This window comes from Armigeres subalbatus, chromosome 1, assembly GCF_024139115.2.
Source record: "Armigeres subalbatus isolate Guangzhou_Male chromosome 1, GZ_Asu_2, whole genome shotgun sequence".
Lineage (NCBI taxonomy): Eukaryota > Metazoa > Arthropoda > Insecta > Diptera > Culicidae > Armigeres > Armigeres subalbatus.
The window spans coordinates 306452640-306523849 of NC_085139.1; the positions used below are offsets into that span (position 1 = coordinate 306452640).

Sequence of the window (71210 nt, forward strand, 5' to 3'; positions counted from 1 at the left end):
GACATCCGCGTCTGTCTCGGACTTTAACCCACACACGAAAACTAAACATTTACATCCTTCTTCGGTGAGTTTCTTCAAGTCAAACTCTACGCAACACTTGTTTACACGACACGCATACGAGATGTAGTCTTCGGTTGGTCCCTTGGCAATCTGCAAACAACGGTAACGTTTGCTGATTACGGACTCAGCTACACCGAATAAGTTCTTCAACTTGACTACCGTTTCCTCGAATGCAAAATCTTCAGGAGCTATTGACGAATCCAAGAGATAAAAAGAAGAAGACATGCGATGGTGAGAAACAACAAAATCGTTCATGGCGAAGTATACGGCGGCGATTTTAAAATGCTCGTATAAAATTCTAAAGGTATTCTAATTAAAAACTAATGAATGTAAAGTGCGAGAAAAATGAAAAGCTAGATTTAGAAAACATTATTCCAAAAAAAAAATTTTTTTCGTGTAATGCACTTAAAATATAGATTTCCATTTTTCTCGCACTTTACATTGATTAGTTTTTAATTAGAATTGGTTTTTAATTTTATACGGACATTTTAAAATCGCCGCCGTATACTTCGCCATGAACGATTTTGTTGTTTCTCACCATCGCATGTCTTCTTCTTTTTATCACTTGGATTTGTCAATTGGCATAATGAAATGTTCGTGTTCAGCGGTTCCCAACTTCCGCATCAACAACCGTACTTTGGCAGCACCATCTATTCTTGCAGCATTGCTAGCGAACAAGTCATCGTAATGAGAAAACCAAACGGCGAATGTACCGCCACACTCGAGCGAAACTTCTTAGATAATGTTACCGACAAGCGAATCCAAGATCGCATCAGAACCCGTCGGTACATGCACTTGGAAGATTCCGGAGCACTTTCCTTGCTGCTGCATGTACACCTGCTGCTGCTCGTGTGTCTCGCGATGGCTCTGCAGAAGCTGATTTGTGACTGTTGTAGTTGCTGGAAGACTTGTAGGATGAGTGTTTCCGTGGGAATTTGTCGCTGCTGCTGTTGTGGATTCATTTTCACCGTAGATAACGATCGATCTGGACTTTCATCCACAACCAGTCGTTTTCTTTTCCGTGGGAGGTGCGATTTTCACAATTCACCTTTCAGTCGCGATTGTAAACAATGGCGAAATTCTCGTCGCCACTGTTGAATCTACGTCCGTAGTGAGACGGCCGTGATAAAAACCACGTAATAAAATCCAAACGCGACTCAATCAATTAAAACATAAAACTTTATTAAGACCGGGTACTTATGGTCACTCCTGACAGAATCCAAGTTTCAAAGTGCTCGCGTTTTCGGGGGCACACCACTCGATACGGAGGCGGCGGTCAACTGTCATTTTTGTTGATTCAGCTTTGCTGCGTCGCAGCATGCGTGAAAAAATAAAAATGACAGTTGTGCGTTGCTTCCGTATCGAGTGGTGTGCCCCCGAAAACGCGAGCACTTTGAAACTTGGATTCTGTCAGGAGTGACCTTATGACGATGCGGTTATTGAAGTTGACGTTTTGTGCTGACGTCTGGCTCAACTGTCTTGAAGGAACTCCAGCGGTAAAGCGAGGATGTTGACCGTTTGAGGCCGTGCTCCCAGCTCTGCTTCATTCGCTCCAACAGGAGAGTTTTCGATATTTAACTTAACGATCTTATTGGAACGCACCAACGATTCGCATGTCCTGTCCATTTTAAGCTGAATTCAAGAAATGAGAACCCATATTCCTCTGTTGCTGTTTTGAATTTGCTGCCACACTACTGACGTTCGAATATTCCCCAGTTGCGTGTTTTTCGATTCATTCGCCGAGCTTATGAGCGAACTGCCATGCCACAGCTTTTGAATGGGTTCTCAACGCAACGCCTAGAAACCGGTAATGCTGAACAGTTTTATGCGAACCTTACCACCAGATAGTGGTCAGTGGAGATATCTGGACCTGGTCCCCACATTCTTGGCATCGGATAAATGCACCAAAGAAAGGAGAAATATGACGAAGGATATGACGTAAAAAGAATTTTTGCTGGATTTCCACTTAATTCAATGATCTTTGTACCCTTTTAAATGAGGGGGTTAGAAGCAGAGGGGTGTAAGTGCAATTTTGGTCAAAATTGAGTTGACTACAGCAATAAAAGCTTTGGTTCTCGAGCTTTGCGGCAAAATGTTGATAGTTTGAACCTTCATACAATTTGTATGAAGCGAAAAAATATTGAAAAACTTTGCACTCAATTTTCTCAAAACTAAATTTTTGTCACTTACACCCCTTTGCGTTTGACCACCTCAAATATGATACCCAATCATAGCAATCCAAAGACCCAAATTTGGTATGTTATTGTCACATGTTCTAGGTCTTCCAAGATTACGATGGAGTTTAGACTTACAGGACTTTACGCGTAAACTAACATCTATAGGTCTTTATGATATGGTTCATGTTCTTAGCAGACCATACATCAATATTCCTATTGATTCTTGAATCGAATTGGACATGCCTTCAACATGTGTTCCATTCCAGCCCATCCAAGAGTTCCATAAATTGGAGTACAAGCCTTTTGGGCAATACCGGTCACGAAAGATCTATTTGCTCTTATAGTTATTATTTGAACCAAATTGGATATGCAAAGTTCCATTCCAGGCTATTCAAGGATTCCAAGGATTGGCCTTGTTCAATGCATGTTCCATTCCAGGCCTTCCAAAAATTGTAGTACATGCCTTGTGGTCAATATGCGTCACGAAAGATCTATTTGCTCTTTTAAGAAATGAAACATGCTTTTAGTGGTACCAGCCCTTTGGGTACGCGTGAAGACCTTAAGACCATACCATTTGGTATGGATCACAATCAGCATAAACCGTTAAAAATAGGGTAACTTTTCTCAATGAGCTCAAGACCTGAGCATCAGGGAATTCTTGGGAGACTTGGAGCGAAACATTTGCTGAAAAGTTATCCAATTTGGTTGTATGAATCAAAAAGGGCATAAACCGCTCTTACATTATAAAACTGTCCTTCGGTTACACGTGTTGACCTTTAGACCCATACTTCAGGGAATTCTCGTATGATCTATATTGGAACAACTGTTGAAGGAGTATCCAATCTGGTTCTATGACGGATCAAAAAAGCCTTGAACCGTTTTTTTTTAATAGCTGTCGGGCCTCTGGTTACGCGTGCACAAGACCTATACTCCAGGGAATTGTCGGATCCCCTTGAACTGAACAGCTATTGAAGGTGTATCCAATTTTATCGTACGAATTAAAAAGGGCATGAACCAGTTTTAAGAACAGATAGCAGCCCTTTGGTTACGCGTGTAGACCTTAATGCCTATACTCCAGGGAATTCTTGGATGAGCTGGAATTAAACATTTTTTGAGGCAAATGTTGATGATGCCAAGCAACTACTTGGTTCTTTGGATTTCTAAGAGTGCCTTCTTAAATGTTTATTTTTGAATGTCAATAATGTTTAAAATTCTTTCCTCGGTGGCCGCAAAACGAAGTGACGTATGAAGAAGTGACGTATAAAGAAGTGCCGGTTTAGTGTAGTCATTTATCTACGCGACAAGGGAAGCTTCGCTGACATCTAGTCCAGTTTAGAACGTTTTGTCTTCGGACCCTGCACAAATGTCTCACTTTCAAAACCTTTCAAATGGGAAATGTCAAGCATCGTTTTCTTTCGACAGCTCTGGAGGTAGTTTGATTTCATTACCGCTTCCATCCAGCACAGATTGTCCACAACGGCATTAACAAACATGCAAACTGCTTTTTTCTTGCAATAATCGGTTTTTGCGTTTGGTCATTCAGTAATTGTCCTCTGGTAACGGAACACACCAAGCTTTTTTTTGTCATCAGTCCTGTCTAACGAGAGCTCAAAGAGGATTGCAATCGCTTTCGAAACATATTGAAAGTTGAAGAAGCTGTCGGTTTGGGAGGAAAAATAAAAACATTGGCGACTATCGAAAGCAGAACCTGAACTTCAAGTAGCTTGAGTAAGTTGACAGATCTTTGTTGACACAAAACTCGAGTAAGTTGAAGCACTTTCAACTTGCTCCGCACTAGGATTGTCATCTCTAGGCTTCTAATGATTCTTTTGAAAACCGGTTGCATTCGTTCGGTCCTGGAGGCTCAGCACCAGGCTACAAGGAATGTAATTGTCGCTGAAAAATGCAAAAAACAAGCGACAAAAGAGAATAGCGATAACTCTTTGTCCCCATCTGCAGAGGATAAAGACATTGTTGCGTTCCATTTTATTTGCAACAAACATGGAGAGGTAATTGTTGTGAACTTTTCAAACTGCGATAACTTGTATATTTTAGAAGTAAAACGCAAATCATGTCAACAGATTGTTAAGTTTATGTCAAATCTATGATAACTGATACTAATTTAACCAAAAACATCATCGGAAACCGACTACTTCTCAAAATGCGTGACAGGCGATAATTGTCCTATTCTGTTGCAGTTTGGGACAAACGCTTATTGCGAGTTGAGTTTGTCCCAACATTTACAAGAGAGGATAATGTCGTTGTCATTGGCAATGTTGTTATTTTACATTCCTTGCCAGGCTATGATACGAAGCTGACACATTTCTAAAAATCATAGTGGATATGTAACAATTTTTTCTAAATTTCGACGGGCGGCACTAAGTTTATCAAGCAGGTCTTCAATTTTGTCCAAATGCGTTTCCATATTATCTTTGTCATCCATTTGTGTTCTACGCAAAATGATCATATAGTGAACGATTGTTGAAATCGACGTTACTCCACGTTGACCAATCCAAAAAGTATTCGCGTTTTTCGCCATTTTTCACTAGCTATGACCTGGGCCCATAACATGAGGACAACGCAGGACCCACTTAGTCATGTATAATAGTACGTGAACAGTAGCTTTTTTGCTAACTTTTCAGGCTAAACGTGCCGTGAATGCGTCGAGCACCAGTGATGACCAGCTCTCAAACTGTTGGTCAAACTGCTGAGGAAAAACGAATAACTCCTCTAATATTTCACTACTTTGCCGTCTCATTAGTCACCATTCGATGCGGTTGCGTGTTTGCCATTCACCGAAAAAAAATGCCATGGTCAGTGGTCACGGCCACGTCCATTTTTTCAAAATTGTAATTCATAATGAAATAATATGTGAATGAATTATGCTTTTTGAGCTATATCACAGCATGTTAATCTTTGTTGATACGTCTATCAACAAAGCAAATTCTTTTTTGAAGCTGAAAAGCAGCTTTATGGAAGCCGTTTTCTGTTACTGTCGGAGAGTAGTGTCAAAAAAAAAAAGAAACAAAAATTCAAAATCAAACTACAAAGGAGGCTGCGCAATAATCATATAGCATGCCGATCTGCACTGAACATTAAGTCGTCACAAATTTAGTGAATATAAATGACCTGATAATGAATATTCTCTGAATGCATTCTTTCACTTACACTCTATATAAATTTCGAAAATAAGTTTCCCATCTTTGTTTCAGTTAGTACGTTCAAAGCCGTTGTGGATAAATGTTAAGCACTTACTTACACCCTTAAGCCGACCAAAGGGTGCCTTCAAGAAACCTTACGTAGTTGTGTTGTCTGTCCGTGTGTCGAAGTAGAAGAATCATGTTCACGCTTGTCAACCATGTTTTGTATTCCGTTTTGTTGCTTCTCCCCATTCAATCAGTATTTGTTCTTTCATCTTTTCGGTTTGGTTATTCCATCGCTTCGCATGAACACACAAACACATACACACCTACATACACACACACAAAGGAGAATCTCATTAGAAAGCCACAAACCGCTCAGTTGTTGTTGACCCTCTTTGTTCGACATTTTGTCCCCTGCTAAATCAGTTTTCTAGACTAATCGGCGTGGCTGTTCGGTAGAACCGAACGCAAACAAAAAACACAACTAGGAAAGAAAAACAAACAAAACAAATGCGAATCCTAATTTAAAAAGTACTGAATCATCGTCACTCACACAAACATAAAAGTAAACATATTTAAAGCAAAGAAGCAACCAGAAACAGAGAAAAGAAAATCGTAGAAATTTGTTTATATGTAAAATTTGTAGCATGTAAGGGAAAAAAACTGCAAATATATACAAAGCGAGAATCCGAGAATTAGTACAGGAAGAAGTTAACGAAACAAATGGGAGAAAGTAGGAAGAAACCGAAAAACAAAAGTTAAGTCTCTCTCACTCTCGAAACAATGGAAACACTCACACGTGGAATCGCGCGCGCAAAGATTCGTTTGTGCAGAAAAGAAAGTGTGCGTGAGAGCGCATACCGCATTAAAAAAAAGGTTATAAACGGAAACGCTAGTAGAAAGGTGTGAATAATTTTCTAAAGCAAAAAAAATAATAGGTCTAAACTAACTAAACAAAACCGATGGAAGTTGCAAATGAGAGAGTGGGAGATCCGAGCGCCGATGCTTGGATGTGTGCGAGCGAGACACGCTGTGCGTGTGCGAACGTTGGTGTGATCGACGTTAGTGTAAAGCAAAAACAAAAACAGTGATTATTAATCATTAAAAAAACAAGAGAACAAACACACACATACACATATATATATTGAAAAAAAAATAAATAAAAAAGTGAAAACAACTAAATATGAGCTAGGAGCAGTCAGACTAAGAATCGATGTGAGAGATAATTATTACTATTAAAAATATTGTACAATTATTAAAAAAAAGGAAAACAGAGACAGAAACCTACACAATAGAAGAAGGCTTGTGTGCGTGCAAAACATGGAGAGGGAGAGAACGGACAAGTTTTAGTGCAAACTCGTCACACAACCAAACCATACACGACAATGGCGCAGGGCATTGATGCTCGAATTGTTTAAAAAATGAAGAGAACCTTGGAAGAGAAAGAGCGAGAAAGAAACGAGATCGAACCCGATCCCCGTTGCACTATCGATACTCACACAACCGTTGTTCGCTTCTTTCGCGCTCTTTTTCTTCCTCCAAATTCTCTCTCACCGGTTTCTCTGACCGACGTCTCGGATCTCAAAATGGCCTTCATTAGGCAGAGAAGCAAGCGACCGGGCACCAAGCCGAGCGCAACTTTCATTCTCCGACGCACCCATCCTCCACAGAGGGAGACAGATTGTGTAAACTTTGTAATTATATTTGTGTATTTATAGCAGTTTAAGCGGCGCCTGAAGCAGGAGAAGTTGCATTCGTTTCGTAACAGCGTCTCTCATCGTCGAGGTTGTTTAAATAGATCTTAGCCTAATTTAATTGTCCATCCCCCAATACTTTTTTTTATTTATTTGATAGTCATTTTTAAATGAAAATGTGAAAAATGAACATACAAATCAATCAACGATTCATTTGCTGTCGCCTATCCATTTTTTATGATTTTTTATACGAATAAAACATGCATACTTAAAAAATTATACCAAACCGTCGTTTTTGTGTTTTCATTCACCCTTGACCAATCCCTTCTCGGAGTCCATTCTCCATTTTAGCTCATTTTTGGTTCCCCCCGCCCTTCGCTTGTTATACATACAGTCGTTGTTGATTTTACACACCAATATCCGAAATGTGTATGTGCATGTTGCGTACGAACCACAAATCGAAACGTAACAGCAATGAGTCAATGGACACACATACAGACAAAGCGGGATCGAGAGCGAACGAGAGCATGATACAAAAGAAACAAGAGGAAAATTAAACAATAGATACACGCGAGAAAGGCGCAACCGAGTATGGAACTTTGTAATTGTAGGTAGTGGGAAGAGTGCGAACAATAGAGAAACACACACACAAAATCATTATGATTAAAAAGGTAAAATAGTATGAAAAAATAAATATTTAAAAAATATTGCAACTGGTAAATTATGTTTAATAATCCGAAAATCTTGATGTCGCAGCAATATGTAATACGAAACCCTCCGTTTCTCACTTTTCCGTTTAGATGTTTTTCCTATTACCGCGAGCTGGAGCTTCTGTTGTTCATCTTCTTCGGTTTCTAAAACGGATCTTCATTATCATTTTAGAGTTCCTATCCGCCGAAATTATGAGAAATTGTATATTCAGCATTCAGTTCCATTACTTGTGGTCTCTACCATCCTTCAATCCTGTAGACATCGCCCAAAGAGTCTTGAGTAGTAGTAGTAGTAGTAAAATTCTTTATTTAAACATTTTTTGTTCTACAATTATTTTTAAACATGTACAGTGATCGGTCGGCTTGGCCCTCAAACTTCAATTTTAATTATTATTATTATTATTATTTTTATGTTGCTACTTAATTTTTAAAATATAATGTATCATGACGGCCTTCAGGAGGCGCTAGTGTGGTTTTTTTAATTTGATAACCTAACTACTATGTACACTAATATTTACAATAAAAATTTGATAACCTAGATTGGAACTAGCGCCCTAATTGGAGCCTGATCCGAATGCAAGCAACGGACCCTAAACTTTTCTTTATACTCACCAAAGCGTTCATGTAAGGTTTTTATTCCATCCAGACGGTGGACCTCGGATGTTCTTGTCCTTGGAGGGGTGTTGAGGATCATCCTCAGGAATTTGTTTTGGACCCGTTGAAGTTTGAGGTGGTGGGTTTTAGCGCAGCTCTCCCAGACCAGCATGCCATATTCGATCACAGGGAGGATGATTTGCTTATAGGCGGCGACCGGCGGTTGATCAAAGGGTACAGTAGTTTCAACAAGACGCTACACTTTGTCACCGTTTTGTCAACCTGTTGCCTGAAAATAAGCTTACTGTCGAGGGTCAAGCCAAGGTAGTCGGCCTCATTGGCCCATTCCACAGTCGTGCCATTGAGGATGATTTTACAGTCCCCAGGCGGAACATGTTTAGAGGATTTGGAGTGGGGGAAAATGATGACCTGGGTCTTCGCCGCGTTGATACAGATCTTCCAGCTGATGAGGTACTCTGTCAGGGCATCCAGGCCTCGTTGGAGTTTTGCCACTAGCGCTCTGATCACTCTACCGTTGTAGACGATGGAGGTGTCATCTGCGGACGTTGGTAACTCGGGTCAGTTGGTGTACAGTTGACCGACCGCGTCGGAAACCAAACTGTTCCTAGAGCAAGATGTTGAGATTTTCGGCAGACTCAAGTAACCGGTGATGAATAGCTTTTTCGAATAGCTTGGATAATCCTGAGAGAAGGCTGATGGGACGATAGCTTTTGGGTGAGGAAGGATCCTTCCCAGGCTTCCGGATGGGGATGACTTTCGCTGACTTCCAGGCCGATGGGAAGAAGCTGAGCCGGAGACACTGATTGAAGATCAGCGAGAGGTGCTCAAAGAACGGCGCACTCATGTGTTTGAGCTCGAGATTCAGGATGCTGTCGAAGCCTGGAGCCTTCATATTCTTCGATGATTTGATATAGGCTGTCAATTCGCCAGCTGAGATCTCCAACTTCTCCGAGAAGTCGTTGGGAATCAAATGGATGTTGTTAGCATGCTCGTTGACGGCTGCTTCGTGTGGACTGACGATGTTCTGCCCAAGATTGTGTGAGCTGACGAAGTGACGACCTATTTCAGCGACCTTCTCTGCAGGAGTTATCAAGCGATCCTTAGAGCCATTATTGTCTAGTGGGATCAAAGGTGGAATGGGCCGAGGCTTGGATTTTAGAATTTTGGTCATTTTCCAGAACGGCTTAGCATAATCTGGGAGAGTGCGGATCTTATTCGAGAAGTTGTTATTTTTGAGGTCCACCATTCTGGCCTTGATAATTTTTGTGATTCGATTGCAGCGTGCCTTAAGCTCAGGCAGTCCAGTACGCTGAAACTGCCTGCGAGTGACATTCCGCAATCGAATCAAATCTTTGGTGAGTGTATCGATGTTTAAGGAGTTGCTTACCTCCCGCATAATTACAAACTGTACATGGATATTTTCCCGTGCGGTCGACAACATTATCCTTTACTGTTGACAACTGTAAATGAACAATCTCATATAAAGTTTTAACAGTTTGTGGTACGGTTATTTGACAAATAACAATATGTTGAATGGGTTGTGTCACCATAAAAAATCGTCTGTTTTCGCGTGCAAAATTTTCGCTCAACAGTATGATAAAATGTTGACATACAATGCAGGAAATAAAGAACATTTTAGAGACAGCATGTTATATGTTGACATTTAGTGATGATGTCGAGCAGTTATGGTTGAATCGATCGAAAAGTATTCGATAACCGCAACGTAAACTGTGAAGCTATATCTTACATCGTAATAATGATTCTGACCATATAACATGTTGTTTTTTATTATGCGGGCTGCCGAGCCATCGGTACGTGTTGCGGCCGCCGTGATCGCCTCCTCGATAGCGCAAAGCTGGCGGTCGATACTTTCCGGCATCTCTGGACGCACCTCGTAATCGACGGTGTTATCGACGCACTGCTGGAACCACTGCCAGTTCACCCGATGGTAGTTTCGCCGTAACTGCAGGTGCCGATTGACCGAGGAGCCCAGTTCCGCCACCACCGGATAGTGATCCGAACTGAGCTCCTGGTAGACGACCGGCTGCGAGACGTGGTCACTCAGGTTTGTTATGTAGAGGTCGAGGGTTGCGTGGACACCGGACCGACTCAGTCGAGTGGGGGAATCCGGGCTCAAGATCGTGTAGTGGTCTTCCTCCATGTCGTTGGTCCAGATGGTGCCGTTTCGATTGCCGCGACTGTTGCCCCAGGCTTTATGTTTGGCATTCAAGTCGCCGGCAATGATATACTGGCCTTGCCTCCGCGTCAGCTTGACGATGTCCCTCCGAAGGGCAGCCGATGATCCATCGCCGGCTTTGGCTTGCGTTGGACAGTACGCCGCGATGAGCGCGATTGTGCCGACCGAAGTGGTGATTTCGACACCGATGGCCTCGATGACAATGAGCTGGAAGCTTGGAAGCAGACGACAGTTGATGTTGTAGCGAAGAGCGATAGCCACACCCCGCCTCCCCTGGTCGGCCGATCGAGTCGCACGATACGGAAGTCCGGGATGTTGACGTTCACCTCCGGTTTTAGGTGCGTTTCGGTGATGAACGCCACATCTATTTCCTTCTCCTCAAGGAAATCCTTCAGCTCAATTATTTTGCTCTTTAGCGAGCACGCGTTCCAGTTGACCAGGCCCACCCTAGCAGCCATTTTCAATGATGAACATGCCAAGAGTGAAGACCTGGTCGAAGCGGGTTTTGCAGCCGCGCAGCCGAGTGGCGAGCTGCGCGAAGATCGGCATCAGTTGCTCCGGAGTGTACAGCGGGGCAGATTCTTCCGGTGGGACGGCTTCGTTCTCCGACTGCCGACGGAACCCAGGAGGAGGGAGCGGGGGCCATTCGCTGGTGGATGGTGCCGACGATGCTGGAGCTTGGACCGATGCAGCTGCCGCTGCCAGTCGCTTGTGCGGCTGTAGTGGTGGGAGTATTGGAATCACACGACGGGGAGCCGGGATGGCTGGAAAGTTCACCTCCTTGATTACAGGAACACGGTTCTTCTTCGGAATGGTCCTGGTGGAAGCCTTCTTCCGGATTTCCAGGAACTCGGCTCGCTTTGGGCAGCCCTTTGTGGTGGCCCGATGTTTGTCGCCACAGTTGGCGCACTTGGGATCGGCCATCTCCATTTTGACGCACTCGTCAGTCGGATGGGGTTCGCCACACTTGTTGCAGCGCGGCTTCATGCGGCAGTTCCTGGTGCCGTGCCATATCGCTCTCAGTCAACGACGGTGTAATTTATAACGCCAACCAGCTTCAGGTCCTTCCAGGTAGTGGAGCCTGGCTCCAGATGGATCAGGTAAAGCTGGTCTCGATATCTCCTCGCCTTGTCGTGACGAGCGATCTTGTGCACGGCTACTGGCTTCAGTCCGCAACTTTCAAGCTCTGTTTGGAGCTCTTCCTCCTTCATGTCGAGAAGTCCTCGCAGCAAAGCCTTGAGCGGCTTCGTGCCGGGGTGGTCATGAGTGTAGTACTCATACTTGTGGACCTCAAGGAACTCTACGACGGATTGATGATGGTCCTTGTTTGCCGGCATCAAAGTACATTTCAGCCCCTTAGCGATCAGCAGGCGAATTTTTGGGCGTAAATCAGGCGGATCGCCCTTCACAAACACGGGCGGGCACTTCTCCTTCCGCTCCGGTTGCACCTGCGGCAGCTGCGATTGCTGCTTCTTCCTTTTTTTCGGCGGATTGCCGGCGTCATCAAGCGGCAACGGCGAGAACGTGCCTCCAAGAGCAGTGCGCTTAGGCACTTTTCCAGCGACCGCATCGGCCACCGAGTCTCCCATGACGGGTCCGGGAGAAAATAACGCCAACGCGACGAAGCGACAACGTAAACAGCGAACGAACCAGAAAAAACACTTGGAAAAAAATGCGCGAGCAAAAAACACGTCCGTACGTGCTGCTGTCTCGAACTGGAATGAATGCTCTCGAGCGAATGCACATTTCTTATATACAAGATATTGAATCCTATCTGCCTCCTGATTGGTCGGCCAATTAGCGTGCGTCATGTTGCCAAGTCGTCATTGCTGTCGGTGATCTCGTCTTAGGCTTCTTCTTTGTCCTTGCTGGTGGCGTCAGATTCATAACGGGACCTTCCGCTAACGGGACTTCGCGAGCCAAGCATGCAAGCTGTTGCGAACTGGGTGCACTGCTTTTTAAGTTGATGTTCACTTACTACCTGTCAACGAGATATGTCATCCAAGGTGTCACCCATCGGCATAAATGATATTGACGGACTGTGCTGTTTATCACATCGAAGTGCTCGGTTCGTCAAAACGTGTAATGAACTAGAATTTAGTAAACTTAATACTGAACTTATTATTCTATATTCTATTTCTACAGTGCAAACTACCTTAATCGAAATCTATTATACTACCTTAAATGCTAGTATCACAGTGTATATCACAGCAAAGTAAGCTTATTTATTCTTATGTAAAACTATTCCTAACCTCTAAATATGATCACAGCTAGCAGCTTACGTGCATTAATTTGAACTACAACGAAGAATCATTGTAAAGCTCTAAACCGAATTATGTAAGTCATCCAATCATCTAATGTGAAAACATATTTTAAGCAAATACATTATTCCAGCTTGAACCTGTATCAGCATAAAACTGTCTTTGCTATCAGCTCGTAGACTCGGTGAAAAGGGCTCTTGTTCTTCGGAACAATTCTTCAAGATAATTCGTCATGGCTTCGGCAGATGACGGAGCACCGAAAGAAATCGGTGATAATATCAAGCAGGGTAGTTGCGCTAATTGTGACAGACCGGATTCATATGACAACTACGTGCAATGCGATCGTTGTCAAGCGTGGTGGCATTTCTTATGTGCAGGAGTTACCGAATCCATTGCTGATGAATCGTTCACATGTGAGGCCTGCTCACCACTCAGCGTATCATCTCGTGCGTCTTCAAGATCCAGCAGTAATGGAAGCGCAATGCAAGTTGGTAAGGCAAGAGCTCGAAAAGGAGCGAAACGCGTTTGCAGAGAAAAGGAAATTGCTACAACAACGAGACGATCCATCACAACAACAACAACAAGATACACAACGAACCGAGGAGTGGGTTGATCAACTTACGGGCAAGGTAGATAGCGCCGAAGGCCAACAAAAGGACCAGGAAGCAGCTGCAATCGTCAACTCACGCCAACAGGTAAATTGGCATCAAGAACGGACTCCTCTACCGGAAGGGCAACTGTCTCCTACGATGCAGGCGGCTATTAATGCAGCGGTACAGGCAGCAGTGAAAGCTGCGCTTCAAGCAACAAACCCATCACGGCCTCCACAAGAAGCGACAGGAGGTGAAGTTCGAGCCACAGGTGCAATCCCTAAAACAGCACCGAAAGATCTCTCATCTACCAGGATTGGGATCAACAGAATCAGTAGCGGGGCGCAGAAAGGTAAACAGGATCATTCCCTCCCCCCGAAAAGCCAACAGGTAAGCCAATTGAAAACCACACTATCTCCTCAAATTATAATCAATGGATCCAAGAGCTAACCAAGAAATTTGGTAACGTAAAACTGGATCAAACGTTGGCTTCTACCAAGCCACTTATTGGAACTGCCCCTTTGCAACCGGGTGTTTTCACAAAAGCAAATTTCAGTTCTGATTTTCAAACGAAAAATATATCGTCCAACTTTGATACCGCACTACAGTCCGGTGAAAATGTCAACCATTCGTACAACCATATACGAACAAGCATGTCTTCGATACCAGATAATGTCTTGGGATTCTCGGGAGTGCCCACCTATGTCCCCTCCCCCTCGCAGTTAGCCGCCCGGCAAGTAATGCCGCGCGATTTACCATCTTTCAATGGCGACCCCGCGGATTGGCCTATTTTTATTAGTAGCTTTGTCAATTCAACGCTCGCGTGTGGTTATACCAGTGCTGAAAATCTCCTGATAAACGCCCTGCTCCAGAAAGTTCGGTCGGTTCCAGCTCCGAAGGCTGAGAAGCTGGAAACTCTGATAGAGTTCGGGATAGCAGTCCAAAGCCTGTGCGACCATTTGGAGGCGGCGGGTCAACACACTCACCTTTCAAACCCAACATTACTAATGGAATTAGTAGATAAACTTCCTGTCCATACCAAGATGGAGTGGGCGGCCTTCTTACAGAAATGTCCCGAGGTCAATCTGCAAAGTTTCGGCGTTTTCATGTCCTCGATTGTTGTGTCAGCTAGCAAGGTAACTGCAAGCATACCCGGAGGGTCTAAATCAATTTCGTCGGATAAATCTAAAGGCAAGCAAAGAGGATTCATCAATGCTCACAACGAAGATGGAGAAGAAAACGTGCGGGAAGATAAAAAGTGCTATGTGTGTGAAGAACCAGGTCATCGTGTTTCAAGTTGTGAATTATTTAAATCGTTTTCGGTCGACGGACGTTGGAAGTGTGTGCAGTCCAACGGACTGTGCCGAAATTGTTTGAATGCCCATGGGAAAAGGAGTTGTCGCTACCTTCGACGCTGCGGTGTGGGGGGATGTGAATTTCGGCATCACCCTCTACTACACTCGAACCGGAACAATCGGCTGTCCTTCAAGGAGACATCGCCGGAAATCGTTAGCAGTAATACTCATCGCCCAAAGATGCAATCCACTCTGTTTCGCATTGTTCCTGTTACATTGTATGGACCCAGAGCAATTGTGAAGACATATGCATTCCTTGATGATGGATCATCGTTCACTTTAATCGAAGAAGACTTGGTCGAAGAACTTGGAATCCGTGGATCACTAATGCCCCTTTGCCTGGCCTGGACAGCGAACATGACCCGAACGGAATCCAATTCTATGGAAGTGCAGTTATCGATAGCAGGTGCGGGTGATAAGAAACGGATGGAGATGGTAGCACATACAGTGAAAAACTTGAGCCTTGCTAGACAGACATTGATCTATGATGATCTCAGAAGAAAATTCCAGCATTTGAATGGTCTTCCGATTGTCAGCTATAAGGATGCGGTGCCACGTTTGTTAGTCGGCGTCGACAACTTAAGCTTAACAGTTCCTCTGAACACGAAGGAAGGTGGACAGTACGAACCGGTGGCGGTAAAGACACGACTAGGCTGGTGTATATATGGAGGAAGAGACTACAGAACATCGGGAATTCCACTCAGCCTACATGGCTGTGTTTGTATGTGTGACCGTACACTACACAATACGGTGAAGAACTACTTCACCATCGAAGACATAGGAACGACGAATGAGACTGTGTTGGAATAAGCGGAAAACAGAGGAGCGCGGAAAATTCTTCAAGAAACCACTAAGCGAGTAGGAGGGAGGTACCAAACTGGCTTGTTGTGGCGATATGATTGTATTGAATTTCCCGACAGCTATCATATGGCCTTGAAAAGACTAGAATGCCTCGAAAGAAGGATGAGCCGTGATTCCACATTAAAAGAAAGCATTCATCGGCAGCTTGTGGAATGCCAGGAAAAAGGGTATGCAAAACCAGCAACGCGAGGTGAACTCGACGAAGCTGACCTGAAACGAGTCTGGTATTTGCCATTAGGAGCGGTGGTGAATCCCAAAAAACCAGGAAAGGTGCGGTTAATATGGGACGCTGCGGCAACTGTGGACGGGATATCGCTGAACTCCTTACTTCTGAAAGGTCCGGATCAATTGACGTCATTACCAGCAGTTCTATCGCGCTTCCGACAGTTTACGGTAGGAGTCTCAGCAGATTTGAAGGAGATGTTCCACCAGATTGAAATACGTGAAACTGATAGACATTCCCAGCGATTTCTCTGGCGCAGCGATCCATCGAGAAACCTACCGTGTATTTCATGAACGTAGCCACGTTCGGCTCGTCCTGTTCCCCAGCGTCCGCACAGTACGTAAAAAACAAAAATGCTGGAGAATTCGCCGAAAGATACCCCCAGGCCTCGCAAGCAATCGTACATAACCATTACGTAGATGACTACTTGGATAGCTTTCAAACCGTTGAAGAAGCCTTACGAGTTTCGCAAGAGGTGAAGATGATTCACAGTGAGGGAGGATTCCTTTTGAGGAATTGGTTATCCAATACAGTACGTGTGATAGAAGGCATGGGAGAAATTAACGCAAGTGACACCAAAAGTCTAGCGCTAGACAAAGGGTCGGCCTGCGAGCGAGTGTTAGGAATGTTATGGAACACGACGGATGACGTACTTTGTTACTCCACCCAACTGAAGGATGAAGTGCAAGCCCTATTGGACGATAACGAGCGACCAACCAAACGTCAAATGCTGCGATGTCTGATGAGTTTTTTCGACCCACTCGGTTTACTCAGCTCTGTCCTGGTACATGGGAGGATTCTGCTACAGGATGTTTGGCGTGCCGGAACACAATGGGACGCACAAGTCGATGACAATATTTGGGAGCGGTGGATCAAGTGGATCGATGCTGTGAAGAAGATAAACCAAATACGAATATCTCGCTGCTACTTCAGAAAGGCGACACTTAGAAGTTACAAGGATTTACAGCTCCACATTTTCGTCGATGCGAGTGAGCTTGCCTATTCAGCTGTTGCCTACTTTCGCATAGTTAAAACAGATAAAACATCAGAGTGTGCACTTGTTGCGGCGAAGGCCAAGGTTGCGCCTTTAAAACCGCTTTCGATTCTCAGACTGGAACTGCAAGCGGCATTGTTAGGAGCTAGATTAATGCAATGTGTTATCGAGAGTCATACCGTAGCTGTAACGAAACGATATTTGTGGAGTGATTCATCTACTGTACTGGCGTGGATACGAGCTGACCATAGGAGATACAAGCAGTACGTAGCCTGTAGAATCGGGGAGATTCTCACATTAACTGATGCTAAAGAGTGGAGATGGGTGCCGACTAAATCAAATCCGGCCGACTCAGCAACAAAGTGGGGAAACGGACCGTCTTTTGAAGCAACAAGCTACTGGTTTAGAGGTCCGGAATTTCTTCATTGCGCCGAAGAAGAATGGCCCCGTCCTAGGAGTATGCATTTAACTGCAGCGGTAGAAGAAGAATTGCGGCCTTGTCATTCACATCGAGCTGCAACTGTATCAGAAGCGATTATAGATTATCAACGGTTCTCCAAGTGGGAACGTTTACTGAGAACTATGGCGTACGTGTGCCGGTTCATCGAGAACCTGTAGCTGAAGCGAACGGGTAATAATATTCTTCAAGGGATACTCACTGCAGATGAACTGAAGCTGGCGCAGACAACACTCTTCCGATCAGTACAATGGGAAGTGTACCCTGATGAGATGGCGCTTTTGTCTGTCAATGAAACGACTCCACTTGAGAATACAAGTGCCCGCCATGCATTGAATCCGTTCATTGACGAACAAGGAATTTTGCGAGTTGACAGCCGGATCAAAGCAGCTAGTATCGCAGTAGCGTCGATGAAGTTTCCGATCATTCTTCCACGTGAACATAAGCTTACATTGCTGCTAATTGACGAGTACCACCGCCGATTTCGTCACGCTAACTTCGAAACAGTTGTGAATGAGATTCGTCAGCGGTATCGTGTATCTCAACTGCGTCCAACCGTTGAAAAAGTCATTAAAAACTGTCAACGGTGCAAAATAGACAAAGCAAAACCTTACGTACCTCGAATGGCCCCATTGCCTCCGGCGCGACTTGCGGCATGCGTCCGACCATTTTCCTACGTGGGAATAGATTTCTTCGGACCGTTTCAGGTCAAGGTTGGCCGCTGCTATGTGAAAAGGTGGATAGCTCTATTCACCTGCCTCACAATTCGAGCTGTTCATGTAGAAGTGGTATTCAGCCTCACAACCAAATCCTGTATAGAATGTGTACGCCGTTTCATCTGTAGACGAGGTATTCCAATAGAAATCTATAGCGATAACGGAACAAACTTTAGAGGGGCTGCTAGGTTGCTGAAGGAACAACAAGAAGCGATTCGAGAAATAAATGAAAATCTGGCCGGTACTTTCGCTAGTACAAAAACAAAGTGGATTTTCATACCACCTGCGGCACCCCATATGGGTGGAGCCTGGGAGCGCATGGTGCGCTCCGTAAAAACGGCCATGTTTGCTGCTTATGAAAATAATCGTAAATTATCCGACGAAGGTCTGCAAACTCTAATAACGGAAGCGGAGGCTATAGTGAATAGTAGACCCTTGACATACTTACCTCTGGAGTCAGCAGAATGTGAGGCAATTACGCCGAACCATTTCTTGCTACCATTGGGGAGTATCGGCGATACTCGTCAGACGGTGACTGGCCAGGACACGACAACAGAGGAACACAGACAAGCAGCGGCAATCGTTGAGGCAACATGCAACGCAACGCAACTACACCTTAACATATTTTGGAAACGTTGGATTGTGGAATACCTGCCGATTTTGACGAAACGCACAAAGTGGTTCGGAGAACAAAACCTATTGCGGAGGGGACCTAGTCATAGTGATAGATGGAAACGCACGGAACGAATGGATCCGCGGGCGTATAAAAGAGGTTGTTGTAGGAAGAGACCGAAGAATTCGCCAAGCTGTCATACAAACTGCGAGGGGGTTGATGAGAAGACCAGCATCTAAGCTCGCGGTATTGGACGTAAAGGAGAGTGGTTAGGATTGGTAAAACTGAACCGTTGGTCAGAATTACGGGGGGGAGGATGTTGCGAACTGGGTGCACTGCTTTTTAAGTTGATGTTCACTTACTACCTGTCAACGAGATATGTCATCCAAGGTGTCACCCATCGGCATAAATGATATTGACGGACTGTGCTGTTTATCACATCGAAGTGCTCGGTTCGTCAAAACGTGTAATGAACTAGAATTTAGTAAACTTAATACTGAACTTATTATTCTATATTCTATCTCTACAGTGCAAACTACCTTAATCGAAATCTATTATACTACCTTAAATGCTAGTATCACAGTGTATATTACAGCAAAGTAAGCTTATCTATTCTTATGTAAAACTATTCCTAACCTCTAAATATGATCACAGCTAGCAGCTTACGTGCATTAATTTGAACTACAACGAAGAATCATTGTAAAGCTCTAAACCGAATTATGTAAGTCATCCAATCATCTAATGTGAAAACATATTTTAAGCAAATACATTATTCCAGCTTGAACCTATATCAGCATAAAACTGTCTTTGCTATCAGCTGGTAGACTCGGTGAAAAGGGCTCTTGTTCTTCGGAACACAAGCTATCAATTGGATGAAGAGTGCGTGCGTTCATTTTCAAAATGGTTGTTAGTAGGAAGAGGACCGAAACACCCGCGGTCGACTCGGGGTTAGTAGGATGGGTTGTGGGATTTTGGGGTGATTAACTTTAGGATTGGTAACTTGGGACAAACATTCTATCACGTTCGCTTTGGGCGCGAACACTAGCGCCTTCATCTTTCGATGGATTTTGAAGATTTATATATCATTCGACCCGGACACTCTCCAGAAATTTGTCAATTTCATTGAAACTTTAGATTTTTAACGATAAGCTATTGAAAAATTTTAATTCTTGTCAAAGCCAGCAAAAATTTCATCATAGACAAACAGACATAACACATTGAACACAGAGAAACAGACGTCTCACTTAGAACAAAATGCAATCAAAATCATCGTCACGAAAACATTACCGCTCAATGCTAAAAGCACTGTAGGTGGACAAGCGGCAACCAGGTGGCGGTAGTGAGCAAACGTCAAACACAAGCAAAACCGATTGAAGCGCCATCGGTGGCCGATCGACCACCTACAAAAAATTGAATCCACCGTTAAAAAGATGAACGATGATACATGCGTAAAGTGAGACGTCTGTTTCTCTGTGCATTGAACATTTACTCATCAAATTCATCGACATCACACTTACGACATCTGTTGATTTCAGTTAGTTGGGCAAATCACGAACCAGATGGCGGTAGTGAGCAAACGTCAAACTCGAGCAAAAACGATGCGCCTGCTACACGGGTAAAAATCCGTTCCCGGAAATGAGAAAATAATTCATGATTTCATGAATCCAACGTGTTTTCATTTTATGAAAATACACCATGAATATAAATCATGATTTCATGATTTATTTTCGCGTAACGCAACCAATGCGTTACGATTTGGTTGTTGAGATCGAAAAATAAAAAAAAGGTCAACAGGGGTTTTGTACTCGAGTACACCGAGTGAGAGTCCGACGTGCTACCTTTCAGTCGTTCTCACTTTTTGGGAAGGGAGTGTTCGAAGTATAACCGGTTATGCATTTTGTCGACTGTTGAAGATTGCGTAGTACCATGAATAATGTTCCTGAAATCATGAATTATAATCATGATTTCATGAACTGGCATGATTCATGATTTCATGATTTTTTATTCATGATTGTGGGTATGCATTTGTTTCCGTGTACGAGTGATCGATTGGCCAACTAATAATTATTTGAATTGACCAGTAAATCAGTGAACGATGTAAATTTGACGAGTGTTATGTCTGTTTGTCTGTGATTTCATGTTACCAATCCCGTGCATTCCTAACACGGATATCAGAATGCAGTGAGTCACGGGCATTCGGGTCCATCGCAAGATTTTCTTTGTGTATAAAAGAAGCAGTTCCTGCAGTGTGCGATTCATTACCATTTTGTAAAGCAGCGCGTATCGACGTCCTTTTTTGCTCGCGTATTTCCCGTTTCGTTCGTTTGTTTGCTGTGTTTACCTACACAGCAGTCACCAGCGGGAGAGCTGCCGGTGGGTCTGCGAATATGCATGGAAAAAAGAGGACACATTTTTTTTTGTCATTCTGTGCTTGATGATGGTCGGGTGCAGTGGTGTCGGTCGCGATCGATGCAATCGCACATCGCATCGCTCGGAGTTCACGGCTGGAGGCCGATCATGGCTGGGGCTGCGATGGCGGTGGTGGATGAAAATGAATAAAATTAGCCCAGAGAGATACTGCCCTTCTACGTATAGTTGTCCCATGTTTTCGTGAATTTTGACTTTTCATCATAGAGCATCGTCTATTTTGATGTATACTTTTGAAAACTCTAATAGATTTCGAACTTTATTCAGAAAATCATTGAAAACAACATCAAGTCTATTTGTCCCATTGCTTAATTTCTGCACTGGTTTAATTGGGCAATTTGTACAATACTCATTCTAATCGAAATACTCAGTTCAACCACGTGGAAGGTTCACTTCCATAGATAAAGCATGTGGAGACATATGTGAATCGCAGTAGTCATTCACGAAATCATGCATTGAACGGGGCTGATATGCGTAGAAACCATAAAACAAGTGCTCTATTTCTCGGCATAACTGTCCCGCCAAACTATTTTCATGATCATTGTCGCAAATTCTATTTGTGAGTGAAAAATAAGAATGATTTCAATTAAATTAAGTCTTCTGAATGGTTCTGTGATGTAATAATCTTATATTGCATTATGTGGGATACGCAGCAATGAAAATTGAGGTTCAATTTCAAATACCATTTTCTTGTTGGCCGGAGAAGGGAGCCCCCCTTCTAAAACAGTTATTCAGTTATATTTCTATACATAACCTGAATTGAAAGACTAGACGGGACATGAATAATTGAAAAATCATGAATATATTTGCACACCAATCTCTGAATTCTAGTTACAGCAAAATGATTTGTTGAAGTATGTCCAGTTTACTGTGACTTTAGCATCAGCTTTTTTCTCCTGATTTATTGCAATTTCTGAGACGTAAAATATTTTCTATCAATGTCATTAGTAGCAATGAAAAAAAGTAGAAAATAAATTGTGAAGCTGATTTAATGAAATTCCAATGCTGTCTGATTTCCAGCGAAATAAACTTAAAGTGTGAGCACAAATTATGGCCTTTTCATCCTTTTAGTGCTTCGTTGCTGGCTGTGACGATGACTGTGGCTAATTGAAAGGGTCACAAATCAAACCATGCGCTCCATGATGGCAGAGAAATCGCTTGCGTTAGTGTGAGAAAGAAACATCACATATGGAATCAAAACCAGTGTGAAGAGGAAGATCTGTTGTTTATGTATATGGTGGTGGCGCCTAAAATTTTGACAGCTTCTTGATGAGAGAAACTATGCGATGCCAGCGCCTCCACGAGATTGCCACTTGTGTTGCGTTTCAAAACGTCCGTTAAATTCCTTACACACGATTGAAAACGGACTTGTTTGTCTGTTCTCTGTGCTACAACCAACTGGCGCCTGCTTCCTAACCATCTTCGATCTACAGCGAAGCGGCGCACACTACCTGATATTCCAACATTTCTCATTTGTCGTTTTTTGAATTTGGTACAAGCATGCGTATAACGGCAGTTATGACCGTTGCCAAGACACCTGAAACAGGTCTGAAGCGATTGGCTTATACTATCGACAGACATATGATTTCCGCACAATGATTTTCGTATCACGCTGTACGCGTACAGTGGCAAGATGACATACGTATTTTCTTTCCACCGTTGTATCTATTTGACAGCTTGTTTTGAAACTGATTCTACCGCTTTCCAAAACTATATTTTTTATCGAAATTGTGATGACACGATTCCCTGTTCTGGCGGCACTGCTACTGACTAGTAGTTTCATTTTCCAGTTGTACGCGATAACCCTGTCAATGTGAATGACTGGAACAATAGGGACGAATATAGAGAGAAAAACGAAATAATAGACGTTTGTCAGAACAGGTGGTTTGTTTATACACGATGTAATTAAACTAAATTGAACTTGTTAAGCTAATTATACCTAATTGAATTCTTCTTAAATCTACTATTTACAGTGCCTTAATCTAGCTGCAGTTAAAACTTATATCTATTACACAATTTCTATAAAATACCTTATACAGAACTCAATTGTAAGTACGGTGATTGAAGTGTAGAATTAAACCTAATGGGATGCGCTATAATTACAGAGTTAACCCTCTAAGACCCGGGACGAACGGATTTTTTTCAAATGGCTCGCATTCAGCACCTGATCGTCGGAATTCCTCGCGGTTTCGTTTGTGCTCAATGGGAATAGCTATATTTTTGCTCTGATACATTTTCAAATAAAAATATTTGTTCAGGCCCGAGTTATTGCTAAAAATAAGTGTGCGCGGGGGTGTTTTTCCTATTATTCAAACATCACTTCAATATTCTGGACGTGTTCATGCCCAAAATTTATCAAATCACCCATCAAACCAACCCAAAAAGATATTTGTAAAGATTTTTAGTCGATTCCGATGTTTTCACCATTTGAGTAGGGTAGGATTGGTAGAGTATGGGCTAAAATTTCAATTACAATGAAATTTGCATGAGGTAATAAGCATGCGGCTGCACAAATTTTACAAATCAGGAGTTTTAAATATTTAATTTTCAATTGAAATTGACCATCTGAAATTCTTATCAGGGCCGGATTTAGGGGTCAAAATGGGGGTGACCAGGGGCCATATCACCAATTGCAATGATACTGGGTATGCGACTGCTCAAACTTCATGAAAACACATCAGGAGCTCAAAGAACTCTGTTTGAATTTGAAATTGACCTTCTGAAATTTTGACCAGGGTCGGATTCAGGGGTCCAAATGGGGAGAGCAAGGGCCATATCACCAAAAGCAATGAAACTGGGCATGCGACTGCTCAAACATCATGGAAACACATCAAGAGCTCAAAGAAATCTGTTACAAATGGAAATTGATCTTCTGAAATTTCAACCAGGGCCGGATTTAGGAGTGAAAATGGGGAGTGCAGGGGCCATATCACCAATTGCAAAGAAACAGGGCATGCGACTGCTCAAACTTCATGAAAACACATCAGGAGCTCAAAGGATTCTGCTCGAACTTAAAATTGTCTCCGAAATTTTGACCAGGGCCGGATTTAGGGGTCCAAATGGGGAGAGCAAGGGCCATATCACCAAAAGCAATGAAACTGGGCTTGCGACTGCTCAAACATCATGGAAACACATCAAGAGCTCAAAGGAATCTGTTACAAATGGAAATTGATCTTCTGAAATTTCAACCAGGGCCGGATTTAGGAGTGAAAATGGGGAGTACAGGGGCCATATCACCAATTGCAATGAAACAGGGCATGGGACTGCTCAAACTTCATGAAAACATATCAGGAGCTCAAAGTATTCTGTTTGAACTTGAAACTGCTCTTATACAAGTTATAGGAATTTCTCCGAAAAATCCTCCAGGAATTCTTCCAGAAGTTCCTCCGGGAATTCCTCCGAAAGTTCCTCCAGAAATTCCTCCTGAAGTTCTTCCAGAAGTTCCTCCATAAATTCCTCCGGAAGTTGCCTCGGGAATTCCTCCGGAAGTTCCTCCAGGAATTCCTCCCGAAGTTCCTCCAGGAGTTCGTCCGGAAGTTCCTCCAGGAATTCCTTCAGAAGTTCCTCCAGGAATTTCTCCGGAAGTTCCTCCAGGAATTCCTCCGGAAGTTCCTCCAGGAATTCCTCCGGAAGTTCCTCCAGTAATTCCTCCGGAAGTTCCTCCAGTAATTCCTCCGGAAGTTCCTCCAGTAACTCCTCCGGAAGTTCCTCCAGGAATTCCTCCGGAAGTTCCTCCAGGAATTCCTCCGGAAGTTCCTCCAGGATTTTCTCCGGAAGTTCCTCCAGGATTTTCTCCGGAAGTTCCTCCAGGAATTCCTCCGGAAGTTCCTCCAGGAGTTCCTCCGGAAGTTCTTCCAGGAATTCCTTCGAAAGTTCCTCCAGGAATTCTTCCGGAAGTTCCACCAGGAATTCCTTCGGAAGTTCCACCCGGAATTCCTTAAGAAGTTCCACCAGGAATTCCTTTGGAAGCTCCTCCAGGAACTCCTAAGGAAGTTCCTCCAGGAATTCCTTCGGAAATTCCACCAGGAATTTCACCGAGAGTTGCTCCAGGAATTCCTTCGGAAGTTTCCCCAGGAATTTTTATCAGAAGTCTGGAGCTCCTGGAGGATCTCTGAAAGTTCCGAAAGAATTCCTGAATTCGTGAAGAAATTTCTGCAGGAATTCCTGCATGAACTTCTGGAGAAATTCCTGGAGGAACTTCCGAAGGTATTCCTGGAGCACCTTCTGGAAATTTTTTTTAAGAACAATCGGAGAAATTCCTGGAGAAATGTCCGAAGGAATTCCTGAAGGAACTGGAGGAATGTCCGATGGAATTCCTGGAGGAACATCCGAAAAAATTCCTGGAGGAACTCTCGGAGAAATTCCTGATGGAATATCCGAAGGAATTCCAGGAGGAACTTCCGTAGGAGTTTCTGGAGGAGCTTCCGAAGGAATTCCTGGTGGAACTTCCGGAGGAATTCCTGATAGAACTTCTGAAAGAAATCCCGGTGGAACTTCCAAAGGAATTCCTGGTGGAACTTCCGAAGGAATTCCTGGTGGAATTTGCGAAGGAATTCCTGGTGGAACTTCCAAAGGAATTCCTGGTGGAACTTCCGAAGGAATTCCTGGTGGAACTTCCGAAGGAATTCCTGGAGGAGCTTCCGAAGGAATTCCTGGAGGAACTTCCGAAGGAATTCTTGGAGGAACATCCGAAGGAATTCCTGGTGGAACTTCCAAAGAATTCATGGTGGAACTTCAGAAGGAATTCCTGGTGGAATTTCCGAAAGAATTCCTGGTGGAACTTCCGAAGGAATTCCTGGTGGAACTTCCGAAGGAATTCCTGGTGGAACTTCCGAAGGAATTCCTGGTGAAACTTCCGAAGGAATTCCTGGAGGAACTTCCGGGGGAATTCCTGGAGGAACTTCTGGAGGAATTCCTGGAGGAACTTCCGGAGGAATTCCTGGAGGAACTTCCGGAGGAATTCCTGGAGGAACTTCCGGAAGAATTCCTGGAGGAACTTCCGGAGGAATTCCTGGAGGAACTTCCGGAGGAATTCCTGGAGGAACTTCCGGAGGAATTCCTGGAGGAACTTCGGAGGAATTCCTGGAGGAACTTCGGAGGAATTCCTGGAGGAACTTCGGAGGAATTCCTGGAGGAACTTCCGGAGGAATTCCTGGAGGAACTTCGGAGGAATTCCTGGAGGAACTTCCGGAGGAATTCCTGGAGGAACTTCGGAGGAATTCCTGGAGGAACTTCGGAGGAATTTTAGGAGGAACTTCCGGAGAAATTCCCGGAGGAATTTCCGAAGAAATTCCGGAGGAACTTCCGGAGGAATTCCTGGAGGAACTTCCTCCAGGAATTCCTCCGGAAGTTCCTCCAGGAATTCCTCCGGAAGTTCCTCCAGGAATTCCTCCGGAAGTTCCTCCAGGAATTCCTCCGGAAGTTCCTCCAGGAATTCCTCCGGAAGTTCCTCCAGGAATTCCTCCGGAAGTTCCTCCAGGAATTCCTCCGGAAGTTCCTCCAGGAATTCCTCCGGAAGTTTCTCCAGGAATTCTTCCGGAAATTCCTCCAGGAATTCCTCCGGAAGTTCCTCCGAAAATTCCTCCAGGAATTCCTCCGGAAGTTCCTCCAGGAATTCCTCCGGAAGTTCCTCCAGGAATTCCTTCGGAAGTTCCACCAGGAATTCCTTCGGAAGTTCCACCAGGAATTCCTTCGGAAGTTCCACCAGGAATTCCTTCGGAAGTTCCACCAGGAATTCTTTCGGAAATTCCACCAGGAATTCCTTCTGAAGTTTCACCATGAATTCTTTGGAAGTTCCACCAGGAATTCCTTCGGATGTTCCTCCAAGAATTCCTTCGGAAGTTCCTCCAGGAATTCCTTCGGAAGCTCCTCCAGGAATTCCTTCGGAAGTTCCACCAGGAATTCCTTCGGAAGTTCCACCAGGAATTCCTTTGGAAGTTCCACCAGGAATTCCTTCGCAAATTCCACCAGGAATTCCTTCGGAAGTTCCACCAGGAATTCCTTTGGAAGTTCCACCGGGATTTCTTTCAGAAGTTCTATCAGGAATTCCTCCGGAAGTTCCACCAGGAATTCCTTCGGAAGCTCCTCCAGAAACTCCTACGGAAGTTCCTCCTGGAATTCCTTCGGATATTCCATCAGGAATTTCTCCGAAAGTTCCTCCAGGAATTTTTTCGGATGTTCCTCCAGGAATTCCATCGGACATTCCTCCAGTTCCTTCAGGAATTCCTTCGGACATTTCTCCAGGAATTTCTCCGATTGTTCTTAAAAAAAATTCCCAGAAGGTGCTCCAGGAATACCTTCGGAAGTTCCTCCAGGAATTTCTCCAGAAGTTCATGCAGGAATTCCTGCAGAAATTTCTTCACGAATTCAGGAATTCTTTCGGAACTTTCAGAGATCCTCCAGGAGTTCCAGACTTCTGATAAAAATTCCTGGGGAAACTTCCGAAGGAATTCCTGGAGCAACTCTCGGTGAAATTCCTGGTGGAATTTCGGAGGAATTCCTGGAGGAACTTCCATAGGAGTTCCTGGAGGAGCTTCCAAAGGAATTCCAGGTGGAACTTCACAAGGAATTCCGGGTGGAACTTCCGAAGGAATTCCTGGTGGAACTTCCGGAAGAATTCCTGGAGGAACTTTCGAAGGAATTCCTGGAAGAACTTCCGGAGGAACTCCTGGAGGAACTTCCGGAGGAATTCCTGGAGGAACTTTCGGAGAAAATCCTGGAGGAACTTCCGGAGAAAATCCTGGAGGAACTTCCGGAGGAATTCCTGGAGGAACTTCCGGAGGAGTTACTGGAGGAACTTCCGGAGGAATTACTGGAGGAACTTCCGGAGGAATTACTGGAGGAACTTCCGGAGGAATTCCTGGAGGAACTTCCGGAGGAATTCCTGGAGGAACTTCCGGAGAAATTCCTGGAGGAACTTCTGAAGGAATTCCTGGAGGAACTTCGGACGAACTCCTGGAGGAACTTCGGGAGGAATTCCTGGAGGAACTTCCGGAGGAATTCGAGGCAACTTCCGGAGGAATTTATGGAGGAACTTCTGGAAGAACTTCAGGAGGAATTTCTGGAGGAACTTTCGGAGGAATTCCCGGAGGAACTTCTGGAAGAATTCCTGGAGGATTTTTCGGAGAAATTCCTATAACTTGTATAAGAGCAGTTTCAAGTTCAAACAGAATACTTTGAGCTCCTGATATGTTTTCATGAAGTTTGAGCAGTCCCATGCCCTGTTTCATTGCAATTGGTGATATGGCCCCTGCACTCCCCATTTTCACTCCTAAATCCGGCCCTGGTTGAAATTTCAGAAGATCAATTTCCATTTGTAACAGATTCCTTTGAGCTCTTGATGTGTTTCCATGATGTTTGAGCAGTCGCATGCCCAGTTTCATTGCTTTTGGTGACATGGCCCTTGCTCTCCCCATTCGGACCCCTAAATCCGGCCCTGGTCAAAATTTTGGAAAGACAATTTGAAGTTCGAGCAGAGTTCTTTGAGCTCCTGATGTGTTTTCATGAAATTTGAGCAGTCGCATGCCCTGTTTCATTGCAATTGGCTATATGGCCCCTGCACTCCCCATTTTCACTCCTAAATCCGGCCCTGGTTGAAATTTCAGAAGATCAATTTCAATTTGTAACAGACTTCTTTGAGCTCTTGATGTGTTTCCATGATGTTTGAGCAGTCGCAAGCCCAGTTTCATTGCTTTTGGTGATATGGCCCTTGCTCTCCCCATTTGGACCCCTAAATCCGGCCCTGGTCAAAATTTCGGAGACAATTTTAAGTTCGAGCAGAATCCTTTGAGCTCCTGATGTGTTTTCATGAAGTTTGAGCAGTCGCATGCCCTGTTTCTTTGCAATTGGTGATATGGCCCCTGCACTCCCCATTTTCACTCCTAAATCCGGCCCTGGTTGAAATTTCAGAAGATCAATTTCCATTTGTAACAGATTTCTTTGAGCTCTTGATGTGTTTCCATGATGTTTGAGCAGTCGCATGCCCAGTTTCATTGCTTTTGGAGGAACTTCCGGAGGAATTCCTGGAGGAACTTCCGGAGGCATTCTTGGAGGAACTTCCGGAGGAATTCCTGGAGAAACTTCCGGAGGAATTCCTGGAGGAACTTCCGGAGAAATTCCTGGAGGAACTTCCGGAGAAATTCCTGGAGGAACTTCCGGAGGAATTCCTGGAGGAACTTCCGGAGGAATTCCTGGAGGAACTTCCGGAGGAATTCCTGGAGGAACTTCCGGAGGAATTCCTGGAGGAACTTCCGGAGGAATTCCTGGAGGAACTTCCGGAGGAATTCCTGGAGGAACTTCCGGAGGAATTCCTGTCGGAACTTCCGGAGGAATTCCTGTCGGAACTTCCGGAGGAATTCCTGTCGGAACTTCCGGAGGAATTCCTGGAGGAACTTCCGGAGGAATTCCTGGAGGAACTTCCGGAGGAATTCCTGGAGGAACTTCCGGAGGAATTCCTGGAGGAACTTCCGGAGGAATTCCTGGAGGAACTTCCGGAGGAATTCCTGGAGGAACTTCCGAAGGAATTCCTGGAGGAACTTCCGAAGGAATTCCTGGAGGAACTTCCGAAGGAATTCCTGGAGGAACTTCCGAAGGAATTCCTGGAGGAACTTCCGGAGGAATTCCTGGAGGAGTTTCCGGAGGAATTCCTGGAGGAACTTCCGGAGGAATTCCTGGAGGAACTTCCGGAGGAACTTCCGGAGGAATTCTTGAGGGAACTTCCGGAGGAACTTCCGGAGGAATTCTTGGAGGATTTTCCGGAGGAATTCCTGGAGGAGCTTCCGGAGGAATTCCAGAAGCAACTTCCGGAGGAATTCCTGGAGGAACTTCCGGAGGAATTTATGGAGGAGATTCCAGAGGAATTCCCGGAGGAACTTCTGGAGGAATTCTTGCAGGATTTTCTGGAGAAATTTCTGAAATTTTTATTAGAGCAGTTTCAAACAGAATACTTTGAGCTCCTGATGTGTTTTCATGATGTTTGAGCAGGCGCATGTTCAGTATCATTGCTATTGATGATAGGGCCCAATCTCCGTATTTTCATCCCTGAATCCGGCCCTAGTTGAAATTTCAGAATGTCAATTTCAAATTCAAACAGAGTTCTTTGAGATCCTGATGTGTTTTCATGAAGTTTGAGCAGTCGCATGCCCTGTGTCATTGCAATTGGTGATATGGCCCTTGCACTCCCCATTTTCACTCCTAAATACGGCCCTGGTTGAAATTTCGGAAGATCAATTTCCATTTGAAACAGATTTATTTGTGCTCCTGATGTGTTTCCATGATGTTTGAGCAGTCGCATGCCCAGTTTCATTGCTTTTGGTGATATGGCCCTTGCTCTACCCATTTGGACCCCTGAATCCGGCCCTGGTCAAAATTTCAGAAGGTCAAATTCAAATTCAAACAGAGTTCTTTGAGCTCCTGATGTGTTTTCATGAAGTTTGAGCAGTCGCATGCCCAGTTTCATTGCAATTGGTGATATGGCCCCTGGTCACCCCCCTTTTTTGACCCCTAAATCCGGCCCTGATAAGAATTTCAGAAGGTCAATTTCAATTGAAAATTAAATATTTAAAACTCCTGATTTTAAAATTTGTGCAGCCGCAAGCTTATTACCTCATGCAAATTTCATTGTAATTGAAATTTTAGCCCATACTCTACCATTGTAACCCCTGAATGCGGCCCTGAATTCAGTCAATCCTGCCCTACTCAAATGGTGAAAACATCGGAATCGACTAAAAATCTTTACAAATATCTTTTTGGGTTGGTTTGATGGGTGATTTGATAAACTTTGGGCATGAACACGTCCAGAATATTGAAGAGATGTTTGAATAATAGGAAAAACACCCCCGCGCACACTTATTTTTAGCAATAACTCGGACCTGAACAAAAATTTTTATTTGAAAATGTATCAGAGCAAAAATATAGCTATTCCCATTGAGCACAAACGAAACCGCGAGGAATTCCGACGATCAGGTGCTGAATGCGAGCCATTTGAAAAAAATCCGTTCGTCCCGGGTCTTAGAGGGTTAAAATCAGAAACCAGTGGAATTGTAGATTTGACCCTTTCAAAAATTCGTTCGGTACACCAAATATGTAAGACAAAAAACATACATGCATTATAACAAGAATAAATAAAATAAATTATTTGCAGCTTGAAGCGCACAGACCTAAATCGTGTTGCTATCTAGACTTGGTGATTCCTAACCCCACAGAAATGTATAGAAAACATAAACTGTTACTATAGTTTTTATGAGTTCTACACAATATTTACCCATATTTTTTTTATTGAATTGTGACTTTGCGTCAGCAGTTCATTCATCGATATGAAAACGTCATAGTTTTCCAATTCTTCGTACAGGTATTTTAGCAAAAATATGCGAGTTCTTGCAAATATTCCGCAGGGCAATTATTTCTGCGGACGTTAATCACTCTATTCACGGAGATTCGAGATAACACATTTTATGTTTCAAAATCACCCACCTTGAACAGGTATATGGAGCTGTCAAAAAGGTGGGTGATTTCAAGTTTATGAAAATGTGCTAAAAGCACCCACCTTGAAGATGTTGTATGTGGTCACGAATGTGGGTCTTTTCCACTCTATTTTGGCTGAAAAAAACTTAACAATTTTGACAAAAGTCAAAAGATCGTCGCGGCATAACAAAAGTAATTTTTCGAATATTTCGTAAAAATATCGGCTTTTTATTTAAAATAATGAAAAATCGTTGGTATATAATTTCAACGGCTTACAGGTAAGCGTTTTCTAAATATGAATTCTAAATATGAATTCTATGGTTTGGGGTGATTTCAGTGCAAACGGCACTGCTCATTTAATTCATTTGGACATTTTGAAGGATAAAGCCAGGACCGTTAAATTAAATCATAGATCCTATTTTTGAATTTGTCCAAACAACGGTACAAAACATTTTTCCCATCTAAAAAAGTAAATGTTGACTAATGGCAAATCAAAAATCCCGCATCCTTTCCAATCCCCAGACCTCATTCCAATCAAAACCCATGGGATCCTTGCACAAAATGTTCTAAATCACACGATACAGAACTCAAACCATTGAATATCATGCAAAAGTGACGGTAGATCTTTCCCGGAAACAATGGGAAGACATCTTCAGAGCGTAATTGTAGCAAATAATGGGCTTACGAATAATTATTTTGCCAATGTTGTGAACAATATCATCCGGAATTGCAGAAAAACGAATTTTACTCAGTCAGCTTGCAAATGTTTGTTTTTATTTCATATGTCAAACGGCGTATTTGACATTTCAAAACAACAAATTATGTTCTGTTTCGTACAATACAACGGTCGCATGGCAGGGTACGGAAATCATCGTGCTATCGTAATACCAGCGTGATTCTGGGTGACAGACATATGATTTTATGCTGTACAGTGATATTGGTATCATATATCCCAGCAAACAAGGTGACTCTAACTTTAGCCTAATATGAGTGTAACCTGTTAGAAAGTTACACTAATATTCTCTCTAACTTTAGGGTAAAATGAGACTAAAATTAGACAGATCTGCAACACTTTTGTTAGGTATGTTTATGATTTATGCATATTTCAATCTAACCCGTTACCCTCACATTAGATGAACGTTAGCTATGTTTCGCTTTAGGCGGTTAGGCAGTGGTTAGGGTTGTTTCAAGAGGAATTTCATGCTGATTTATTTACATCTAGCTGTCATTCGACGCAGAATGTATATATGTACTAGTGAAAGTACATAATTACATAACTGCCTCGAATGACAGTTGGATGTAAATAAACGATCGAGAGCAAATTCGTAAGAAAATTCTATATCTTTATTAACCAAAATAAATTGAATACATTAAATTACATGAAACGCGTATAATCAACCTTTTCGGAATTATCTACAAAACATCGGCACTGGTGCAGATTAACTGTATCCTGTGCTGTATCCGTTCCATATCTAGCTTGTGGATCGCGACGCTGAAGTTAAGGCTAGAGTTGTTCTTTTCTTCGTGAGTATGGCGCCAAATCCGATAGAGTTCTCCTACTGAAAGCAACTGTGCTGGATGTTCTCGGAGTCGGGCTAACCGGAACGAATTGTGGCAGAATATTGCTGCTGTTGTTGTTAATACTGGAACTGATGTTGAGCGACGGCGGGTTTTGGCAGCTGTGGTTGCACTCGCAGATTTCACTAAAACTCCGGTAAATATCCTGCAGATTGTAGTACTTATTGTTGACGCAGGGGTGCTCGGTGTAGCTGCGAAAAAAAATTGTCACTGCTCATCCGATGGAACGTTTTCGGTGGGTTCATTCAAGTTTCATCCTCGTCCTTTCATCCTTCATAATCTGACCGCCCTGGATTGGCAGTAGCAGGATCTCCAGTTGTATTGGTATTATTCCTAAGTTCCGGATGCAGCGACATCGGGCTAATCGAACAAGGAACCGGACGAGGTGGTATAGTTGCCGGTTCCGACCGAGCTCTTTCCCCCGTAGGAGGAAATTGCTTTAATACGGCACTTAATTGGTTGCTTCGGTATCTGCTGTTTATCACCCATTTTATCAGTCCTAACGCTGGTAAAGTTCTTCGTATTTTTTCGATACGTACTGAGCCTTCAATTTCATAGAATCTGGAAAGTACTGCTGAGCGTCCGTACCACTGGATACGGTTCACTCTTCGTTTTCGCTGATTCAATGTTTTTCGGTGCTCATGTTTTTGCTAGGCACGGACCGGTCTACGCAGCATTTGTTCTTGATGGCGAGTAACGGTCAGCCTTTTCGTTCGTTACCAAACACCTGATCAGCAGCGGATCGTTGGGAATCGAGACACGCCTTGGTTCCTCAATATGGAAATACATTTTGGATGCGGCCTGTTTCAAGCAGGACATGAAATCAACGATAAACCGTCCCTATCCGCCGGGTACTTCCACGAACCAGTTGGTCAGCGCAACCGTTAAGTACATCGGGTTATTGTGGAACACCATTCGTTATTCGGCAATTTCTCCCGCCAGTTCCTTGCTCTCGACCTTGCTGCAATTTAAAAGGAAAAATATTTTTTATTATTCGTTCAAAGATAACTGCTTTGTTACAGCAAAAAATTAAGGACCGAAATAGTTATCTATGATATAAAGGAAGTAATAACGTAGGTTATACGTTAGAAAATAATGCCGGAATAAAATCTAATAATTCGAAATATTTACCAAGCCTCCTGCTCTGGATGAAAGAAAACAGTTTCTGGCTGAAGGACGTGTGCCGGAACCTCCAAGCAACTGTCAGGTTGAATTTTCCAAAACATGAACACATCGGAACTCTCATTCGACTGTTGCATGCGCCGATTGAATGTTTCCAAATGTTGGATACTTTGTCCGGATTTTGGCGAGTATGATCGGCAATCGCTCGCATACAGCTATAATGCCACGTTTTGACAGGCAAGTGAATTGAGCAAGTCGATTGAATTGAACGCGAATTGAAAGTCTAAACACGTCCATTCAATTCACTTGAACGAAAAGAAAGTTGAACAAGTTCAACTTTTGGCAAGTCAATTGAATTCAACTGAGTTGTTCAATTCACTTGCCCTGTCAAAACGTAGCATAAGGTGGATGAAATGCCGTTCAGATTAATTTGTTCTTCTGCGTTCTATCGAATACGTACACTCCACACTTGTGGTTTGATTTGGAATAAAAGTCTACTATTTTGCTTGTTTCAATCGTGAGATTGAAGTCAACTCGATATTGGAAAATGCGTTCATCTTCATTCAGAAACAACTGGAAGTAATTGGTCTGAAGCATAATCGGCCGGCCACTGTTTCCCTGCTTGGCGACCGACGTGTCCTTGTGAGTTTGCACAATTTCAGGCAACCGGCCACCGGGTCTGGTGAACTACTCCAGCAAAGGCTTCTTCGAGACCAAGCTTTTAATGAACGTAGCCGAATCGGTATCACTTGGTGATAGATCCGAGTCCATCGCCCATACGTACGTCTTCATTGCCTTCGCAGTCGAGTTTAAACTCGCCAGACTTGACTAAACTGGTTTATTCCGCCACATCGTAGAGATGGCGAGCCGCTGAGCTTAGCAGTGGATAATCCTGGATGTGTACTGTCCTATCTTGTCCGAGCCAGGTATCTCGACCGACGCCGGTCTCTTGTAACGTATCTCATCGACGATGTTGTTGAGCTAAAGGCGCATTTGAGATCTACCAAAAAAACAGTATTATAAAATCCGTGATTAGGTACGATGCGTTTGGGTTTCCAATAATTTCTGTAGTTTCCTAGTTTTCTATATTTCTCCAACAATTAAATCGGAAATGTCGTTATTAACTAATTCCAGAGTTTCTTCAACATGGATTTCCTCGAGGAATTTTCAAAGTAGTGACAAAATTCCCAAGTGATTTTAGTGGTATTCCCAGATAAATTCCGGAAGAATTACTGAATGCATTTCTGTGGTAAATGAAACGCACCAAGCACGACCGCTTCTGAGTAGTGTCTGCTTTATTCATCAATCCAAGCTTTACCATAGCTCGCACACAGACCTATCACCACATCTCCTTCGTTTTAAATATTAAGAATAGAAAGTTACAATAAAATATTTAAAATACTAGTTCGTGAAAGCATAACATTACATAACAACATACACTCACTGCTCAAATCGGCTTGGCCGTTTAATCACACGTTTCGGCCGATTAGCTTGGATACCCACGACCATGGGTTCCAGTGAAGATGATTGGTTCGCATTACCTTCGTCTCTCGACTCCGGGATACTCGTATCGTTGTGTTCCATAAAGGGTTCCTTCGGCTCAGCAGCCTGCGCATTTCCTGCAGTCCTGTTCAAGACGATCTCTTCATTCGCATCGCTAATCTTTTTTAGATGGCTGGAATTCCGGTCGTATACCTTTCTAGATTCTTCGCATTGCACAGTTACTCTTGGTCCTTGCTTATCAATAACCGTCATAATGGCGGGACTGAACGCTGTGGTGAGTTTGTTTCCTGGAAGCACATTTTTCATCAACACTCTATCACCTGCAGTTACCACAGACGGTTTGGCCTTTCGTCGCTCATCCTCTCCAATCTTCCCCTTCTCCTTCATCTGTAGATCTCTATCTCTGTAGTCCGATAACGGCAGCGATGTTGTGCTGACATCTTGTAGTGATGGTATTTTGGTTCGGATGGTACGACCGAACATTAGTTCAGTAGGAGTTTTTCCCGTAGTGCTGTGAGGTGTGGCGTAGTACATTGAGAGGTATGCACTAGGGTGGGACAAAATTTTATTTTCACTTCCTGCATGGTTTTTGCATGCCTCTTGGGTCCTATAATGCTTGTGCGAAATTTTAGATCAATCGGTGAAACTATATTTTAGCGCCGGCGATTTTAATTTTCCATAGGATTTACTATGGGGAGATTCACCTTTACAAAGAAAAAATCCCCAAGGTGTCCTATTAATCTCTAATGATAAATCGATCCAACTACATCATAGGAAATTTTACCAGCAAACTTTCATTGGAAGACCGCAAAGCGATCCGACGCTCGTGAAAAATGTTATTTACATAAAACTAATTGCTGTATGAACGCAAGGCTCATTGTACTTTTTGTTCCAGCATCACTGCCGTCTGATGCTTGCTGTTGTTTGTACGAGGCACCACTTTGCGTGGAGGATTCGCTTAGCATGAATGAAAAGCGTGTTACTAGGGATACGTTTATTGGCCTTGCTGTTTGAGTCTTCGTCCTTCTAGGTAGAAGAAATTCAACCAAATTTCAATGAAGGTGTGATTAACAAAAAATAGGCATATAACGAACACTTTCCACATATCATGCAGCGAAGCGATAACAGATGCGAGGTATTAGTTGGGGCCTCTGAATCGCGACGTCAATAGTTCGAAGCAGGTCTGAGCGGAGATTTTTTTGGTACTGGTAATCTTTTTGATATTTATATTTATATTCCCAAATTCTAATTTTCGAGGAGATTTCCAGTATTTCTAAAATATTTAGATAAGATATACAGGGTTTTAAATGTATTTTCATGCACATATTTGGAGCACGCAAATATGTAGACGCAATATCTAATCGATCTTATTGTTCCTTTAAATCGAATTAAATTCAAACTGTGCCTGCTTGTGAAACTCAGTCAAATTTAATTGAATATCAAATGTTAATTCGTTTGATGGAATTAGCTGCAATTTTACAAGTCGTTGAATTTTCAAAACTGTGTACTGCTGTGTACTTGTGATACTGATTTCCGAAGAGAATAATTTAATGAACTTGCTCTGCTGCGTTGATACTTGATTGACATGCCGATTTTTTAAATCGAAGACTACCGGGTTAGAGACACTTTTTGTAAAGTTGTGTATTTTCTAAATTGTGAAATAGTTTAGGATATTCCTAGATTTGTTTTGCTTCTAGTTGGAAATCTCTTTAATACAGATTATAGAGAAAATCTAGATTGTGTGAGAGATGATTTTCACATCACATCCCATTTTAAATCAACGTCACATCATGGATATTCAGTTTAACAAATTCAGCAAAGAAATCAATTATATAATTCTGCAACTATTACCAACATATTTGGGGCTATTTTAAGCCTGTTGACGGAAAAGAATAAATAAATAAATAAACCAAAATATTAAATTATAACGTCCTTATAGCAATGGATAATATATTTTTTAAATCTATTTTATGTCACATTCCTACATATGAACTCAAAATATTCGTGTACAACATCAACGGTGATATTAGGAACTATTTCTACAGTAGTTCATGATTTGAAAAAATAACTATTAAATATCAACATCATTACTGTTTAGATGTAAACTAAATAAATCCTCACTTCATAATTTAAAATAAAAAAATACACGGCTGACAGAATAGTTTGTATGAAAGTCAAAGAAATACTCTCTGAAAATAGAAAATTAGTTATAATTCAAGTCTTTGATTTGAATTATTGGCATTTGAATATCAAGGCATATCAAAGAAGCAAAGCAACTTCATTAAATTATTCTCTTCTGAAATCAAATCACAAGAATCATATCTCAGTCTTTTAGAAATACCAGAAAGCTTCTCGAAAGTAAGAATGTGGAAATATAAAGAATTTCCTAAAAAATACCAGCATCGAAAAAAAAAAATCCCGCTCAGACCTGCTTCGAACTATTGACGTCGAGAATGAGAGGCCCCAACATATACCTCGCATCTATAGTCGCTTCATTGTATTGTGTGTGGAAAGTGTGCGTTAGATGCTTCTTTTTGTTATTCACACCTTCATTGAAATTTGGTTGAATTTCTTCTACCTAGAAGGACGAAGACTCAAACAGCAAGGCTAATAAACGTATCCCTAGTAACCCGCTTTTCATTCATGCTAAGCGAATCCTCCACGCAAAGTGGTGCCTCGTGCAAACAACAGCAAGCATCAGACGGCAGTGATGCTGGAACAAAAAGTGCAATGAGCCTTGCGTTCATACAGCAATTAGTTTTATGTAAATAACATTTTTCACGAGCGTCGGATCACTTTGCGGTCTTCCAATGAAAGTTTGCTGGTAAAATTTCCTATGATGTAGTTGGATCGATTTATCGTTAGAGAATAATAGGACACCTTGGGGATTTTTTCTTTGTAAAGGTGAATCTCCCCATAGTAAATCCTATGGAAAATTAAAATCGCCGGCGCTAAAATATAGTTTCACCGATTGATCTGAAATTTCGCACAAGCATTGTAAGACCCAAAAGGCTTCTGAAAAATATGAGGGAACGAAAATTTATTTTTTTCATATATCCATGTCCCAGGCTAGTATGCACCCACATCAGCCTTCCAATCGCTGTTTAGCGCTTGACTTATTTTCAACCTCTTCACGAGCGACCGATTTTGCCGTTCTACAAGGCCATTTTCCTGCGGCCAATACGGGGTGGTCTTGTTGAGCACTATTCCACGCTGTTTGCAATAATGATCGAAGAACGTACTCACGAATTGCCGTCCATTATCGAGAGTAATGGTTCTCGGATAACCGAGCCTCACAAATATTCTTTCCAGTTTATCGGCGGTTTCATTTGCGGTTATTCTCCTGAGTATTTCGATTTCCTTATACCGGCTGAAATAATCGATGATAACCAGTAAATAATCCCCCGACGGTAGTGGCCCAAGAAAGTCGATTGCCACGTCCACCCACGGCTTGTCAGGCATAGCCCTCCGCATCATAGGTTCTGGTCTATCTGGTTGGCTTACCAGCCGACATCCTGCACAACTCTCCACCATTCGAATGATCGACTCGTCCATTCCCGGCCACCAACAAGTGCATCTTAGCCGCTGCTGCATTTTCGTCCGCCCGGGATGCCCCTCATGACCGAGTTCTAGCAATCTTTGCCTGAGGTCTTTAGGTATAACTAGTTTGCTACCTCTGACAATCAAATCTCCAACTGTCCCTAATTCGCTCCGGAAAGCATGGAAAGGTTTCAAAATATCATTTGCATAATTCCATACTCCCTTTCCCAAACATTCTCTCAATGCTATCAATTCTGGATCATTAGCAGAGGCTACCTCAACTTCCTCTATATCAACAGCTGCATGTTCTATAACATTCCTGATATAAATATCGGAATCTGGATCAAACTCTTCGATTTCTGCTGCACGTGATAGCCGCGACAATGGGTCTGCGATATTTGACTTTCCTTTTCGATATACAATATCGTAGGAAAACGCTTGTAGCCTCAAAACCCATCGTTCGATCCGCAAGCATGGGGACGACGTTGGAGTGAAAATCGCTTCAAGGGGTTTGTGGTCGGTTTCAAGCTCGAAGCGAATTCCGAATAGATAAATTTGGAAACGCTCCACAGCCCACACCAACGCCAAAGCTTCCTTCTCGGTCTGCGCGTATCGACATTCCGTGGCCGTGAGGCTTTTACTGGCATATGCAACAACCTTAGGTAGAGCTTCGTGAAACTGCAAAAGAACCGCTCCTAACCCTACTGGAGATGCATCCGCAACAACTCTAGTTTTTAGCTGAGGGTCGAAGTGAGCCAGCGTTTCAATGTTACCGACTAGACGAATGAGATCCTGAAAAGCTCGTTCTTGATCTGATTCCCAGATGAAGGAGGCACTATTCTTTGTTAGCTCGCGAAGGGAACATGAAGTGGTCGCAAGGTTCGGAATAAAGGATCCCACATAATTCACGAGACCTAGAAAACTGCGGACCTCTTCGCAGCTTTTCGGTGGACGAAAACTTTGTATGGCTTCAATTTTCCTTTGCGATGGTATCATTCCATTTTGATTGAATCGTTGACCAACAAATTCTATTTCAGTTAGTTTGAAGGCGCATTTAGACTGGTTTAACAGTATATCATAATCCCTGAGTTTCTTCAGAACCTTCTGAAGGGCCAAGTCGTGCTCAACTTCGGACTCACCTGCTACAATAATGTCGTCAATAAAGTTAATCGTATTTTCACAATCCGCTAAAATATGCTCGAGAACTTTCTGAAACATTTCAGGAGCACATGAAATTCCAAAGACTAGGCGTTTATATCGGAAAAGCCCCCGATGTGTAATGAAGGTGGTCAGACTTTTGCTGTCATCATCGAGCTGGAGTTGGTGAAAAGCATCCTTGATGTCGAGCCGAGAGAAATATTTGGCACCGTTAATTTTCCACCGTATCTCTTCGATCGTGGGTAAAGGATGTGTTTCACGAAGTATTGCTTTGTTAAGTTGCCGCATATCGATGCACAACCTAATGTCCCCACTGTCTTTGACCACTATGACCATTGGAGACACCCATTGGCTTGGTTCTGATACCTTCTCAATTATCTCTTTGGACAGCAAATCATCAAGCTTCTCGTCTACTTTGCGTAGCATGGGAAGCGGTAACCGACGAAGACGCTGAGCAACCGGTTTAATGGACTTGTCTATGGGAATGTGTATCTTCACACCACGAACGCAAGGGAACGATCGACACGCCCCCACTTGGTGAACGGATTCACGCATGCTAGGCAACCCAACAACTAATACTCCCAGTTGTTTAGCTGTTTGCTTCCCTAGGAGAGGTTGAGGTCCGTTTTTCACTACATAAAACCGTGATACAGATTTGAGATGTTTTTGTCCATCCGAAATGACGATTTCTGCATCAAACATAGTGATTACCTCCAAGCAATCAGCTTGAGCATAAGCCTTGAACCTATACATGTAAAAAAATGAATTTCATTCCACGCTGGATTTCAACCAAACGACATAAATAAAATAATATATATACCTCCGATCCGAACTACGTATGTCACCGATTACGGCAACTCCATTTCTTCTCATAGATTCCCATGTACGATCATCGATAATGTTAGATTGTACGCCCGAGTCAATTTGCATTTCAATCAACACTCCGCCAACTTGCGCCCATATCAGCTCATCTGCATCGTTGCCGGAAGATACCATTTCAACAAGTTCAAATTGCTCTTCTTCAATTTCATGCTCGATTGCATGTATCTTCTTAGCAAACTGTGTGGCTTTCTTCTTTGCGACTGGTCCCGAACTAGAAGAGAACGTTCTCTCATAAGGTCTTTTTGGATGCATGTGCCTGTTTGTATTGCTGTTTTGCATTGGTCTGCTTGTTGATGGGTAAACAGGAGATGAATAGCAAGCTACGGCGAAATGACCTCGTTTCCCACATTTCGCACATGTCTTATCACGCGCTGGACAAGGAAATTGACCATGTGAACGGCCACAGAATTTGCAAGACGCCGCGACGTACTGAACGGTATCAGCAGATCTGCTCACTTGAAATTGTGTAGCTCTTCCACTCATCTGATCATTAGCAACACGTGATGTTTCAAACGCATTAACCTGCTTGATAACCTCCTCCAAGGTGAGATTTTTCTCCTGCAGTAACTTCGACCGCAGCTGGGCTGGTACAAACTGAAGCACTTTATCGACGATCGCGATGCCGGAGCTCTCCGATGTCGACTTCCCGAAATTGCATTTCGATGCATGTGCCTGCGCCCGCATCAGAAATTTCTCCAATGTTTCCTCTGGATCGGGCTTCATAGCCCAAAACAAAAATCGCTCGTGGGCCTCGTGACGCTGGGGTGCAAAATAGTCGTCTAACTTTTGCATTGCCACCACATATGGATCTACTTCGTCTTCATCATCAGCCGCTACGTCTGCTCCAGGGATGCTGAAAAATATGTCTTGGAGCTCAAAAGATCCACACGCCAAAAGCATATCCTTCTTTTCCGTTCCATTCTCAATTTTTGATGCTCGTAGGCAAATTTCAAACCCTCGTTTCCAGGTTACCCATCTGTTCCTGCGCTCTGTTAATGGAACTCCAACGATCGACAACGGAGGGAGCTTGGAAAATATTTTGTTTTCATCCATTGCCTCGTAATCGTTCTGTTAGTGCAAGATTGGTTCACCTCTAGCCAGCTCTAGCCAAAACAATTCGTATCATAAACCTGTAACCATACGGAGAATCAGCATAAACAGTAATTACGGATTTGATTTTCTGCTTACCAGACGCAGCGCAACTCTATCGACAGTCTCTTTAGCTGAATATTCTGTTCGCTTGACACAGAGCTTTGCACGGATCAAAATTGCTGAAATTTTAGCAGACTGTTTTTCTGTTTACCGCAATCGAGACGCGGACGTTTCTGTTTCAAGACACAGAGCTTCAGTCACACACTTACACGGCTTCTGTTTACTAGACACAGACCAAGACGCCGTTCGCTCACTGCTGAGCTTTTCAGTAGAGCTTTCTCTCTGCTTTCCAGACGCAGTGCCACCTCACACCTACAACAAATCATGAGAGCTTTTTTTCACGAGCTGCTGAATTTTATTTGCAAATCAAGTGAATGGATTTTCATATCCAATATCAACATTACCATAAAAAACTTACCGCTATCAACCCTTGGGCTCCTTCGCGTAGTTCACAGACGAAACACAGCGAAGAAAAAAAATCCCATCCTCGTCGCCAATTTGTGGTAAATGAAACGCACCAAGCACGACCGCTTCTGAGTAGTGTCTCCTTTATTCATCAATCCAAGCTTTACCATAGCTCGCACACAGACCTATCACCACAAATATGTTCTTGAAAGAATCCTCGGCGGTTTCCTCCCTTATTGGGAAACCTTTGGAGATTTTTTTTAGAGGAATTGAAGAAATGTTCAAGAAAGTTCCTGAAGGAATTCCCGAAGAAATTTTTAGAGGAATTTATGACATAATTTCTGCAGGACCCCAAAGCATCAATAAAAGATTTCTCATCAACACGTCAACGACGAAGTACATCATGGGAAGAGGCTCAAGAGAGAACGAGTTTGTATTGGTGGTGACGAAATCGAGGTGGTTGAAGAACTCGTTCACTTGAAGAACCTAAAGAATTCCTGGAGGTATTTTTGAAAGAATTTCTGGAGGAACTTCCGAAAAAATTCCTGGAGGAACTTCTGAAGGAATTCCTGGAGGAACTGCCGAAGGCAATCCTGGAGAAACTTCTTAAAAAATTCTTGGAGGAACTTGCGAAAGAATTCCTGGAGGAACTTCCGAAGGAAATCCCGGAGGAACTTCAGAAGAAATTAATGGAGGAACTTCCGAAGTAATTCCTAGAGGAACTTCCGAAGAAATTCCTGGAGGAACTTCCGAGGGAGTTCCTGGAGGAGCTTCCGAAAGAATTCCTGGAGGAACTTCCGAAGGAATTCCTGGAGGAATTTCCGAAAGAATTCCTGGAGGAACTTCCGAAGGAATTCCTGGAGGAACTTCCGAAGGAATTCCTGGAGGAACTTCCGAAGGAATTCCTGGAGGAACTTCCGAAGGAATTCCTGGAGGAACTTCCGAAGGAATTCCTGGAGGAACTTCCGAAGGAATTCCTGGAGGAACTTCCGAAGGAATTCCTGGAGGAACTTCCGAAGGAATTCCTGGAGGAACTTCCGAAGGAATTCCTGGAGGAACTTCCGAAGGAATTCCTGGAGGAACTTCCGAAGGAATTCCTGGAAGAACTTGTGAAGGAATTCGCCGAGGAATTCCAAAGGAGCTCCTGGTGCAACTTCCGAAGAAATTCCTGGAGGAACTTCCGAAAAAAATTCTGGAGGAACTTCTGAAGGAATTCCTGGAGAAACTGCTGATGGAATTCCTGGAGGAAATACCAAAGGAGATCCTGGAGGCACTTCCGAAGGAATTCTTGTTGGAATTTTCAAAGGATTTGCTGGAGGAACTTCCTCAGAAATTCGCTGAAAAACTTCCGATGGAATTCCCAGAGGAGCTGCCGAAGAAATTCCTGGAGGATCTTCAGAAGGAATTCCTTGATGAACTTCTCAAGAAATTCCTGGAGGAACTTCCGAAAGAATTCCTGGAGGAACTTCCAAAGGAATTCCTGGGGGAACTTCCGAAGAAATTGCTGGAGAATTTCTGAAGGAATTTTCGAAAGAATTCCTGGAGGAACCCCCGAAGGAATTCCTGAAAGAACTTCCGAAGAAATTCCTTGAGGAACTTCCGAAAAAGTTTCTGGAGGAACTTTCGAAAGATTTCCTGGAGGAACTTCCGAAGGAATTCCTGGAGGTACTTTCAAAGGAATTTCTGGAGGAACTTCCGAAGAAATTCCTGGAGGAACTTCTGAAGAAATTCCTACAGGAACTTCCGAAGAAATTCCTGGAGAAACTTCCGAAGGCATTCCTGGAGGAACTTCCAAAGGAATTTCTGGAGGAACATCCGAAGAAATTCCTGAAGGAACTTCCGAAGGAATTGCTGGATGAACTTTGGAAGGAATTCCTGGAGGAACTTCCGAAGGAACTCCTGTAGGAACTTCTGAAAGAATTCCTGGAGGAACTTTAAAAGGAATTCCTGGAGGAACTTCCGAAGAAATTCCTGGAGGAACTTCTGAAGAAATTCCCACAGGAACTTCCGAAGAAATTCCTGGAGAAACTTCCGAAGGCATTCCTGGAGGAATTTCCAAAGGAATTCCTGGAGGAACTTCCGAAGGAATTGCTGGAGGAACTTCCAAAGGAATTCCTGGAGGAACTTCCGAAGGAATTGCTGGAAGAACTTCCAAAGGAATTTCTGGAGGAACTTCCGAAGGAATTGCTGGAGGAACTTTGGAAGGAATTCCTGGAGGAACTTCCGAAGGAATACCTGGAGGAACTTCTGAAGGAATTCTTGGAGGAACTTCTGATAAAATTCCTGGAGGAAATGAAAGGAATTCCTGGAGGAACTTCCAAAGGAATTCCTGGGGGAACTTTCAAAGAAATTCCTGGAGAACTTCCGAAAGAATTCCTGGAGGAACTTTCGAAAGAATTCTTGGAGGAACTTCTGAAGAAATTCATGGAGGAACTTTCAAAGAAATCCCTGGAGGAACTTCCAAAGAAATTCCTGGAGGAACTTCCGAAGGAATTGCTGGAGGAACTTCCGAAGGAATTGCTGGAGGAACTTCCAAAGGAATTCCTGGAGGAACTTCCGAAGGAATTGCTAGAGGAACTTTGGAAGGAATTCCTGGAGGAACTTCCGAAGGAATTCCTGGAGGAACTTCTGAAGGAATTCTTGGAGGAACTTCTGATGGAATTCCTGGAGGAAATGAAAGGAATTCCTGGAGGAACTTCCAAAGGAATTCCTGGGGGAACTTTCAAAGAAATTCCTGGAGAACTTCCGAAAGAATTCCTGGAGGAACTTTCGAAAGAATTCTTGGAGGAACTTCTGAAGAAATTCATGGAGGAACTTCCGAAGGAATTTCTGGAAAAACTTTTGAAGGAATTCCTGAATGAACTACCGAAGGAATTCCTGGAGGAACTTCCGAAGGAATTCATGGTGGAACTTTCAAAGGAATTCCTGGAGAAACTTCCGAAGAAATTCCTGGAGGAACTTCAGAAGGAATTCCTTGAGGAACTTCCGAAGGAACTTGCGAATTCCTGGTGTAACGTCTAAAAGAATTCCTGGAGGAACTTCCGAAGGCATTCTTGGAGAACACAAAAAGATTCCCATGGAAAATCCAAAAAAAAGATTTCCATCGACATCCCAGAAGGATTTCGATTGGAGTTTCTGTAGGATTCCAATCGTAATCTTGGAAGTATTCCTGTCATAATCAAACGAAAAATCCATAAATCTCAGATTTTCTATTGCAATTTTCAGAAGCATTTCCGCCGTAGTCCCGTATGTTCTTCTTCTTCTTATTGGCATTACATCCCCACATTGGGACAGAGCCACCTCGCAGCTTAGTGTTCATTAAGCACTTCAACAGTTATTAACTGCGAGGTTTCTAAGCCAGGTCACCATTTTTGCATTCGTATATCATGAGGCTAGCATGATGATACTTTTATCCCCAGGGAAGTCGAGACAATTTCCAATCCGAAAATTGCCTAGACCGGCACCGGGAATCGAACCCAGCCACCCTCAGCATGATCTTGCTTTGTAGCCGTGCGTCTTACCGCACGGCTAAGGAGGGCCCCCTAGTCCCGTAGGTTATTCCTTCGATATACCAATAAGATTCTCGTCGAAAATTCAGTAAGATTCCCATCGGAGTCCCAGAAGAACTGCTATTAAAATTTCGGAAGAATCTATGGTCAAATCCCAGTAGGATTGTCATGGAAATCTCAGGATGATTTCCACCGGAGTTCCAAAAGGTTTTTCATCGGAATCCCACAAAGATTCATTTCGGAGTCCAAGAAGAATTTCCAGCGGAATCTGCATTGACTTCGATTATTCCTTTCTCGGTGACTGGACATTTGAAAGATTAGAATTTCTACAGTATGTAAGATTCCCGATAACTTTTCTATTAAGTAATAAAAGATCGTGATTAAAATAGAGGTGGTAGACGTTGTTATTACTTATCAGTTTAGCACCACCAGGGGGAACTTGGTCAGTACCCATTTGCACGTTTCTTTCCCTTTCGATAATAATTTTTGATATTTCAAAGGAATATTATTGGGAATTTCGAAAAGACACACAATCAATGCAATTAGATTGCCAAGTAATACGTGCACATCTTAGCACTGGTGATGTATCACAATCGTGTATATACAGGAGTATATGCACTGTATGATGCAATTGACCGGAAGATTAGATTAGCATTTCCCCCCAAGGGAAGAGGTTTTAATTTAATCATTCTGAAATTCAACCACAACAATCTTTGATGTACAAAGTTTAAGTGGAATTGGTCTTAAAACACTTCCCTGATAAAAATAAGTCGCAATCTGCCAAAGCCGCAATCTACCAAAGCCAAAGTAATTTCCCCTAAGACGAACACCAAATGTGGCGAAATTAAGAAATCAATCACAAACAGCTACTTACTTGAACCAGTACGGATTGGCTTCAAATTCATTCCTCAGCCGATGGCCGATGTTTCGCTTCTTGGGGAGCGTTTTTCTCTTCGGTGCATTAACGCTTTTCGTCGAGATGCTTGCGCTTCTGTCGTAGCTACAGAAGCTACAGAAGGAAGGATATTATCAGCGCTGACGGAGCTGCTTGACGAACGTCCGTACCAGCCGGCTTAAAAGGTTCTCTTTTGGTTCGGACAGTTTCCGGAGCGGTCCTCCTAGAATACATACTACCATTTATTTACCAACCTAACATTTATCTTCCTACCTCTCAAACTAGGTACTTACCTATGAACCAGAAGAAATGCAGATGCACATTCCCGTAAAAAACTTGATTGGCAAAATTCTGCTAATGCCTTTTTGGCACCTTTCAATTTAACGACAATCCAATCCCGGTACATTTGCATATGGTCCCCATATTGTCGACTGTGTGCTTATTGACTCCTGGGCACCATCGCGTCACAATTGCGAATCAGATAAATTAATTGGAACCGGAGCTTTTTTAATTTGCTTTGCCGTTGCGTGCCTAACAAATTATTTGTTTATTTTAATATTTAGCAAATACCATCGTCCAGGTGGGAACTGCAAATAAACAAAAAAAAAACAATATATTTTAAAATAATGATATTTTGAAATCAAACAATTACAGTCGTTAACCTGTTCGTTAGCACTAGGAAAAAGCGGCAAAAATGGAAAGCCGGAATCGAGCACCGACAATTTTCATAGCACAAAATGCCAATGGTACTGCGGCCGAAGTGAACTGCCAGGCACTGGACACAGCAGGAATATGTTTGTCGTTGAATAACTTCTCCACAGCAACGCATGATGTTTATTCGCTTGGGAGAAGTTTTGGACTCGTTGCTCCGGATATCTCAGTTCCGGATCGGCACAAACACGCGATTTTTTACACAATCCTGCTACGGACCCGCAACAACCGTGATAACAAGCGATTTTTGTTCCACAAAGATGAGCTCAGTATTTTTTTTTTACTGCAAACCTCACTGTTCCGTTTTCGTTACGCCAAACGAGAAGAACTGAAAGAGAAAAAATACAAAGAAACAGTATCAGCATAAAAGCATGAAAATGGTTATGTTTTTAAAAGGTAGCATATCTAACAAATCTAACCGGAGTCTAACATCTCACAGATTGTTTCCTGGGATGTGTCACAAGTATTATACTTAGCGGACATACCTACCAACCCACTTTCAGTTTAGACCTATCCATTACCTTTTTGGCCTCAGCCGGAGGTACTTGGAAAGCGTAACCGATCCAACGATGTTATCGATCATTTAGTAATGTGCGATCGATCATTTAGTAGTTAATCAATAACTTATTCCAGAGACCTAATTTCAAAATATATTGTATGGTGGACTTTTAGTGCGAAGGTTTTTCCACAACTCTCCTAAACAGGTCGATGTTCGAATTTCACTATTAAAGGAGTTACGGTGCTAGTTGCTATGCTATACTCTTACTAAATGATAACAAAATATGCAATCATTGCAATCAGTTACTGCTACTAGCGCTATAGTTCCGTTATTAGTGAAATTCAAACAACGAACTGTTAGGCAGAGCTGTAGATAAACCTTTACACTAGAAGTCCGCCATACAACATATTTTGAAATTTAGGCTCTGGAATGAGTTATCGACAAACTGCAAAATGATCGAAGGCAGATTACTAAATAATCGATAACATCCTTGCTGCGCCACACACCATTTTATAGTTTCCCTCCGAATATTGTAAGCAGCACTTTTCGCTCGAAAACCCCGAAAGCTCTCCGGTCCACCTCTTTTAATGTCCATGCTTCATGTCCATAAACGACCACTGGTAGAATCAGAGTTTTGTATAGAGCAAGTTTCGTTTCCGTCTGCATGTTGCGGAACCTCCGTGGGACCCATCAAGCACTACCACTGCGGCAACACCACTAGGTCTTCACCTATATCTACCTGCCACCATGTACTTTGTCTTGGTAGAGTTAATGGTTAAGCCTATCCTCGCCGTCTCCCTCTTCAGTGGGACAAAAGCCTCCACTACTGCTCTGCGATCCTCTGCACGCCAGATCTCCTAAGAGCACCTTCGAGTGCAATGTTGAACAATAAATTCGAAAGTGCATCACCCTGCTTCAATCCGTCTAAGGTCACAAACGAGGTTGACACTTCGTCTGCAATCCGAATACTTCATTTCGAGCCATCCAGTTTCGCCGGAAAACAATGTTTGGACAGTATCTGCCACAGCTCATTTCCTTTCACTGAATCGTACGCTGCTTTGAAATCAATGAACAGATGGTGAGTCTGCAAGTTGTACTCCCGGAATTTATCAAGGATCATCCGCAGGCTAAACATCTGATCCGTCGTTGATTCGCCCTCACTAGAACCTGCCTGGTGTTCGTCGACGAAGGACTCCTCAAGCGGTCTCAGTCTGTTAAACAAGATACGTGGCACGATTTTGTATGCCGAGTTCAGAAGGGTGATCCCTCTGTAATTGGTACACTCTAGTATGTGCCCTTTTTATAGATTGGGCATATGAGCCCATTCAACCAGCCGGCAGACAGTTCTTAAACTCATTCTTAACCTCGTCCATCGTTGGTGGTTCCACAGCTTGACCGTCGCCGACTATGTCCATCCTGCTCCTTAATACACTTTCATTTTCACCGTTCAACAAATCTTCGAAGTGCTCCTTCCACCTGGCTGCCACCATAGTTTTGTCTGTCAGCAAATTCCCCTCTCGGTCATTGCACATGGCGGGCACTGTAATATCGATTTTAATTTTGAAAACTATTTTTTTTTTCAGTGTAGAAATCGTTTTTTTATTTTTTGGATATTTGTCCATAACTTCTGGGAATTTCACGACAGTCCGCCATACAACCCTTTTTTTAATGCTACGTTTAGACAGGGCATGTGAATTGAGCAAGTCGCTTGAATCGAACGCGAACTGAACGTGTAAACACCTTAATTCAATTCACTTGAACGAAAAGAAAGTTGAACATGTTCAACTTTTGGCAAGTCAATTGAATTCAACTGAGTTGTTCAACTCACTTGCCCTGTCAAAACGTAGCGTAAGGTTCGTCATTTTGAAGCTACATCGATTTAAAAAAAAATAGGCCCTTATCAAATGTTACTCTTGACAATTTTTGAAGAACTAAGTTTGCAGAGTGTCTTTGAAATACCATAACAAGCCCTCCAAGTTTAAATCGATTCTGAGATGGTGCTGCCAACCGCTAGCCGAGTTGGCGTGAAATTCGTCAGATAGGTAATTGCTTTTACAGAAAAGTAAAACAATGTTTGGGTAGATGATTTTCGATAATCACAGGTAATAACAAGTCTTATTATTTCGATCTTCATAAGAGTAACAAACAATAAAACAGATTTTTTAGTTTACGCATAAGTTTTAGCCATCATATTCATGAAAAATTATTATATTCTAGAACTAACTTTAAAAAAAAATCTATGGCTTCGCAACCTTTCTGATAATATCTAAATATTTTTTATAGTCTGTCACAAATAAACCGGCAGAGATAGAAGACGTTTCAAGACCAAATTTTCTCAACTGCTGTTCGTGGTTGCTAACGCTAAAAAACGATAATCATTATTAGGTGTTCGAAATTATTTTTTCTATCAAAAAACTAACTCACCTCGGTTTATCAAAGGTTTTCTTTTTCCTAATCTGCTGCCATCCAGCGGCCGTCTTCCGGTTGTGCATCATCATTCCCCTTACAACCAAGTTCAGCCCATGTCCGGTCAATTGGTCCTCCCGGAAGCTGCTGCTCGTAATTACGTCGGCCAAACTGAGAACATCCGCCGCCCCAACGATGTCGTCAATGTCGGTAAACCGGTTGACATAATTCGAGTGGATCAGCGATATCATCGCACCCGGTTGCGATACGAAAGCCTCCGCTAGATCCTCCGGTGAGTGGTGCAGCTTGTTCGTCTCATCGACTACGGTGATAATCTATTAGTAAGTTTGACATGGAATTAATTCGGCAATAGTTACATTTTGGATTGAACACGCGCCCCAAAGCGTGCATCAACGTAATGCTCCCATCCGATCCAACCGACTTGAGCTTGGATTCCTTTTTCTTGCCCTTCGTGCTCCGCACACCTGACGTATTCAACACCACCCCACTTCCAGCAATCGGTTCCGTTTCCAGCCGGGGAGCGTTCTTCAACGAAGCGAAATGCACATTCAACGTGGCACTACGCAAATCACCTTGCGATGATAGAATGATACTGTCGATCATGTCCTGCGAAGGCATCCGATAGTGCTGGGTCATTTCCGGTCCGACCATTAGCGAGGTGATTCGCTTCATTGCCTTCTTCATTAGCGTCGCTGAAACGCTGTTGAAGGTGATGTGATGGATTCGAAAGTCCTGCAAAACACCCGGCGGAAACAAGTTGTACACAATGTCGAGCTTCTTGCTCGACGTGTCCGTTGCGATGAAAACCAGTGGCGACGCCCCCGTATCCTGGTAGGCTTCAAGCGATGCCTTAAGCGTTTCCGGATCGCGCAAAAACGCGTTTGGAATGTCCTTCACTAGCAAAAGCTTGTTATCCGATTCGCCTTCGAAAATCGAACAATATCGGGATGTTTTGTACAGGAACGAATCAAACTGGTCCTTCTGATTCTCCCGGAAAGTAAGCTCCTCTTTTGTTCCACCGTCGAAGTCATAGTTATCATGATAGAATAGATCTACGTCTACCGGGGTGGTCCATTCGGAAACCTGATACTGGAACTCAGAGGCGATCGTTTTCACGGTCGTACTCTTGCCGCAACCAGCCGGTCCGGAAACCAACAGGATGGCAGTGGGATCCGTTTCCTTGATTCGGTCGTACGTTCGGAACCACTGTTGGACTTCCTCGATCTTCTTATAATGGACCGCCAAATCCGTGACAGACTTTGGAGCCAGATCGACAGACCAGTCGAACTGGCGCAATTCCGCATCGGTACGTGCAACAGGTGTCGGCTTCTGTTGGACCGTCAAACTCGTGCTTCGGCTTAGCTTAGGTTTCTTGGAGGAAGAAGTGTCCAACGGAGCAGTTAGTGTAGCTACAGAACTCGGTGATGCTGGCCAACGATGACTCGTGGAAGAACTGCGTTTGACCGTTGGTGTTGTTACTTTCCCTTCGAAGTCGAACGCAGATTTGAACCAACCTTTGGATTTCTGTGGAACAAATAAGACGATTATATATTTATGATGAACACTGGAGATCTAAATTGTGCACAAGTAGTTACATTTCCAGACATAGTTTTCGATTTTTAATTTTCTGCAGAGTGGTTCGTAATTTTATGCTGATTTTGGTTTTTCGCGTTTTTCAAATCTGCCTGAGCCCGATTCGATCTTCTCTTTCGATTGTTTACATTCTGGAGATGGATTCTGTGCAACAAAAGGATGTTATAGATTCTTCTATCTATACAAAAGATATTTTAGTTACTACACTGGGCCAGCAAAGTACTCTTTAATGGGTAAAATAGTACCCATTATGAAGTTAAATAGTTCAACTCATTAAAAGAGTAAACAGCGTTTACTCATTAATGAGTAAACCACTCATACGTCAAACCAGCGAGTATTTTTTACGCATTATTTTTAAAAAGCTTTGCAGGAAAATGTGTAAAAATCACTCGTTTTTTCAGAAAAAAAAAAACATTTGCTGACATAATAAAATGCATAATTTAATAATTGAGCGGTGGGCATGTTATTCGCATAGTTTTTATTCAAATGTAAACATAATATATTATATACACCAGGGTATGCACACTATAAAAATAAACGAAATACGCCATAACGTACTAGGAATTGTGTTTTCTATCGTTTGATCAAAACTTTTGCCATCCCGTCGTACTCTGGGGGAACTACGGACAGGAACCAATAACCAAATTTGATTATTGGTTCCTGCTACGGATACACACGAACAGACCGGTTCCTTCGATAGTTTTTAGTAGGTTTTTATGAACATGCTGAGTTCCATTCTTTCCGGAAATCTGGGCCAGCGTAGTTTCAACCGACGATTCCACTTATACGGCGGCATTCCGAATTGATGGCGATCTGCTTCGTCTTTGTTTTCCTGTGGTTGCAAATTGTCCAATGTTTCCATGAGCTGTTAGCAGACAGTTTGTAGTTAATTTTATTATAAAAGTTTAATTAAAACGATAATAATACTCACAACTAAATCTCTCGGAATTCTCCCTCTTCCCATTATGTTTTTTTCTATCAACAATGTGATCAAGTTTATTTTCACCCATTAATGGGTAGTAACTTTAAACTTTGGAATGGAGGAAAAATACTCATTATCAAGAAAATAAAAGTACCCATTATTTTGACAGTTCCATATATCAGTAAATAATGGGTCCTTTTCACTCTTTAATGAGTATTGTCGATTCACAGTGTAGATAAAGATTGTCGCTGTCGTCGCTGTCCGATACATCTTTTGCTGGCGAGGATAGGGGAGCTAAATGTCAAAGAAGGAAAATCCATAGGATTTGACAGGTATGTACCACACATGTTTCGGACAGCAGAACAAAGGGAACCGTAGCGACAATCTTTATCTAGTAACTAAAATATCTTTTATCTATACCCAAAACTATTTAAAAGTGGGTTGTTTTCACTCAAAAACGTATTTAGTACACGTTAAAAAAATTAAATTATTTTATTTATTAGATTTTTGATTTAATAGCTTTATTATTATGCATCTCTATAGATAAAATAGAATATTGTGGCTTCCTGCTGGATGCTTCTCAGGTAATACCAAAGCCGCTAGCAATGAACTTCCATCAAAATGTAGCACGTCTAAACGAAGCATAAGAAATGTGTTTATTTAAAATATTGAATAATCAAGATTCGCTAGGTGTTATCCCCCTTTAACGATCAGTTTATTGAACAAACACTAAGATAACGTTGAAATATTATCTACAGGTCATTGCGCGCGGCAAACCTAACCTCACTATTTTGACAGGTCCTGACTGGTCCTGTTGAATCTCCATATTTCACGATGTTGAAGACATTCCGTACATTCCGCATTGAAATATTGGTATTTATCGATAAGTTTGGGTAATTATCGATCAGAAAATCCAAAGAATGATAGAAGTATCTGAAAATTAAAATAAAGTCGTCTGTAAACAACAGGACCAGTACCTGTCAAAAGTCGTGCGTAACTTCACTGTGCAATGGAGTATATTGAAATATTGTACGTGGATTTCCCTATTGGACCCGACCGTTCGAAATAATCGCTCCTTGAACGGTCGTTGAAATCGCTGTTTCCACCTTCACACCATAAAATGCAGTTTCACAGGTAAGTATTTATTAAACCTAATTACCTAATATTTAAAATATTAAACTATTTTTATATGGTTCTTGCTCTTCTATTGCTGTTGCAACGTTTCGTTGCAAAGCACCACACAGCGTAGATAGTACGTGCGTGCTTTTATCCAACTACCTTGCGGGGCTGCTTGTCAGCTATTGGAACGATATGGAAACGTTGATACGTCAAGTACGATTATATGACAGATGAGAAGCAAATCAGTCGTAAATGTAACTAAACACTCTACCAGCACTATTGTTAGTTTTTATTTCTACTAAACTATTGCTTAAATCTAATTTAAATTGGAAATGTTAGTGGAACTTGGATAAATGAAAAACGTTGATTAATCCTAACTGAAGTTAAACGGCAAGATAGCTTAAACCTAAGTAAATAGTACGGTTATTTAGAGCGAAGCCGATCACAAGGATAAGTGTTTATATCTCCAAAATCCTTCTTCATTATTACCACATCACTGCCAATCAGACCGCAATGATTCGGACAACAAAAACTAAACGTAAGATAATTCTTGTTATTCTTGTTATACTCAACGTATCCCCGGGCCGTGGCCAATCTACGTTGTATGACATTAGGCAATACGTTTACACTGCTGGCTTAAATTTTCAACGTGACGATTAATTTATTGAACTCATGAAATCAATGTAAACTCGACTCGTGGAAAACTTATTCCAGGTTATCCGAGGCTTGTGATAGACCCTTTATCACAACGGACCTTTCCATCCACTGACTGGTAGGCTCGAGTGTCCCGTCCTCTGCTTCAGACCCATAAGGGGTCCGAAACAGTTCAGTTTCAGGGTAGTAAAATTGTGAGATAATAGAAGATAGAGGAGGAGAGTATGGAGCGGCTTGTTGACCGCTTCCGGCTCTAGCGACTGCTATGGAACCTTTTTATTAGAGAAATGTTTGTAGAGATAGAAACGGTTGTGTTTATGTTCATAATAGACAGTGTTTAGATGTTTAGATAGTTCGGGATCGCTACGATAGAGTTTATTATAGCTTAGATGATTTATACTTATGGTAAAAGGGAAATGATTGAAATCCGTTTTCTGGTGATTGTCGCTTCTTGTATGTAGATTCGTATGTAGATTGATATGATAGAGGTACGTGCAGTTTGGGATTAGTGTGACCACGTTGGTTTAAGTTTGGAAACATAAAATAGAAAAGGAGGTAGCAGAAGGGGTGGGGGAACAAATACCTAACCATTTGACGCAGAAAGATTAAAATATTTGAACTGAATTAAAATAAATCAATTAAATTTTACAATTTTGGTCGATCTTGAGTTAAAAATGTGTTCCAAGCGTGCCCACCGAATTAAGTATATTACACTCACGTAAATAACCTTCCGATGTTTATAAGTTTCCCTTATGAAAATTAGCCACAAGGAATCACTTTGAAAAACATAAGGTAGCCTTATGAACCAGAATGAACTTTGGATGAACCAGGTTCATAATCAACATATATGTTTATCTTATGTTTACCTTACTAATTCCATAAAGCAACCTTATGAAATTCCATAAGTTAATTTTATGAAATTCTTACGATATCAATATATTTTTATACATGATTCATCGGATTAAAAATATATGTTTTTTTTTAGTAAATAATTATAGTTTTAATATACTTTAGACATTTTTATTACAGATAAATAATTAAATAATTGAAACCATTGTCTATTTTTTTTATAATATTACACGAAAATATTTCCCACTAGGACGTCGGTATTGGTACACCCAGCTAAAAATACTTAAGAGCTTCATTAAAACTACTTATGATTTGGCGCCACTAAGATTGCGTGTGAAAACCATAAGTAAAAAGTATGATTCAGAACGAGAAATGTCTTTTCAACCACTTACAACTTCCATAGCCAGACTTATGAAAATTATGAGGAAAAACTATTGATATAATAAGAAAAGTTAACAATTAAACATAGTTATATTTATGAATTTCATATTAAAAATATGATGAATATTGAAAGTGTTTGCAATGAAAAAAGAAATCATAAATGCATGCCGTCATTTTTATAAAGGAGTGATTTATATTTTTTTAAATGTTTTAATCATAAACCTAAATTTAAGTTTCTATGTTAACTTCAAGAAGTAGTCAAAAACATATCAGCGCTAGCATTATTTAACAAGCGCTATTTTCTAAAGAAACTTAAAAAAATAAAAATAAATTAATTGCATCCATAAAAATTGATGAATCAATCGAATTTCAAAGATACATTATTGTTATAAATTGAAGACTTTCTTTGAGAACTTTGCTGGATCGTTATCCTGAAAACAGAAAGAATTTATAATTTCGATCAAAAAAGGAATTTAAGAAAAATTTATAGAGTAGTACAATAATACATATTATATACAAAATTATTAAAAATGCTTTTTAAACGTCTTAGCCATCCGATGTTGAAATTAGTTGATCGACAAATGCTATTCACTTATCCATCATCGCCATAATGAACAAAATTTTTTCCTCAATATTAACTCTAATGCTAATCATAAGTATGGTTATGGAATTCAAAAGCCGTTTTAATAAACAGCATACGTCTGTAATGAAACCAATAAAATACTCATTCATAAATTATAACTTATGAAAATCCTAAGTTTTTTTGCCTGCGTGTACATCGGCACACTGGTACACTAGCATCTGAAATATATAAACAAATCTTGAATCATCCATCTAGCGGTAATAATGCGTTTCTCGATTGCATAAAAGTCAAGAAGAGTACTGATAGTAGCGAGGATAATAGGGTAGGTCCTATTAGAAGCATTCATTTATACACATTGTAAGAACCCCCGTCGATGCCGAATAGGTGCATCTTATTGTGAGTAAATAGGTTGAGGTCAATTGCCTATAACTATTTCTATACTGTCTTTGCACGCTTGTCGCAGCCATAAGGTGCCCGCCAGAGTAAACGCGGCGTGCGATGCGACGCGACTCACGGTAAAGAACAACAATAATTATCAATGAACTGTCGCGTCTACTCTGGCTTCACCCTAAAGAGCCCCGCGCATAGGATACGTTTGCGTTGCGTTTGACAATTTTCCCATGGGAAATGTGTCAAACACAACGCAATTCTATCCTATGTGCGGGGCTCATAAGCCTAGGATACTAGCCTTTTGAAATGAAGCTTGTTATATGATTTCAAAATTACTCTCAAGACTGATTGCTTACCTGTTGAACGAACATTTGACTGGTCAGAACCACTAGTGCGCTACTTTTGGGAACGAGAAGTTTTGCCACCACCAGTGCCGCTCACCAAACCAATTTTCCGTCAGTCGGAGGCTCCGGAATAGGACCAAGTATTTTGATTGCCACCAAGCTTAAAAATCAAACTCGAGCAATTATTGATACTCGGATTGAAGCTCCAAATAAACAAGCACCAGCTGATCGAATCGGTTGAGATTGGCTTGCTGCTTTTGGCAAACAAGTTTGAATCCTTTGCCAAAACAATGTACGTCCAGGTTCCTCGATTTGAGTACCCTAAAGAAATATAACGAATTATTATTTTCAATTTGTTTACTAAATAGCATACGAACCTTTCATCGTTTTCCAGGTCCAAACTCAGAGACCAAATTGGCAGATGTATCTTGATTACCAGGTCAATCTATACGTGCAGCATGGGTCTAGGAAGCTGGCCATCTTTCTCCATCCTCCACTACCGGTGTACCAAGTACCTACTATGAATATGATGGGAATTTGTTATTTGCATTATATGTAGTTAGATAACATTAGGTAATAACTGCGAGAATACTCACTTATCTCATTGTAAACCACATAAACCACTTGATCTAGTAGTGGAAAGTGTGGATTTGGCTGTTGTTATAGTTGTACAAGAGAAACCAGATCGTGTTCCAAATCTTTGTCGGTTGGCAACTTCCACTGATTCGGGCGAGATTGTTCACTGGTATAACGGATATAACCGGTACCGTCGCCGCTAGGGCCATGGCGTTACGAACCAAATCTAATTTCCGCCATACTAATTGAAGAAGAAGTCATTCGGGTCACGATGGAGGATGTGCACCAGATGGTTTATATTGGCAGTTCCTGCTGTGAGCTTTGCTGGAATTCCATGCAGTTCTTCCATTACATCACTCACCACCCGTTTCCAACATATGGAATTTAAGATTTCTTTTTCAACCCGATTTATCACTATAAAATCTCGGAGAAAACTTGAATAAAATCAACGACAAATGAACAACAATGTGACAGTTATTTGAAAGAAGAAAATGAACACGACCAAAACCACAAGATAATTTCATAAGCTCTTTTAAGTTTTTACACAATGTTGACCAATGAATTTCATAAGGTATATTATGAAATTCATACTTAAACATAACAATTTCGTAGGGGCCTTATGGTATCGATTTCTAATGAACTCATGCGGTTTCATAAGGCAATAGTTATGAAAATCCTAATTTTATTTCTGCCAGTGTACGAGTACTGATAACCTATGCTACTAAATAAAGCTCGTGATTAAAAATGGAGGTTGGCTCATAAAAATATATTATTATTCTAGATATTCTCTTAAGTATGAAAACTGAATCCTAACTATCCCGAAACTGCTTTCACAATGCTGCCGCCCAGAACACAGCCGCCTCTGCCACTCATAGGCAATGTCCCTCCCACCGCCTTGACAGCCTCCAGAAGTATCTACCAAAATATTTGAGAACTAGAATGAATTATTAACATGCCCCGCCATTACATAAAATGAGGCAAAGGCGTCATAGATGCGGGAACGACATCGCCATAAACGACACGGGACAACCATGCCCCACACGACAGTGCAACATTGCACCGAATCGGGGACCTCCTAAACTTTTCTATGCAACGCAGAGTTTTACCCTCTCTTGCGTTATGTGATGTTGAAAATAATCTCCTAATCATTTGATGGCAAAAATAAAAATAAAATAAAAATAATCAAACAAAATTAAAATATTCTAGCTAAATTTTACTATTTTGGTCGAGCATGGGTCAGCCGCCTGACACCCGCGTTGAAAAATATGTTCCATGCGTGCCCCTACATAAAATAATAACGCGTGCTAATCACTAATGATACTAAAAGATTTAAATGGAATTAGGTATTGTTCTGCTTATCATTTTAGCACCGCCAGGGGAACTTGGCCGATACCCACTGCACTTTTCTTTCCCTTAGCACAAACAATTAACCATCATTTGTGATATTTAAACGGAATATTATTGGGAATTCTGAAAAGGCAGACAATCAATGCAGTTAGATTGCCAGGTAATACGTGCACATCGTAGCACTGGTGATGCATCACAATCGTATATATACAGGAGTATATGCACTATATGATGACATTGACCGGAAGATTAGATAAGCATTTCCCCCCAACAAAAAAAAAAAAAACTAAACGTAAGATAATTGGATTAAAAGCCTAAAGAAGAATATTTACAATGTAATATTATCGATAACAATTAAGTATTTGATTATGACACTCTGGAAGCAATCAATGTATAGCAATCAACCTTTTTGATAGTATAGAAAATAAAAATCGAAGACGAGGATCCGAAAAGGAACGCCGACATTTTTGCTGCAGCACTAAGTGCTAATGGTACCGTGGCGGGAGAGAACTGCAGGGCATTGGTCCCAGCGAGAATATTCTCAACTTCTCCACAGCAACCTTTGAAGGATGTTTTGCACTATGTATTTAATATTTAACGTGTAAATCAAATCGAATTCAATTGAATCATATGGCATATTCGCTTGCTTTATGCATGACTTTAAAGTAAATATAATCGAGATGAATTTCATTTGTTAACATTTGAATTTCGTGTTTTCTTCCATATTTATATAATGATGAAGTATGCAAATTCCGTCCGGAATCCGATTTCCGTTATCGAATCGAAACCCAATTGACGAAACATTTGTTTTGCTATAACTTCACCGAATCAACAATGGAGTTATAGAAAAAAAAAACTTTCTTCGGTTTTCGTCCTTCTAACGGAAATCGCATTCCGGGCGGAACTAGGGTATCTGTTCCGTTATTAATAACATGCTCCTATATCAATAACATTCGCAAAACAGGCAATTTAGGCTCAATTTGTGTCGTGTTTTGTTGTTTTCCGACGTGCTCACTGCTGAAAAAAATCACAAAAATGAGAAACAAAACAAATACCGCACCAATTCTTTGTTTTCGAATGGTATTGATTTGGGTACATGGTATGAATTCAAGGAGCAGTTTCCCTATAATAAAATGAAAACGAATGAAAAAATATATATGATTAATAAATTGCTCCGTTTAATTAATAAAAATGAATCGGTTGGCTACCAGCGGGTGCCGCTTGAGAGTATCTTTGCCTTCTTCCTCTTCAATAGAACAAAAGTTATGAGCATTATTTGCATCAATCAGACGGTTATGAAAGTTCCTATGGGGAGGTTTATCTGTCCGTGCACCGTGCACCTGTTCGTGAGTGTCGTATTCCGAGCTTGATTTATTCCCCACCGTCTCCGGCGGGAAGTCACTACTGTCCTGCCACCGCTTCCAATTTCCATGTTGGATTGATGGATCTACTTGTATGGATTTACTGATAGATAATGAGAAAGGACATATGTTTTATTGAGGGAGTTGAGGCACGGACCATTTTTCTTGTGTGTATTAAATAAATGCTTACCTGTTTGTAAGATGGTAGTAAATGTTACGATGAGCTTCTAAGCATTCCATGATTTGATGTTTCACGAGCTCAGGAAAGACCGACAGGGCCTTGGAGGGAATTGGAATACTCAAATACATCCGGCTGTTTACTAAAAGACGAATATAGTTATAGAACTAGCCCCTTATATAAGCACTTGTCATAATCAAATATTACCTGTTGATAGGACGACGGTTGCTAATTCTGTTTAACTGTATACTATAGTTCAGAGATGTACGTCTGGTGTTGTTGGATTGTTGGCCGCTGCTATATAAGATTGTTGGGTACTTATGAGGAGATGAAAAAATACATGGTGATTATATGTTCCACTATATTGGAACTATATTAACATACCGATGTTACTCCTGATTTCGTCCATGTTCATCGGAAAAATTATTTGTAGTGTCGAACCATGTGCTTTCTCGTTGAAAAAGTAACACAATTAAGTTTGTTTGAATGCATCTCTTATTAGTTTGAGTAAATTTATAACATTCCATAGGCAAACATAAGAAATCGTGGTGTATCAAGTATGAAAATTGCTATAAATAATAACATTTGAACTGAGTTTGTGAAGAATATCTTAGTGAAGTGAAATGCATTAGATTCCATGGTGTAAATTGAAATGAAATATTCACATTTTGAAACATATACGTCCAATATGTATTTGTTATCGGTATCCATTGATATTTGGGGATTTTAGGTACTCTTTACCCATATTTGGGTGAACTGAAGTAAGCGTGCGGGCGACTGCAAGACCAAAGGTAAATATAGCAACATATACTAATATGGTCCAATGCACCGAGTTCATCATTGACGTTTGAGCGGTGCGCTGTTTACTAAGAATGAATACTTTTTCATTCATCGAGTTCATGCAAGTGTTCATTTTTAGTAAACAGCGCCCGTCTCAAACGTCATTGTGTTCATTCGGTGCATTGGACCATTCTCAATCCACTTGAAAACCGGAATTGGGGGATAGCGAAGTTGGATTTTTCTCACAATCCGTACGTTGAACCTAACTTCGGAAGTGGTGCGCTGTTTTCATATTGCGAAGCGCTATTCAGCGCACCACTTCCGAAGTTAGGTTTAACGTAAGGATTGTGACTTCGCTAGCACCCAATTTCGGGTTTCAACTGGATTGAGTATATCAAAGCCAGACTACGAATATTACTTGATATTGTATGTTCCCACCGATAATAACATGTATGACGTTCAAAAAAGACTACTGTTAGCCTTGCGAGCAAAGGCGTAGGGTTGTAAATACAGAGATGCCGAGTTCAATTCTCGGTCCGGCCTAGGGTATTTTCGGGCGGGCACCATTCTAGGCTCCCTGGACTGTTCTTTCGACACAATATGCATATTCGTGCTATTGGCGGGTATAAAAAAGATTTCAATCAGCCTTTGCATCCCTAACCTCTTTCGTGCATCAAAATTTTGGTGATGTTTTTGCTCTAATTCATTAAATTTTTGACCGATTTGTTTAAAATTTTCAGACATGAACCAGAAATAATCAGAGTTTCAGAGGATCAATCGATTGGACATGTCAGTCCACCGGTTCCGGATTTATACGGAATTCCAGTGGGGTCCGTCGGGTGGCCATTTAGAACATTTTTGATGTTTGTTATTCGTACCAATATCAGGAACTAATAACCGGGACATGACACTCGCGAAGAACCGATATAAAATTCATGCAACCCCAGATGAGCTCACGAGACCAGCTCCGCCAGAGGCGCTAGTGTATTTTACTCAAATTGTGGTAAATTTGTGAGAGAGTGTTTTGTTCAGTGTAGACTTTTCTACTGTCAAAGTTTTGTTTACATTCCTCAACGGATGATGCCACGTTACTTCTAGTGTTCGGTTATTTTCTTCCGCTGTATTTTATTTGCACAAACCGGTGGTATGCATTGCCGCGGTTTTAGACGACTTCATGGCATCGGATACAGGTAAGAATCTAATCAAGAAATTTTGGAATAGACTTAAAATCTACTTTTCAATAACCATAGTTGCGGTTTTTCAGCTAATATGCAACGGCCAGGGGTAAAAATCCTCGGTGGAAGCAGCCCTGAAAGAAGTTTGGAATGCTTGATCCTTGCTGCTGCTTCAATAACAGATGACAAAAGCATTATTTTGACGGCTATTTCTGGAACAAGGTGAGTTAAATATTAAATTTTCTGTGACTGAATTAGACTTTACACACTTAAATAGATATTCTGAGTTCGGTAATTGTTTTTACAGGTATATATCGGTGATTAAAGAAATTACTGATTCATCGGTAATGTAGAATGTATTTACAGAAACTGTCAATAAAACTACCGAACTTCAGTGAAATTATTTAGCTTCAACGACTTCGGTAAATAGGTTTACCGACAGTTCTGTGAATTAGTCTGGGCACCAAGCTTCGTGAAAATTTTAACTGAAGTTTCGGTAATTGATACAATCCATTACCGCATGAACCATCAAAAGTCAAAACCGCCATTTTTTTAAATTAAAACTTATTCTCGTGGCAAGAAAATCGGTCCTGTTTTGTGCTCGAAAAATAAACTGGTGAACAATGGAGGACGTTATGCAGCAGCTTCTGGACCAGGATGACCGAATCGTTGAGATTTTCCGTAAGTAGATGTTTTTCTTTTACTGAAACTTATATTTTTACAGATTGTCGATTCTATTGCCTGTTTTTTCTGTCGGGAGCAAGTTCCAGGTTATGTATCTGGACTGCACCGACACATCAATGACCACATTAAAAAGAAGGATTTTTTGGCCAAAAGCATACTATTTGATTGTACCTATCATAAATGTGATGCTAGGTATGCTAACTTTTATTCCCTCAAGCGCCACATTATCGAGAAACATCCGCCTGGACGTTGTTTTCCTTCCGGAAGTGCTGTGAATGATAATAATTCACATAGTGGTACCCCATGCTTCGACCATGAATTATTGTCGAATTCTTCTGGTGATGTTAGTTCTTCCAGTCCTGATGCAGATATGTCATTGGATGAGCTCGAGAAAATTATTAATCTGAGTATTTGCCGCATGACTGCTGATGTCGGACTGCCACAAACCAAAATCTCTGAATTCATCAGACTTTGCAGTGTACTCGTACAACACATTTCCGATTATTTGGAGAGTGAAACATTCCGTTTTATTTCAACACATGTTGGTGCATTTCCTCCGGAAAAAGAAATTGTCTTACGAAATAAATTCAGGTTAGGTCAGCTGTTTAACAAAGTCAATACTTTTCCTAAGCAAGCCAAATACCTGAGCGAACTTGCGACTTCCACTCCAGTACCTCGAGACATTCTTCTGAGTCGTCGAGAAGATGTGCGACACGTGAATGCGATTCCAAAAAAGGTTTTTGTTAATGAAACAGCGTCATACATTAGCATCATAGACAGCCTTAAGTTTGTTTTGCGCGATCCTGAAACAAGACAGCTAATGAAAGAAACTGTCTCAACCACGGAAAATACTCCTTGTGTTACTGAATACAGCACTTTTCGATCGGGAGAAACGTTCAACGAAAAACCAGTATTTCAAGACTATCCGGATACAGTAAGAATCAGCCTCTACCAGGACGATGTTGAATTGGGTAACGCATTCAGCTCACGCGCAGGTATCAACAAGGTTTCCAATTTCAACTTTAAGATTCAAAATATTCCTGAAAAGTGGAACAGTTCTCCTCGAGCAGTATTTCCCCTTATATTTTGCACTGTAGTAGATGCCAAAAAACATGGTTACCGTAAAATACTGGAACCTCTTATTGCTGATTTAAAACGTCTAGAAAAAGGTATTGTTGTTTATTACGGTCAGGAGAGATATGTTATTAGAGCTGTAGTAACGATTTTCTATGGCGACACATTAGAGGTCCACGACATTATTGGGTTACTTGGACCTAGCGCAAATTACTTTTGTCGCATATGTCAAGTTTCAAGGCATGAATTCCACGAAAACCCCTCCCAAGAATTTCCCGATCGAACTCTTGACTGGTACGAAAAGAATCTGGAAGATGTCCGCAACGGTTCAATTCTTCCGAAAGATTGCGGTTTGAAACCATCAGGTTGTATACTCAACGAGCTCGAGTACTTTCACATTACGGATAACTATTGCCTAGATAGTATGCACGATCTTGCGGAAGGAGTCATTCCTCTAGCCATACAACTTGTCCTTTCGCGATACTGCAAACGAACCGATATACATATAAATACTAAATATATCAATAATCGAATAAACACCTTTTCATATGGTTTCTCGGAGCGCTGCAATAAACCATCTCCTAATTTTACGGACGACATGCTTAGATACCCTTCTAAACACAAAGTGCGACAGACATCAGCACAAGCCTTTCTGTTGTTACGCGCATTTCCATTCTTGTTCGGCCACTTGATTCCTAAAAATTGCGAATTAATGGCAATGATCGGACATCTGATTAAAATTGTCCGAATAATAATGTCACCAGTTGTTTCTGAGAATCTGCTGCTTGAACTGGAGGAGCATATTGTTTTTTTCGAGAAAATATTCTACGAGAATTTTCAACGTCGTATAAATAAGCTACACCATCTAAAGCATTATGCGACCTGTATCCGTAAAAGCGGTTCCATGAAACAATTCAACTGCCTCCAGTTTGAACAAACAAATAAAGTTATGAAAACTCAAGCCAACACATGCCGAAATTTCAAAAATATTTGCTCAAGTTTAGCAAAAAGGCAATGTTTTAGAATGATTGTCAACGTTCTCGATAACCCGTGGCGGGACAAGCTGAAATTTAGTTCCGGGAAGATAGTGTCACGTTCAGATTGTTTGAGTGAACAATATCTAGATCCATCCTTGGAATACGTATTCGCCCCGAACACTGCAACGCTGAATGGAATTGTTTTAAGGAAAAATCAACTGATTGGATTGAAGAAGCACACAAACGAATATTTTCCGACGTATGGTATTATACGGGAACTAGTCGTTATTGACGGAAAACTGTTCGTTCTGCTACGATTGTGTGATACATTATTGTATGATGAGTTTTTACAAGCATACGAAGTCGAAGTCAGCAGAAAAGATGCATTAATAAGTGTTGAAAGATGTTTCACACATGCAGTATTTTCATTTTGGTCTTCGTACGGAAATACCGCAAAGTTCGTTTCGCGACGGTTCTATAATCGCGATTATTAGCTGACATCTGTAAATATCATTACAATACTTTAAAAAAAACAATAAAACCACTATATATTATTTCTTAGGGACAGAAGAAATTGACAATATGGATACGTTCCTTTCCCTGAACGAAAATGACTTCTTGAGACTTAAAATGACGACGAATATGATTAAAATTATTCAAAAAATTCAAAAAGAACAAAACCCAGAAGAATGGATCGTCGAAGAGGTTGAAGTGTCGCCAACCAAATCACGGAATGACAACATTGATGACCCAGCCCAAAAATTTGACCCTGATAATCCGTACAAAGGCATAAGCTTGGACAATGTGAGTATTGAGTATGATAGTACAATTGCTATATCCCTACAACTGGTGTACTCTACTCATTTTACGTATTGTCCGTTTTATAATATATTTCAGGTAATTGATATTGACAACATCTTCGCACGAACCACTGAAGGCATTACCATAATGGAATTACTGAAGGAAGGATCGCGCCCGAGGGAATCGATTTTCAAGAAAATTAACGACATCCTGTGCGATTGCTTGAAATCAGTGTACGGTTGGTGAGTAATTTGAATTTTTCCTAGCAAGTTTAAACAATCACTTCCCGTTTATTCACTTAGTCTAAACATTGAGTCTCTTGACATGATAATCACTTTTTTTAATATTCTAATTATTTTTCAGTCGACCAAACCGTTTCTACAAAGATCAGATTGCCATCTCTCTTGTGACGTCATATCCGATACTTGCTGCTAAGGATACAAATGTTTCACAGGTAAGACATTCAAACTCAAAATGCAGCTTTGCTGCGACCAATTGCTTAATTTCTGAGAGTATTTATGTACCAATGCAGCTGATGTGCTTCGTTTGTGCATTATCTGATAATGTTTGCCTATACAAGGACTAATCTAATATTATATTGTGGTTACAGTTGAAAACAAAAGCTCACAACAGTCCAATCTTTCCCATCCCCAGATGTCGCAACTGCATAGCTAACAGTGCGCATGATGGCGCACGGCATAGATGCGCATTGCAATTGCGACATCAGGAAAAGGCAGAAAACCCGATGGTAGCGAGTACTCTCATCATTTGGATCTACAAAAGCTACAATACAATAAAATAAGATTTTATAAACATACCTGAGCTAATTAGTATTCAACAAAACAGCGCTGTGTATGTAGTTTTGTCCTACATGCCATCAAAGTATCCAACCAAACAAATCTGATTCGGAGTTTGCTTCAAAATCTGGATCCTCGATGTGATCCAATTCTCAGGATTCGATCATTGAAATGCCTCGTCTTACCAGCAGCATCAACAAACCAATCTTAAAACAGCTCACAAACGCACCAATTTTAATAAATAGATATTATTAAAACGAATGAATCAAACCGGAAAAGTATATTATAACACCGCTCACACAAAACTAAACTGAACAGCTGATATGCAAACAAATGACAGCTGATAGCTATCAATGATTGTATCCAGTCATCAATGATGGGAAATGGGAAATGAGAATAAATTACTCAGGTGTGAATGAATACGCAAGCGTTTTAGTGGATGTTGGAAAATGTAGTCAAAAATAGTAACATAATTGCATCGCTTCTTATGGGAGCATGTTCGAATGTTGTTGCAATGATTTCCTCACTTTTGTCGTATCTATTCTCATTGAGTGATGATGACATTGTATTCAAAAATGCACAGACAAATAGACGTTACACATAGAAGTTTTCTATATGTAGAACAAAAGTTCAATATGTTATGCAGTCATTTTTCCTGTTGTGCATACTAATCAGTTTCATACATTTTAGGCATTGTGGTTTCATGCTCACGCTCGGGGACCGAATCGTCATGCTGGACGTATCCACTATCGCATGGAATATTTGGCAAGAACCTCTGGGGAACGCGTCATAAAACGGCGCCGTGTAGAAGAAACATATACTGATCCACTTGCAATCGAAGGCTCGAGTGAGTCTCATTCTAAAATTGAAGTTCCTTCTAACATCGACGAATTAGTAAGTATAAAGATACAAATAAAACTATGACGTATTTATAATATTGGTTATTTTTGTTCACAGATACTTGAGTTGCAATACATCGTACCCATTCCAACCAGTAAGAGCCGCGTAATTGAGTTGTGGAAGACAACCTTTTCTAAGCGACAGGAATTTCGGGAGTCCGGTGAATTCCTACATTATTTGCAGCATTTCCCCGTTACCGCAGCTTACAATGGAGAATTGGTAAGTGTGTCCAAGCTATATAATGTCAACAATGTACTTATGTAAACTATTTTCAGATCACATCCGATTTTTGCGTCTTGAACCCAACGGCGTCATCCTTCGTCGATGGGTGGAACAAGCTTGAAGGCAGCATTTTGTCTGCTCATCCGGCATTGTTCAGAGAGATAACTAATGGTAAATTCTAAAAGTTTATATGACCTCAAAAAGATTTTAACTCGGATTTTATTTTAAAATGTTTTCTATTAGATTTTGCACGTGCTCTTGCCATTGTCAGGCACAAAAATCCGTCGCGCGGCTCAAAACGATTGAGAAACAATGAGCCTGTGTTGGACAACCCGTTAACCGGTGTGGTGAAATGGATACAGGTGAGAATGACCAACGAGAAAATTGACTGTATGCTAACCAATTCTAATTAATTCTAGCCTGACGAAGACTTCCCACGTGCTGCTGAAGTACTACCGATTTTAGTAGTTCGAGGACTATTTCCGGATGTCTCGGAAGGGTGTGCTATATGCTGGGAATCTGAGGTCATTCCCGTAGGAGAGGACTTCAAAACAGCATTCGGAATCATGTTTCAGTGCTTCTCCGTTTTCAATCTGCAACCGAATCCGTCAGATAAAAACTTTTTTCTTTTCATTGGTGGAATCTGTAACACCAACACACTAACCACAACCGGGGCCAAATTTTTGCATGGATTGCAATGACCATGTGAACGGAATTGAACGACTTTAATAAAATATGTCCGTAACAGAAAACTATTAAGACTAAATACACAATATTGTTTTTTTTTTATTAATTTCATATAAGAACATACCAACAGTGATTACAGTATCACGAAGAAAATACCGAAATGTCGGTAATTTTGAGTAATATCGTTAAAAAGATCGCTGCTTTTCGGTAAAAACGATAACAAACCTTCAATCATTTTCGGTAAAATTTACCGATCTTTCAGTACATTTGACGAGCTGTCCCCTAATGCAGTTTACAGATCATGCTTGGTTTTTCGGTAATCGTTACCGAACGGTGTGTAAATTTGGCAGCCTAATCCTTTGATACAGTTCACAATTTTTTCGGTAATACTAAAATTTACCGAAATCGTTACCGATCGTTCAGCTGTTGAGAATTCGGTAAATGAATTACCGGAGTCGGTAATTATTTCTAAGTGTGTAGGTCTTCCACACTTATCTCCAGATATCGATCCGGAAATGAGAAAAGACCATCGAAAAGTATTTTGCTTTCCAATTCATCAAGAATTGCACAGCAGGAGGAGAAAATCATTCAAAGATTTGCTCCGAACAAGTCTAATCAAGAAAGTTAGCATCAGCGTCATAGTACCTACTGAGCCATTACGGACGAATATGATTAGCTGAACGAGAATTAACCCTTTCCTTCCCATGGTAGCTGTAGAGCTCCATCAAATTTTGCACCTTCCAACATTCATCGAATTGTTTCAACAACAAAAAGCAGTATTTGGCACAACTATATGGTTTCATTAGAATGCAAATATAATCAATTTTGAGTAAAAATAGTGAAACTATTGAAAACAATCAAGTAACTATTGATTTACAATCAAAAACTTTTTTTCAGTTTCCACTAATTCTAGCTATACCAAATAACTTTTGTTCTAGCATTTTTTCCATAGATCATTCCTTCCTATTGAAATCTCCGAAAAAAGTCGTGGGAAAGAGAGGGTTAAGCAAGCGGAAAACGATAAAAAAAACACATGGATTCGGGCTCGGAGAACTCGGTTTGGTGAAAAACGAATCACGGAAGAAACCTCAAAAGTCTAATGGCAGTTCTTCTGATATCATGTCTCATAATTTGCTGCGAAATATCTACCCGGGAGAAGTAAACACGCATATCGTTGAGCGAATTTTGAAACTTGACAAAACTGCAAAGGAACGGTTGCTGACAAAAAAGTGCAAACCGCAAGGTATTACAATAACTGCTAGAATGTTGCCCTCATGGGCAACGTCGAGTGTGCATTTACTGAAGGCTGCGGATAGCGTATTTTTGAACAGTAAGGATGATGACGTTATTACTATCGATTCGTAATCGCCGATGTTAAAAAGGAGAAAGCGGATAAACCTGGGGATAAACAATCAACCTCCGAGGTATTCAATAACCGGTCAGTATGGTGCACAACTTGATTCACCCTATGGTATTAGCCCACCCACACCAGCGTGTATTGAATTTTGTAAAATTGTTTTACAGAGTCTCGTTATTGTCAACAATCCATTATTTGCCTCACACGGACGCGAAGAAGAAGTTGTGCCGATTACGCACACTTCTGCTGATCGAATGTTTCACTTCTGAGAATATAGAAACGCCTGTCGGATTCTTTGCCTTATTGGTGGAAGTGGAAAGAAAGCGCATTATGAGAGCATGCCTGTCTCCTGTATTCGAGAGTGCTGTCCGACTGGTGGCCATCATAGCCGCGGTGCTTTGATGTAATTAACTTGATAGTGTCAAGCTCATTCGGGTGACTAATGTAAGTTTGTACCTTTTACTATACTTTTTTTTTTAACTTTCTAAAACTTGTTTGGTGGAATGGCTTATATGTATTCCAAT

At 41.5% G+C, this 71210-nt stretch overlaps 4 protein-coding genes and 3 long non-coding RNA genes across 11 annotated transcripts in view; 3 read left to right on the forward strand and 4 right to left on the reverse strand.

Moving 5' to 3' along the window:
- Window positions 1-15765: 15765 nt before the first annotated feature.
- On the forward strand, window positions 15766-17498 carry LOC134207546 (uncharacterized). The gene is made up of 2 exons (XM_062683252.1): window positions 15766-16056; window positions 16146-17498. The coding sequence occupies exons 1-2, from the start codon at window positions 15766-15768 to the stop codon at window positions 17496-17498; spliced, it is 1644 nt and encodes a 547-aa protein (XP_062539236.1).
- Window positions 17499-17609: 111 nt separating this feature from the next.
- Window positions 17610-18905, forward strand: LOC134207549 (uncharacterized). Its single transcript, XM_062683253.1, has one exon. It carries the CDS (start codon window positions 17610-17612, stop codon window positions 18903-18905), a length of 1296 nt encoding a protein of 431 aa, XP_062539237.1.
- Window positions 18906-32884: 13979 nt separating this feature from the next.
- On the reverse strand, window positions 32885-48471 carry LOC134217417 (uncharacterized). Of its 3 annotated transcripts, none has more exons than XR_009981033.1 (6): window positions 48429-48471; window positions 47961-48337; window positions 47592-47885; window positions 47278-47521; window positions 34264-35254; window positions 32885-34093 (listed from the first exon to the last, which is right to left on the reverse strand). It is a non-coding gene; the product is annotated as an uncharacterized LOC134217417 (long non-coding RNA). The 3 variants fall into 3 exon arrangements; XR_009981035.1 differs by having other exon boundaries at window positions 47951-48337; XR_009981034.1 differs by lacking the exon at window positions 34264-35254.
- Window positions 48472-50581: 2110 nt separating this feature from the next.
- Window positions 50582-52664, reverse strand: LOC134217422 (cell cycle checkpoint protein RAD17-like). Its single transcript, XM_062696185.1, has 4 exons — window positions 52531-52664; window positions 51292-52459; window positions 50933-51236; window positions 50582-50869 (listed from the first exon to the last, which is right to left on the reverse strand). Exons 1-4 carry the CDS (start codon window positions 52540-52542, stop codon window positions 50746-50748), a joined length of 1608 nt encoding a protein of 535 aa, XP_062552169.1. The 5' UTR covers window positions 52543-52664; the 3' UTR covers window positions 50582-50745.
- A 5125-nt stretch (window positions 52665-57789) lies between these two features.
- Window positions 57790-58786, reverse strand: LOC134217428 (uncharacterized). Its single transcript, XR_009981037.1, has 3 exons — window positions 58367-58786; window positions 58148-58288; window positions 57790-58091 (listed from the first exon to the last, which is right to left on the reverse strand). It is a non-coding gene; the product is annotated as an uncharacterized LOC134217428 (long non-coding RNA).
- A 2089-nt stretch (window positions 58787-60875) lies between these two features.
- Window positions 60876-67830, reverse strand: LOC134217455 (uncharacterized). Its single transcript, XR_009981046.1, has 5 exons — window positions 67542-67830; window positions 61617-61679; window positions 61440-61549; window positions 61245-61374; window positions 60876-61157 (listed from the first exon to the last, which is right to left on the reverse strand). It is a non-coding gene; the product is annotated as an uncharacterized LOC134217455 (long non-coding RNA).
- LOC134217436 (uncharacterized) overlaps window positions 63082-71210 on the forward strand; it is an 8563-nt gene continuing 434 nt past the window's right edge. Inside the window, exons 1-11 of one of the 3 annotated variants that reach the window (XM_062696203.1) lie at window positions 63082-63202; window positions 63277-63409; window positions 63495-63868; window positions 66485-66726; window positions 66820-66965; window positions 67087-67177; window positions 68211-68414; window positions 68478-68639; window positions 68696-68813; window positions 68886-69004; window positions 69062-69440. In XM_062696203.1, coding sequence (XP_062552187.1) covers window positions 63811-63868; window positions 66485-66726; window positions 66820-66965; window positions 67087-67177; window positions 68211-68414; window positions 68478-68639; window positions 68696-68813; window positions 68886-69004; window positions 69062-69343 — 1422 coding nt within the window. In that variant the 5' untranslated portion in view covers window positions 63082-63202; window positions 63277-63409; window positions 63495-63810 and the 3' untranslated portion in view covers window positions 69344-69440. Of the gene's footprint in view, window positions 63203-63276; window positions 63410-63494; window positions 63869-66484; window positions 66727-66819; window positions 66966-67086; window positions 67178-68210; window positions 68415-68477; window positions 68640-68695; window positions 68814-68885; window positions 69005-69061; window positions 69441-70267; window positions 70768-70853 lie in introns of those variants that run through there. The other 2 variants (XM_062696210.1, XR_009981043.1) reach the window with 2 other exon arrangements.

Excerpts from the sequence above, each read along its gene's own strand:
- LOC134207546 (XM_062683252.1), top strand. The coding sequence starts at position 15,766 with ATGAGCCGTGATTCCACATTAAAAGAAAGCATTCATCGGCAGCTTGTG. Across the intron at positions 16,057-16,145 it reads CGCGCTTCCGACAGTTTACG|CGATCCATCGAGAAACCTAC; the intron begins GTAGGAGTCTCA and ends TCTCTGGCGCAG.
- LOC134207549 (XM_062683253.1), top strand. The coding sequence starts at position 17,610 with ATGGCGCTTTTGTCTGTCAATGAAACGACTCCACTTGAGAATACAAGT.
- LOC134217422 (XM_062696185.1), bottom strand. Across the intron at positions 51,237-51,291 it reads GCGCGTGTTCAATCCAAAAT|TCGATGAGACGAACAAGCTG; the intron begins GTAACTATTGCC and ends TTATCACCGTAG. Across the intron at positions 50,870-50,932 it reads AAAACCTTTGATAAACCGAG|CGTTAGCAACCACGAACAGC; the intron begins GTGAGTTAGTTT and ends ATCGTTTTTTAG.